A 72089-nucleotide genomic window follows, 5' to 3' on the forward strand; every position below is an offset into this window, starting at 1 on the left:
ATTTCCTTAATAATCTAAGAGTATCAGGTAGCAAGAAGCTTCTAATTAAAGGGATTCATCCAGAGATGTATAAACAGATGTTTGTTTTCAAGGCTCTTTTAGATAAACAAAAAGGATAAATTAGTTTATCCAGATTTGAGGCTTTTTTATTTAATATGATTAAGCTGCACCTGCAATATTCTGAGAGCATATTACTAATACTGATATCATAAAAATACATTAACCACTAATAATAGATCAACAGTCAAAGCTCACCTAAACACTGTCAAAAGCATTTTTGTCAAGGAATATATGTTTGTTCATTTTGTGTTACAAATATTTCAGTGTTATTCCTTCTCAGAATGTGTTGGATGTTAAGGAAGTGTAGCTTCCTGCAAAAAGCTGGTATTTCATTCATATTGTTAGTTTATATGCAAATAGATCAACAAACAGCTGATAATGTTTTTTTAGATTCATAAGATCCAGGGATGTTGGTGTTCCATTGCCTTTTATACAATGACTTAGTTAAAGCAGTTCAAGAGCAAATTATTTCTGCAGTGTGCATTCCATAATATACTATATAATTAAGAAGATAGAAATTATGGAATGAAAAATACCAGTGGCATGAAAAACTTGAATTATATACATATGCTTTAGGTATGCGGTCTCTGATTTTTAAGTGTCGCTAAGATGGGGCAAATTTAATCCTGTGTTACAGAACAAGCATACTTGTGTGCCTCATAGTTGCTAGCTCTAGTGAATCCAACAGTACACACTAAACCTGTATTCTATCTTACACACACAAACTCTCAATAACTGAATGGTTTAATCACACACACACAGACACAGCCCCCCCAACACACACATAAAAGTACACTAAATAAATTAATGGTTTAATTTAAGGGATACCTTCAAATTAGTTACTTTATAAGAATTACTTTATCAGAACGGGCTGTAAATGAACACAGAAACAGATGAGAACAAAGTAATTTAACCAGAGAACAATCAAAACAGAATTCTTAGAGAATTGGCAGAAGAGCTAATAAAAATAGTAATTATCATTTTAAAGAGTCGTGGGTAGAAGTTAAAGGAACAGAAAGCTAAGTGAGAGCAGATATGATTATCTGTCACAACAGCAAGAGACACAGTGAGACATGAAACTGTATTCTAGCCTGCACTAAATTAATTGAAATAGTGTTTTAAGGATTAATTTCTGAAGGGGAACCATATAGAATACTTTTAAACTATTGGGGCACAGGACAGAAGGCAAAATGGATGGATTTGCAATGGAAAGATCTTGAACAGCAAATTGTTTTCTTTAGCTAGACTATAGCACCAACCTGCTCACACTTTATTAATATACTTTCTTTGGAACCATAGTAAAGAGTAGTGAATAATTATGACATCATTTTTATGAATCCAGGGGGTCTGTAGTTAGTAAAACAGGGGTTATACTATACTACAGAGGATGTACTCAGGAAAGAATTACAATCCATGGACATCTGTGTTCCTTCTCTTTGCCCTTATAACAGATATCACGGAGAGGACACTAACATGGGGAGCGGAAACTAGAAACAACGTTATTGGAATGCAGCAGTATAAATAATAAAACAAAATAATCGAGGCAGTATCAATTACTAATGGTATAAACCATGAAGTTTAAAACCAGTCATATTGTAGGATGCATATTTAAATAAATATATCTATAAATTTCTCTCTCTCTCTGTCTGTATAACTACTCACACTTGCACACACACACACACACACACACACACACACACACACACACACACACACACACACACACACACACACACACACACACACACAGTTATATATACTTTTTGCTGAAAAAAGAAATAGTTGCATGTATTGTGTTCAGTGTGTGGAAGTGAGTTTAAGGATTTTACATTCAATGGAACTGTTTGCATCCACTGATTTTCTGGGCAGCATCCATCACACCACCACTAAAAAAAAAATCAACTCTTGATCATAGTGAAACTTGTTGAGCTCCATTTACCTGCAGGAAAAAAATGTCCAAAAGTCAGAATGTCAATCTCTTTTTTTTCTATTGGAAATCATTGCCAGTGTGATTTCTAGCTGTGCAATGACAATGGTTCCCTTGTTATGGGAGATTTTTCCTTTCTTCAAAGTGGCGATGCCATGGAGTTGATATAAATACGTTTGGGGAGGGGCTTGTCCTCTCTGCAGAAGTTTTCAGCCTTCTATGCTTCAGGAATTGCTTTTTGGTATTTTGGATTGTCAGCTTTGTGGAAGTTGACAATTCATAGTGTTGTGCAGATGTGACTTAAAGGGAGTAGTTGTGTTGCTTGTAAAACTAAGAATTCCATTTTCTACATTTCTGAGCAACCTTCAATTTTGTAAGTATATTATTTCAGGGAATGTGGAGACTAAACCTTGATATTGGGAAGCTGGGGTTTTGCCTTCATGTACAAAATATAAATTTTCACTACTTAAATTTATGATTTGAGGGAGACGTGGTTTTATATCAGTTTTGATTTTTGAGTAGAGTTTCCAGAACAACTTATTTTGCAAGCACTATACAAACTAACAATTTCAAAGTGCAATTTTCAAATATATTTTTTAACATAAATTACAGTATAACTCTTACACAAAAACGTTACATTGCTATAATTATTAATATAAATCTGAATCAAGAACCATAAAATCTTCCTGAGGATTCAGAATGAATATGAATGTTCATGTTAAGGGTCGATGTAAAAACTGATACTGACACATTTTTATCAATTTTTAGTTGGACGTCCAAATAGTAAATTTTAAGCCCCACTATACTCATATGTGAAAGTAAAAAACTCACTGTTTGGTTAATATATTCTAAAATTTTTTCTAGAATATTTTCATCACCTTAAATATTCTAAAAAACTTTTTGTATATGTTAACCAAACAGTGAGTTTTTTAACTTTCACATATGAGTATAGTGGGGATGAAATTTCCTATTTGGATGTCCAATGAAAAATCTGATAAAAATGTATTGGTGTTGACATCCGGTATTTATAGGAAACCAACATTTTCTAATTCCTATTTAGATTACAATAGTTGGCACCCTCACCATCAAAAGAAATCTATTGTTAAGGGATAGATGGTGAGGGCTGCTCGGATTGTTAGCAACAACCAGGATTTTATAAGGGAGTTGGAATTCATTTTGGGTATGTTTATTAAGAGAGGATATCCCCCTGATTTATGCAAGGACGTAGGAGAAGAAATCATAAGAAAGAGAAATGATGGTGTATATAAGGCCATCTTGAATGGGATTCCCTGTGAAGAAAGAGAAGATGCAAATTTTAATCATCAACAACAAGTGGAATTTCATGACAGGTTGATTTTTGTAACTACATATAACCGAGATACAGATTGGGTTACCCAAGTGGTCATTAAAAATTGGGGTTTTTACAAATTGATAAGAATGTAGAAGAAGGAATGGGGAAGAGTCCCAGATGTGTTTTTAGGAAGGAGAGGTCTTTTAAGAATATATTAGAAATGGGGAACACAAAATTTAATTTATTTAATAATAGGCCTACCGGAAATTTTAAATGTGGTAGGTGTAGTATTTGTAAGTATTTTATGACCACTGGGAACAGCATGAAATTGAATGGATGTAATATTTTGATTCGAGGGCATTACAATTGTTCATGCCATAATGTAGTGTATTTGCAAAGTGCCAACAGTGTCTGGCATTTTATATCAGGAAGACGTGTAGGCGGCTTAGAGATAAGGTACACGAACATTTGTTGGATATAAAAAATGCCAGGTAGACTAATGCATTAACTAGGCATACAGCTCAATGTCAGCGGCATGGTTTTAAATTTTGTATTATACAGCAAATTGTTAAAGATGGACAGGGTAGGGTATTGGATATCGACCTGGACATAGCTGAACTCCGGTGGCAATTGTGTCTGAATGCCACTTGTTTTCCTGGTATAAACGAAAGTATAAGCATAGCCCCAATTTTAAAATTAAAACACATTTTGGGATAAATATATAATAATGTTAACAATAAACATATATTTTACATATAGTATTTTATATTTTTATATTCACTGTGACACTTTTTGAATGTATTGATTTATTAACATATTGAATGTGTTTAATGTTAGTGTTTTTAAAATTTTGATTTGTGTGTTTAATAATTGTTTAAATTAGTTAATTGGTTAATTGGTGGGATTGTATATAAAAGGGGTTGTGTATTTTTAAAAAGGTTAGTTCTAAAGAAGTCCTACATTACAGCGGAATGAAACCTTGGCCAACTTGTCTTGTTCTCCTTTTTGGATTATTAAACCTTTGGTCTCCAGCTCTATAAAGTTTGTTTGTGGTAGCATTTCTCTCTGGAAACTCCTTTACTGTGCTTTTACATTAGGACTGGGATTATTCATCTAGTGGCAGTAGACGTTTACCTGCTCTATGTGAACTGGGAAGCACACAAAAGGGCTCTAAGTATCTTTTTTGCATTTCCCTTATATACTGTGACTGTACTTTAGAAGTTAAAAAAAACTGTATTGCCTGCTGTTGCTTTAAGTAGTTAATTGCACTGTATTACATTGTATCTGTTAGTTTTAGTGCTGTTGTAGGTATTTTATGTTGCTTTGTTACATTTGACCACCAAACCAGCTAGTGTACATTAAGAAGGTGTTTTTCTGCACCCTTATGGCCAAAGTGTGCTGATCTAATCCGTCTGACTTGCGGATTGCTGGTCGAAGGCTTATTGTGTGCTTTTCTGATTGGTAATTTGCTTAAAACATGTTTCTCTTTGCTCAGATTTAAGCTCTGGTTTGCATGGTGCTGCTGTTTGCACAGTGGCAGTCAGTAGTGTCATTATATAGATGCAAAGGCCTAGAAGCTCAGTTTTTCCCTAAATAGCTGTCCGTGAAACCGTTTCAATTTTTTTCTGCTGCTACAGGAGCAACTCTGTTGCATACTGAGCAGCATTGCCGTATTGCTCAACCTTAGCCTACACAAAGTATAGGTGCCTCTTGTAGTCTGGGTGCTACCAGCACAGTCGTATCAAATTAACCCATTCCTTTCCTAATAAAACATACAGTAAGAGCCTACTAACATGGATGAGCAGTTTCCCTTCACCTCTCTGTCTAGTGTGATTGTCATGGGCATCCTGAGAAAATGTAGCAATTGTCTCATGTATACTAAACCACTTACTCCTGAAACAAATAAATACTTTATGTAAGAGATGTAGTTACATTATGAAATTGGAGGCAAGACTCTCACAAGGACAAATTGAGTGCCAAACAGTTCGTCAGCATACACACACTTCCCATGCTAAATAAAGACATGACACATAACCCACATATGTGGAGGTACTCACTAGTAACTTAACAAAAGATCAGAGGCCTCCCAAACAGAAATGACTTACACAGATAACAATGCCAAAAACAAACACAACACATAGCAAACACATCAGTGTCTTAACAAATAAGCCCGTAAGGCATAACACCACAAAACCTAATGTATTGGTCATAGGTGACTTCATTGTGAGATACATGGAAGTTCCCCTCAACAGGCTGGATAAGGAACGGGTTATGGTTAACTGACTGTCAGGTGCCAGAATCCATCAAGTCAGTCAAGCACTCAAGTCACTCAACCACAAGAACAGGTATGACTTGGTGATAGTTCATGTGGGGGTAAATGACTTGAGACATACTTCACTAGACTGTATGAAAAGAGACATGACTTAGCTCCCATTTTATGTGTCACAGGCAGGTATAAGCCTAACCTTAAGCAGCATTCTACCTTCTCCGAGGATGATGTCACAATAAAACAAAAAAGAGATTGACTTTAGCAATTGCATTACCTTCTGGTTTCAGTCCATGAGGATCCAACATCTGTCAGCTTTGCCAGAGATGGTCTGCACCTGTCTTCTCTGGGCTATAGGGGATACTGGCAAAGGCATTAGCCACCCTTGTTGTGCCTCTTTTAGGCACTGTCAAAATAGCCGACCTCCCAACATAACAAAATCCTCTCTAGATAAGCTCTCAGTGCTGCTGCTCAATGCTAGCAGTCTAAACAAGAAACTGCACTCCTGGGAAGCACGCCTCACTTTGGAAGATACTGATCTCTGTGCCATCACAGGACATGGTTCAAAGGAGAGGAAAGCACCCCATCCATGCAGGACTACAATGCCTTCCATACGTTCAGACCACAAACTGAGCATGAAATAACCAAAGAAGGAGATATATCCATCTTCATTAAGGACAAGTTCACCTCGAGACTGGTCAAATAGTATGACTCTGATGTCCAATTTACTATAGGCAAAGTTCCGTACACACATCATAGCTAGCTATAGGTCGCCCACCATGAAACATGAAAAGCATTCTGCATACAAGGACTTACTGGAGTCACTTGCCATACATCCCAACACTTTACTCATGGGTGACTTTAATTATCCTACCACTCACTGGGAAACATACATGACCACAAACATGGTGGCTCAGAGGTTCTTGGACTTTGTCAATGCAAATGCTCTGGAAGAGCTAGTCAGCCTTACAGCCTGACTTTACAAGTCAGGTTTAGGTTGCTGCTTAAGACTGTCATTTGGTTTGGTTATTCTTAGGTTTGGGGTTACATTTCAGAATACAGTTAAGAGATAAGAGAGCAGAGGGATTCAGGATATTTATATCCTGGAAGAAAAGCCATACATAATAATGTGCATAGGTATGTTTGTTTGTTTTCAGTTATTGTATTAGCACATAAATGATTTTTTTGCAAAGTTAATCAAGTTATTTGCTTCAAAAAGTGTGTATTGGAAGACATATTGCAGCTATACATACCCTCCTTCTGTGCTGTCTTACTTTTCTTTATTTTGTTCTGCCCTTGTATCTTCCTTCTCCTTAGTTTGTGACCTCATACTTTCTTACTTGGTCACATCTGTGCCATGCACCTTCCAGTTTGCTAGTCTCCTGTCAATCTGCTTTATTCTTCCCAGGTTCTTAGGTTCATTGGTATATACTAGGCTAACGACCACTAGGGACTTTATAAGCCTAACTGCACAACCCAACCTAATTGTGTCCACATGTATCATGGGTGTTTATTTGGAGGGGCTATTTTAGTTAGGAATTTTCTAAAGGTTATGTGTGGGGGGGTTATGTGGGGGGGGGGCTATGTTAGCTTAGATGCTGCTACTTTACCCTACTTACCTATTTTGCTTGCTTACTATACTCTCCTTTTCTCACTAGTTTTTACTGTGAGACATATTTATACTTTGGCTAATCCAACTATCATGTTAGGAACATTTGAAAAGTTGCTGGGTGCTGCAACCTGGCTGCAGCCAACCATGGCTTTAGTCTTGCTTCTCCTCAGAGACATCTGATTGTATCTGCCTAGTCACCTCTTACATGTACGATCTTCTCTAACACTCTGTAATCCCTCCATTTCTGATTTAACTGTTTCTACAGATCAAATTGTTTTACATGACTTTCTTTATCTTTACTTTGATACTTAATTTCATTTGTATACACCATGATGAATCCTCTTATAATTTGGGCTCCCATTTAACTTTTTTTTTATTTCCAACTCCTTTGGCTATTATGGGCTAAAAAAAAAAATGAAAACAAAGCTGTCACCCTTTCCTGTTCTTTATTTGAATATATTCCTTTAATACCCATTGTATCGATTCTCAATAATTGTCCAATGTTTAAATATCATTTCTACCTTAAAACCATTTCATTTTCTTCCTATTCATTTCTTTACTTGTAGAAACAAAAAAAAAAATCTAACACGACTCACAGTAACTAACTCTTTTGTGTCATGTCAACTTAATTTTTTCTGTATTGTAAAGTATAAATCAACCCTGACTGTTCTATTTCCATCTTTGTCTAAGTTCTGCAAATCAGACATTAACACTGCTATCATAAATATATGCAGTGCATAGAATAAGATGCCAGTGTATGAAGCATTGTGATCCATGCACAAACCACACACTGTAGGCCATATTGATTTGTGGTCAAAGGCCTACAGTTTCAAGTACATATGGTCTTATCAAACTATGAATTTACTATAGTGTTTACACAAGCCCTATGATAATGTAGGGGCCCTCTGTTACTCATTTCCCACCACATACCTTGATGTATTATTGCTTCCTTCCTATGCTGCCATACACTGATCAAGACTGAATCATTATAAAAAAAGAGAACGTCATAAGTTTTTTTTTTTTTTTTAACTTTGCTTCTTTTTATTGCCATTCATCAGTAGCTAAGAGGCCCAGATCCACTGCCTAATACTCTGTCCTTCTTGCAGGGACATCAATTAGCATGGATGAGGACCATTTTGACCCATTACCAGCTGGGGCCTCCCTCTACAGGCAGGAAAGCCTCATGGCTACATGGCTGTACATTGCCTCCATGATGAGATGAAAGCGTTCAGCCTGGTCTAGTCATACTGTGTTTAACTGCTGTCTTTATTAATCCTTAGTTGCCCTCATATCTTTCAGGTCAAGCCTGGGTGTTACCATACAGTGAGTTCTTGCAAGGATTCCCTCTGCACTTACAGGTGACATAAGCCACAAATGCCTTGCCCCTCTTTAAAGTTTATGACTTAGCTTGTTTGTACCCTCCTTCAGGAATCACAGCTTGTGACAAATACTGCCAAAAGCTTCACCTGGTAGAGTGATGAAGTTCAGTGCTTTCATTCCCATCCCTTTCCTTGTTGTGACTGTTCATTGTACAGGCCACTCATTAATCAATCCCAAGGCATCTGGGTCATAGTCAGGTCTTTATTTCCTCACATTATTTAACTTGTAAAATATCAATACATCATTAATTTGCAACCGTTCATTACACCCCCTTTAGATTTTCATCACTGTTGCTTAAATGTTATGTAGTTATCTTTGGAAACTTCAGTTCACCTATTCCCTTTAATCTTTACTAGCAAAAGCTTTCTCCATGTTCTCCTTTACTCTGTTCATTATTAGCTTCACTTGCCCTAATTTCTTCCATTTGTAACCATATAACATGTGGTGGACTGCTCATCTGTAGACTAGCTAAACTCTCTCTCTCTCCATTGTTCTATCACTGTTCAGGCATCACTTTTTACCCATCCAAAAACACAGAGCTGTGCCTCCTTAGCAAACATCAGGTCATTCACAAAGAATGAAAATTTGTGTTCATTGATACAACAGATTTGTGAAAACAGTATATACAGCAGGAAACCTTGACTTCTTTGGAAAAAGAAGCATCTGAGGAAGTGCGAAACAACAAAACCAAGAGATATTTGAAAAGTATATAAAAGAAATATGGACATGGGAAAGAAAGAGAGCTTTGATATGGTGCAATATTTATGCAAAGGAGAAAGCCAAATTAAATAATTGTGAAGAAGGCAGCCCCAAAGATATTCAAAGAGAAATACAGGCAAAGGCATCCAGATATGGAAATTTCACAATAAAAAAATAACATCACAAAGATAGAATATAAAAAAGAAGATTAGTAAAGCAGAAGTTAAAAAAATAGAAGTTGAATTATGGAGTGCCTGCAAAGTGAAGGATTTGGTGTAGAGGGCCTAGCACAGGCTACATCACAGCAGAATGGGGTGAGTCCCCAAAGTAGGGAGAAACAGGAAGATCAGGCAACATCTGAAGAAGACATATGGACATGGGAAAGAAAGAGATTTAATATGGAGTAATATTTATGCAAAGGAGAAAGAGGAGAAAGCAAAACTAACCAATACAAAAAGAGCAACACCAAAGATATTTGAAGAGAAATAAAGGCAAAGGAATCCAGACATGGAAAACTTTATAATACAAATACAAAAAAATAAGAAGACAAAGGGAAAAAGTAGAAAAGGAGATTAATAATGGAGAAGTTAAAGAAACAGAACCTGAGGTTATGAAGCACCTGCAAAGTGAATGATTCAGGGTAGAAAATATAATTCAAACAGCACCACAACAGGGTACAGTAATGGATATACAAATTAAGAGGAAATCAGTGAAACAGGAAACAATTGGTCAGGTGCATATGAAGATAATTTGGAGCCCTCCACAGGAAGCCAGTTTAAACATTCACTTGAAGCTAAACAGCAAGGGAAGGAACAGGAAACTAGGGAAACTCTGATGCAGTCAATGTTGAGGAGTGATAGGCCAGTGAGTTCCCATATGACAGAGCAACAGATGGCACAGGATGAAGTTGAAGAGAATGTGTGACAGAAAGTTGTTATAGAATCTTCCATAGAATGCCCACAGGAATTGGAAAACAAGGGATGTGCCCTTAGTTTGGAAGAAAATGACCTAAAAGAAGAGTTGCTTGATTTAATAGACATAGACATATATATCAAGGAAACTGAAAGAAATAGATTGCAGAAGGTTGATACAACCCAAAAAGTCAGAAGTTTAATAAAACAAATGAACACAGTAATTAGGACTATTCATAGAGACCCATGTGATATAACAGAAGTAAACAGGATATATTACCTTGCAGCTAAATTAATAACTGATACAATTCTGCCACAAGAACACTGGGTAGTGAGGGAAAGGAAGAGAAGAAATCGAATACCATAATGGAACTATCGAATAGAGAAAACTATAAAGCAGTTAAGACAAGAAGTGACACTGTTAGAAGATAATATAAGAGGGAATAGATCAACAAAAATACAAGAAAAATAGATGTGATAAAAGCAATGTGTAGTATTAGAACAGACCAGGATCTATAATCTACTATTGCAAATAACAAACTAAAAGTTTCAGCACAGGAGGAAAGACTTAGAAGATGCGAAAATAAATATAAAGGAAAAGTACAAAATAAGCAATTTACTGATGATACAAAAAAAGTTTTATAGAGAATTGGGAAATAAGGTAAAAGGAATTAAAAGACCACCAAAAAAGAAGAAATAGATACATTTTGGAGAACAGTCTATGAAGATCCTGTGGAACATAAAGATGCTAAATGGATAGAAGAAGTTAAAGATAGAATAAGAGGTTCAAAGATAAAGGATATGAAATGGGATGAAGTAACAGCCAAAGAGATTGAAACAAAGTTAAGAAAAGCCTCTAATTGGAAAACCCCAGGCCCAGATGCAGTACCTAATTTTTGGCTGAAAGTATTAACATCTTTGCATGAAGATTTAGCCATGAGTAAGAACTATTTATATGCACACCCTGAACAGACACCAACCTGGTTAAAAACAGGAAAAACAATGCTCCTGCTTAAGAGTGAACCTGCAAGCTACCCTAAAAATTATAGACCAATAATATGCTTTCTGGCAATGTATAAACTATACATAGGAACTAAAGCTGAGAGAGTTTATAGTAATTTAGAAGAAAACTCAATTATGGCAGTAGAACAAAAGAGCAATAAAAGAAAGTCATATGGAACAAAGGAGCATTTGTTGTTAAATAAAGTCATAGTGGAGAACTGTAAAAAGGGGAAGAATCTAAGTATGGCATGGACTGACTACAAAAAAGCATTTGATAGTATCCCATATTCATAGATAAAATAGTACTTTTAATCTACAATGTATGTACTGTACCTGTGTACTATGTATGTATTCTACCTACATTCCAAAGTTCAGCACACACACACAAATCTATTACTTACTTTTTTTTTAAAATTAATATTTTTTTTTGATTGTTCTCTCGGTAACTGTTTGTGCCGCATGCCACTGTAAAACATGTCTCTTGTAATTTGTGTATACTGATTATGTCTAAATAAACTAATAATGTGTTCTTTTTTTTTCTTGTTTCTTTTTCCCCAGGCCTCCTCTGAAAAAAAGGGCTTTTCGGCTCAGTCAAAAATAAATAAAATACTTAAAATGTATAAGCTACACCCTACACTGATCAACTACATTACAGTGGCCATAAAACACTGACAGACCACTTTGCAATTAAGCCATGATAAAGGACAAGTTAATATCCCAGGGATACAAATTAAAAGGGGGATATTCCCGGGTGACTCTCTGTCACCGCTGTTATTCTGCCTTCCCTTACTCCATTAAGCTGTCTACTTAACAGTTTACGTCATGGCTATAATTTGGCTCCTAGAAAACAAAGTATAAAGACTTCTCATCTTCTCATTGTTGATCATTTAAAATGTATAGCTCATCAGATGAGGAACTGAAAGCACAACTGCAAGTTGTCAAAACTTTTTCAGATGATATAAGAATGTCATTTGGTCTTGATAATTGTGCAAAAACAACCTTTAAAGCAGGAAAACTGCAATGTCAGGAAAACATCAGGTCAGGACAAAAATGTGATATAAAAGAAGTTGAGCAAGAGGGAGTGTATAAATACTTGGGAATTGATGAAGGAACAACAATAATACATGAACAAATGTAAATAAAACTTAAGGAATGTTTCAGAAGATTTAAATTAATCCTGGAAACAGTACTGACATCTAAGAACAAAATCCAAGCTATGAACCAATTTGCTTTTCCTGACCTAATTTAAAGTTTTGTAGTGACTGATGTACCCCAAAATGTGTTGGATAGATTAGATAGGAAAACAAAAAGGATGCTTCATGCTCACCAAAGGATTTATAAAAATCACTCCATACCAAGATTATATATTCCCTGTTCTGAAGGAGGAATGGGCCTCTTTGAAACTGATTATATGTATAGATCTGCAATCATGGGACTCCACACATGTCTCCTGTCCTCACAAGACCCAAACGTAGTGAAGGTTTTGAAACATGTGGAGAATAAATCTAAGATGACTTCTCTGTTTAATTTAGCAGAAGCATATTGGTGTCAAACAGGAATGGAAATCAAACCAGATGAGGATAAAAATCAGGCAGCAACTGAATGTGCCAAATAACAAACGAAATAATATAAGGTGAAGGACCAGATGAGATGGCAAGAAATGTCGAAAAAGCATAAATATAGTTGCAAGTATAGAAAACTTCTGGAAGAACCTCATGTTGATCAGGAATGAACGCAGGAATGGTTAAGGAGAGTAAATTAAAACCAAGAGATGAACGGTTAATATTGGTAGCCCAAGAGAGTGGGCTATGTACAAGATGGTTTACAAAATCCATTGAACATGTGGGAAAAACAGACAAATGTAGGTTTTGTAAAACTGAACTGGAAACAGTTGCACACCTTGTTGCAGGTTGCGACATACTAATAGCAGAAGGACTGTATACTGAAAGGCATAGTAATGTGGCAAGATTGTTGCACTGGAGATTGTGCAAACATTATGGTATTGATGTGGCTGAAAAACACTGGAAACATGAGCCACAAAACATCATAGAAAATGATGAAGTTTATATTACATGGGATCACCCATTACCAACAGTTCAAAGATAGATGCTAGAAAACCAGATATAGTGGTTCAAGAAAAGAAGACAAAAGTAGCAGTGATCATTGAAATCACCACACCCAGTGACTACAGTGTCTTGCATACAGAGAGACACAAAGTCATAAAATATCAGGATCCGCAGGCAGAAATGAGAACAATGTGGAAGAAAGATACCCAGACAGTTCCAATAGTACTAGGAGCAACGGGTCTTATAAAAATAATCTACAATCGTATTTAGATATGTTACCAATCCATGTGACTCCGTACGGATTGCAGGAGTCATTACTGGGCACATTGCGGGTACTCTGAAGAGTACTTTTGGTTGACATCAAAGACTGAAGCAATACTAATTTCATTAACTCTAATCATACTTTGACTTAGGATTAGGGTCAATTCCTGTCATGGTATTAGAAACCCAAAAGACTTGGAGAAATTAAAAAACTAAGACTCACACAAGCCATATGTTGCAGACCAAAAAAAAGCTGCTACTCCTTCCATCTTCGTTTTTGCAAATGTCCACAATTAGTTAATTATCTTCTCTAGAGGAAAGCCTAAATTCTCCCACCCCATCAAGAGAAATATGCATTGTCTCCAATGATTCATAGTCTTGACAGTAAATTGTTCTCTTGAAATATACTTCACTTAATTTATTCATTCTATGGACTGTGACTGGCCAGATAAAAGGGATTTAAAAATTCTGAAAACTGGCTAGATAATTTGTCATTTGGGAGAAAATGATTAGGAACAGGTGTAGATTTCAAATTAATCAGAGTGGGATAATGTACTATGAAAAAAGGGCACTCTACATTTTGGGAGTGATAAAGCATTCTGACTAATGGGCAGTTATCTGACTGGTAATGCCAATTGGTATATGATCAGGATTCTGCAGAGATTAGTGGAGTTTATGCTCCACTCAGTATAGTAAGCCAATGTCTTTTTTAGCCTTTTAACTTTCCATCTCCCTTACATTTCCATACTGCACCTATACTCAGAGATGTCATCAGTATCAACTTCCACCGTATATATAGACTGCAGTACAGTAAGGATTACAGTTGTGTTCATTAATCTACTGCTTTGCAATCTCAGAGTTCATCCTTCAGGTTTTGGTGGGGAATGGGGCTTACCCCCTGTAAATATATATATATATATATATATATATATATATATATATATATATATATACACACACACACACACAAGTACCCCTGTAAATATATATAGCTATATATCTATCTGTACTCCCCGTTTTATATTTTATATATTTATGTATATATATATATATATATATATATATATATATATATATCTATATGGGTCTACCTGAAAACACCGAAAGTCCACAATGCCGACAACGAGAACACCAACATCAGAAGATTGACAATGGAGATGATCGAAAATTGAGAATCCCGACACTGAGAACACTGACATGTTAAGGTGTGTGATAGGGATGGACATTAGGGTCAGGGTGTGGGTAAGGTAAGTGTGTGATAGCGATGGATGGTCGGGTGCGGGTCAGGTAATTGTGCGATAGTGACGGACTTTAGGTTTAGGGGTGGGTTAAGTGAGTTAGGGTTAGGGTGCAGGTAAGGTAATTGTGCGATAGTGACGGACTTGAGGGTTAGGGGCGGATTAAGTGAGTTAGGGTTAGGGTGCGGGTAAGGTAAGTGTGTGATAGTGACAGACCTTAGGTTTAGGGTTTGGGTTAAGGTTAGTGCATAGATAGTTGTGTATGTAAGGTTTAGTGTAGGTTTGTAAGGTTTTTGGTGTGCTTGTGTTGTGTGTGTGTTTTTCGGGAAAGGTATTTGTTTAGTTGATTGTCGTGATTGTGGTTTGTCGGGCATGTGAAGTTTCGTGTTTTTGAACTTTCGGTTTCATTCGGTTTTGTCGTGTCGGTTATTTCGTTGTCAGTGTTTTGGCGTGTTGGTGTTATCAGGTAGACCCATATATATATATATATATATATATATATATATATATATATATATATATATATATATATAGATATATATATATATATATATATATATATATATATATATATATATATATATATATATATATATATATATAGATATATATATATATATATATATGTATATATGTATATATATCTATATATATATATATATATATATATATATATATATATATATATATATATATCCTTGATTCACTCCCATGCATATAGCACATTGGGCTATGAGCACCTTTCAGCACTCATTTCCATGGCAGGTCCAGGTTTTACAGGATCAAGTTGCTAGCCTGAGACCCAGCCGTCTTTAGAGGGTGCACCAGACACACACACACACACACACAAACCTAGGGCCAATTTATAGTGTCCAATCCACCTACTGCATGTCTTTGGAATGTGAGAGGAAACTGGACCACCTGGAGGAAACCCACACGAATGCAGGGAGGACATGCAGACTCCACACAGAAGGTGTCCCAGCTGAGAATCAAACCAGAGAACATATATATGTATATACATATATATCAATAGATATATAGATATATATTTTTTATTACTAGGCTGTGTACCTGCACCACTACAGACTTATACTTTTGTGTTGAGATATCATGGCATAGCAAGTAAGCTTTGTTTTGGTTTCCTCCGTTTTGTAATCTTCCATTAGTTTTTTTAAAGTCTGCATGTGCGCTGTGTGTGTGTGTGTGTGTGTGTGTGTGTGTGTGTGTGTGTGTGTGTGTGTGTGTGTGTGTGTGCATGTAGTTGAGGGGTTACATGATGTGCATGGTGTTACAGATGATATTATTGTGATTCAATGCTTCTGTTTCTAGGCATCCAGTCATGATAAAATGTGCATTGGAAGTTATACCATCCAGAAATTCATCTGAGTTTGTCACATGGTTATTTCTCCTAATTTTGTCACATTTCCATCATATCAGTTAGAAAAGTATCTTTATAGTCACTTTTACATATATCTACATATAGCCTGTTGAAGGACATGGGAGAACCAGAGCATGTACTAGCAAGAATCCGGAATCAGGTAAATCAACAGTAATTGATAGGAAGCCAGGACTGCAATATAAACACACACACCTGTGAATACTTTAGCATATAACAAATTCACAATTTGGATATGGAGAAACTGAAACCTGATTTTTTTTTTTTTTGTACTTATGTTTACTGTTATTGCTCAATAATGTTAGACTCATTTTAAAGAAAACTACAGTTTTGTGGCCTAATGATCAAAGCTCAGCTCAAATCATATTGACTGTTTTAACATCTGCCATGACATCCCTATATGCTTCTACTCCTTACCATTTTGATTTGGAAGGCCCACCTTATTAGCTTACTACTTTCTTGGTCTAATTTAACATTTTTATTTTTTTAAAGGTTTACTGGTCTTATGGTAGACATTTTCTCCAGAAATAAAACCATGTTTTGCAGATTCAGGTACAGCTGTGGGATACTTTTATACCTAGTCATGGCAATGCCAGTCTCTTTATGGGTTTCCTCAGTGTGCTAGTTATTAAAAAGGATACACCTAATTTGGAGGCGTATTACCTTGAATTGTTGGCAAAGTTATTTAATTAGCTTTTTTTTTATTTTATATGTTTATTAATAGCATAAGCTGACTAAACATAAGTGCAATTTTTCAGAAAGGACCTGACTACACAGTGTGGTTATGCGACTTGCACAGAGTGACACAGTAGGCCAAAGGAGGTGGGAGGTATCCAACCCTGTACTTTTGGCTATAAGAGGCAGCTCATTTACAACTCAGCCTTAATCCTTTGTGGTAACTACCAGGCAATTGTACATCTCAAATTTTGAGGTTATAGCATTCATGCTGTGAAAAGGATACATTTTTAAACAGGTGCAAGGAATTAGACACATGCTTTTAGGCTAGGGCCAGAGTGAAACATATGCTGAACAAGCTATTAAATTGGCATACACAAACACTAGACAGGACTTATTGATTTATTTTAATAGGAATAATCCTGTTGTACACAGCAATGGATTCAGCACACCATATGATACCAAGTGTTTCTCTGAGAAAGATACTTGTTAAACACAGCACAGATTGGGCTCACTTTGTAGACTGTGTTTTATAGGACCATTCAATTGTGTTATTATAGAAGATATTGTAATCTGAAACAGCTTTTGGAACAGTGCCCTCAGGTTACTTCTGAGCCATCATTGTGACCCAAACCCGACTGCGATGTTCTTTGTATACATTTTTGTTTAAAAAATTAAGGATTTTTTTACGTCTAATATATATTTATCAGTGAGACAGTCAATTTTTTATATGATTTTTTCCCCACCGACAGCCAGCAAACCACCACCTATGATCTGTTGGCAAATTCATTCCCCATGAGTCAAGAGATGATTATCATTGGGTATCATGCAGTCATACATCTTCTTCCAGCTTTTCCTGGTTAGGGGTTGGGATCACCTGTCTGCTCATGACTGGCAGTGGAGTATTTATCATGTTGAGTTGCCAGCCTGGCACCCAACCTTCCACAGAAGCAAAACACATGCACGCACTCATGCCTATGGCCAATTTAGAGTGTCCAATTCACCTATAGCATGTCTTTGGGATGTGGAAGAAAACTGGAGCACCCAGAGGAAACCCACGCAACCACAGGGAGGACATGCAGGCTCCACACAGAAGGCACCCCAGCTGAGGATCAAACCGGAAAACCTCTTGCTGTGAGGTGGCAATGCTGACCACTGCACCACTGTGGCTTCCCGCACATCATCCACTCATACATCAAGATTTTTAATTCTATGACCCCCAACCCCTCCACAAAAGCAGGCACGCTCATAGATGCACAAGAGTTTTCTATGCCTTTCTCTTTGGATACACACATTCTGCACATGGCCCATGTAGGCTACACCATAAAGATGCCTTAGCAGAGTTAAGGAGTTCTCTCCAGCCCATATCCAGCATGCTGTTCACCTCTTCTCAAGTAAATGCCAATACTGTAGAAGATTAGATTATCTCATTCTCCAAAAATGGACAAACTAAAATTGGCTACTAAATCTCATTCTCTCCCACCTGGTTTCTCTGCACTTGAACCACTAACTTATACTGTTATCATCTTAATCATAGTCAGAGCCTTATCTCTATGTGACAGATGCAAACAATCAGGCAATTTATTTCATTTGTTTGTATGTCGGATATATGTTTAGCTAGTTCCACATGCAGTGCCTTCTACACAGGCAGGACTCCAAGGTTGTTCAGGGTATGTATCAGGAACACAAGTATGCTGTTAGATTGCCTTTGGATAAATGCCCTGGATAACCCATTTTCATTACATTCATAAGATGATTTCATTTTTACTTGTATTGTTTACTTGGTCCAAAAAATATCCCCTTCTTATTCTGAATAAACTTATATACTGCCGAGTAAAATGTGAATGAACAAACAGGAAAATAGGGTTTAACATTTTGACTTGCTGAATATTCATATTTATTTGTTATGTAAAAGTATTCATGTATTAGAATTTGTTGTTCTGGTTAGGCAGGCTTATTACTTGAAACTATGTATTGTCATTAACTAAAAAAAGTAAAAATGTAATTGCGCTATTGTACTTATGACATAAATTTTTTCATGAGTCTGATATTTTTTTACATTCACAAATATTCTTTAATCATAAATTAGACATGGGTCCAGATTCAATAAACTCCATGTAGATTCCTTGCAGAGCCTACACTGAGTGTATTCATGTATGAGATATTATTCATTGCGCAGCATCGCACAGCCTCACACTATTAATGTTAATCATGTGCGTCACGCACAAGTAAGGTTTCACGGCTTGCCCCAGTGCTACTGGCTGTGAATCCTGTATACTGAATGTAGATCATTCCACACAACCTTTTAGTGCAAATAATGTGGTCAAACAGTTCTGAAGGATATGAAGTACAAAACAGAAATGTATGTCATTATATACTGACTGCAATCTTCAGTGATTTCACAATAAACCACTCATGCTACAAGAAACAGGCCAAAAATATGACATGAATATCTGAACATTCTGCAAAACTGTGGCCAGTCTGCCTTGTGTTTTTATTTCTTTTTGTTTTCTTTTATTTTCTTGCCTGTGTTTGCACGATGTGCCGCTTGGCATAAACATGTTTAAATGTACTCACCTATTCTGCATGAAGTGCAGCAGCACACAAACTGGAGACTGGACCACCCAGGTTATAGACAACACCAAGCAACCACACATATGGACAGGATGCATTCAATTAATAATACAGTGTGGTGCATAAACACAGTAAGCAGTGTTGCCCTACATTTCATAGTAAAAACCTTACAATACCTCTACAAACCACACCCCTACACATTTCATACCAATCAGACACACTAACTACAACATCCCTCCCCCCTCTATCTCACTACACCCACTAATTACACATCTCTCCTCCACCTTTAACTGATTCTAAACATACTATTACTTTGTAGTTAATCTCTCACCCCCTCTTCCTAACTATGCACATAACACTAAACCCTTCTCAACTACAAATACTAGTCCTACTATCACTTTTAACTCCACTCACAACTACCTATATCTTAACCTCCTACGAACAACCCATACACTCTACCTCTACATTCTCCTCCTCTCAAACCTCTTCACCAACAACATCGTTTGCTGTGACCTTCCAAAATCCCACTTATAAATCTAACTACTTTCTAGCTAAATTTCACAGACTAGCTCATATTAAATTCTATAACCAGAAATCTAGAAAGTTCACCAACTACTTTTGTACAAATCATCAACCCAAACAACATCCACTCCCACACTCACTTTTAGACAGAGACATTCATCCCAACCCTGGCCCTCAGCACACCCAGACCATAGAAACCAACATCAATAACAAAACTAGGCCTATATCTCCAACAAAATTTACCAACTCACTCACCTTAACTCATCTGAATATACGTAGTATTTGTAACAAAATTGCTCAACTCCATGCTCTCCTTGATGTCAAGCAATTTGATATCCTTTGCCTATCAGAAACATGGCTAAAACCTTCTATTAAAGATAATGAAATCACCCCACTTGGATATAAAATCATAAGACTCGACCGCCCCAAAAAAAAGGGAGGAGGTGTTGCAATTCTTTATAAATCACAGCTACAAATCACCACTACAAACCTGAACCTCCCCTTAGTCAATAACGCCGAACTATTATGTTCTAAACTCCAACTAAACTACAGCAAAGCTATTTACATAATTTGTATATATCTCCCACCAGGAAATAACATTAACGCTCTTAAGTCCATCCTTAGTTGGCTCTCTTCTAATGTTCCACAAGAAACATTAATCCTAGGTGACCTAAACATTGATTGGAATTCTTGCAACAACTCAAACCCTACCTTCCACATTAACCTACATGGCTTCTCTCAACTTATATCAGGCCCTACCAGAACTAATAAAATCAATAACAATGAAACCACATTAGACTGGATACTTACAAACACTCCCCAACAAACGTATAACTCTGGCACCCTACCAGATGACCTAAGTGATCACTCATTAACTTATATTATTAGAAAAAAAAGCGACATAACTTTTCCAACCACTTTCCGAACACTACGTTCAAAAAAGCTATTTAACTCAGAACTTTTTCTAACAGAACTAAAGCTATGTAACTGGACCCCTCTAAAGATACTCCCTCTTAATGATGCAGTACAATACTTCAACTCCACATTCTTAGCTATTCTAGATCAGCATGCACCAACTCGTACTATTAGAACCAAAACCAAACCAGCCCCCTGGCTTAGCAAGGATACTAGACACAAAATCATTACCAGAAACAAAGCCTGGACTAAATGGCATACTACCAAGTTCCAAGCTGACCATCAAACCTTCAGAGAATGTAGAAACAACACAAAAAAAAGCCATACTGTTAGACAAAAAGAACTACTACCCTCATTTACAACAAACATCCAATAAGGAACCAAAAAAATTCTGGTCCACCATCAATTATCTTCTATCCCCAGGCCAAACTATTACACCCAACCCACAACACTCTAACCCTGACAACCCTATACAAACAGCAAATGCCTTCAACTCCTTCTTCACTAATACTATACAAAATCTTGCAAATCACCTATCTCCCGATACCTCACAGATACTTCCTTCTTCTGTAAATATACCCTGCTCATTTCACTTTCTTCCCATTTCTACATCATATATTTCTTCCTTGCTACAAAAACTTAAACCTACCACCCCCTCCGCGGTCAAACTCCTTGCCGAGTTCCTACAAATAGGAGCTAAAGCCATTGTGTATCCCATTTCTATATTAATAAACAGATCCATCAATGAAAAAACTGTCCCTGAAATCTGGAAAATATCTCACATTATCCCACTACATAAAGGAGGAAACTCCAATGATTTCTCTAACTATCGTCCCATAGCTTTACTATCCCCTATTGCCAAAATCATGGAAAAATGTATCCATAAACAACTCCTTAACCATCTCCTCCAACACAACCTACTTGCCAACTGTCAGCATGGTTTCAGACCTTCACACAGTACTACCACTGCACTGCTCTCTTTCACCAATACCATAAATTCTAACCGCAACAAAAACAGTCTCTCTTCAGCACTATTCATAGACTTATCCAAAGCCTTTGACATGGTGAATCACCAACTACTCTTGCAGATTCTCTTCTTTCTCTCACTTGATCCCCACAGCATAACTTGGTTTAAATCTTACGTTGAAAACCGCCAACAAGCAGTACTCTGGAAAAATTCACTATCTGACCACCTTCCTATCTCTCTAGGTGTGCTACAAGGCTCCATCTTAGGTCCACTTCTATTTTCCATCTTTATTAACGACCTCCAAACAGCTATCCCTCATACTACCTGTATTCAATATGCAGATGACTTCACTATAATCTGCACAGCTACCTCTCAAACTGAACTTCAGACTCTTACCCAAAAAGCCTTTAACACAGTAGAGCAATGGTTATCACAATGCTGCCTCCTACTCAACCCCAAGAAAACTAAGCTACTACTCTTTTCACCAACACGAAATCACATCCCCCTAAATTTCACTATTACTTCCAATAACAGTACTAGTATTTCTCCAGACACCACCACAAAATTATTAGGAATTACTATAGACAATAATCTTAATTTTGAAAATCACATTAACTCTACCATAAAATCTGTGAACAAAAAAATAGGTAGCTTATACAGAATCAAACCCTTTCTTACTCCTGCCACTAGAATTACCCTAGCCAGAACTCATCTGATCTCTACTCTACTTTATGCTTGCCCTATTTATACCAATCTCTCAAAAAAATCTCAATAAACTAGTTATATGCTACAATAACATTGCTAGATTTGCTACTGCATCCCCATTCAGGACACATCATTGCCTTAATCTTAGACAACTAGGTTGGCTTGAACTTCCCAATCAGATTCAACTACAACAACTTATAATAGCTCACAAATCCCTGTACCAACCCACAAAACCCCCAATACTCAATAACCTTATTACCCCTTATTATAACCTTAAACATCTACGGTCTTCTAAAAAACTTTTGATCAGCACCACTAGACCCAATAACTCTGCAGGAGACTGCTTGTTCTCCAACTCAGTAGGAAAAGTATGGAATAAATTACCCTCAGACATCTCATCTCTGACTTCTCTCCCTCTGTTCAAAAAAAATCTCAAAAAGTATCTCAATAAAATATGGCTATGCCCCTGCACTAACCCAGACTAACCCTGTTTTTTCCTTCCCTGTCATCCTTCCTTCCCCCTCAACCCAATTACATCCAATAACTTAGTAGGGGACTCTCAGCTGCTCAACTTTCCAATATGATTTGGAATAAAAGACCCACTGCCTACTTACCCTTATGTCTCTCCCTTTCCTTCATAAGAGTATCCCTGCCTCTCTTTCATAACAGTAACTATTCTACTTCCTCTATGAAAATAATCTAATCCTTAAACTCTACCTATACTATCCCTGATATCTTTCCTATCTTTCCTTCATCTCTGTTCACATTTATTATCATTTCATTTGATATGTTTTTATAATGATGCTAAGCACATCACACAGTAACTGACTTTCTATATATCACATGTGTGTAAAGCGTACTCTGTTATGAACATCACATAGCCTGTTACTTTTACTCACTTAAAAAGTAATCAAAAAAAAAAAAAAATGTTTTTTCCTGTTTCCATTAAATCTGCATTTATTTTTATTGTTACACTTTATTAATTGATGTACTAATAATTTGGAGCTTTTCTCCCCGGGCCTCTACTGAAAATGGACATATATCCATCTAGACTAGCCCGGTCAACAAATGTAAAATAAATAAATAAATAAATAAACGTCTAAGATAGCAGATATCATCCAACTAATCATGTGGCAGCAGCTAAGTATATATTTGGTGTGCAGATGGTCCAGGGTTGTAATACAGAGTATGCAAATTTTGTTTTACTCTTGTGAGATTGCAGATCAGAGCAATTAAGTGCAACATACACAACTGTTTTCTCAACCTTCTTATGGCAATAGCTGTAAGTGCAGAAGAACCGTAGACATGGTCCATTTGAGTAGCACAAGTGCCTGTATACCAGCTAACATTAAAATTGCAGTGCTTGCTACTGTTGCACATTGTTTAACATCACAGAAAGATGATGTCCAGCATTGCACAGCCGCACCTACCATGTTTGCTTGATAGTAAGTTCTGTGCAATGTCTTCAAATGTTGCAAAACCACAATGTGCACACCCTCAGTAAGCGCGAGACATACAATAGATGGGAAACAGCATCATATAAAATGCAGTTGTTGGGAAATGCTCATTAGACATTGAGTTTCATGGCAGGCATGTCTGGAGTTGCAGGAGAGGGTGTGTGTTTTCAGGCACAGCACTGGGGTGTCCAAGAGTCCATGATTTTTGTAGGACTCCTAGTTAAAGAGCAAGGGTCCAGGTTGCTGCAGCAGGACTATTCAGGTCCAGAATATAAATTTGAAGACTGGAATAGTGTTGGCAGAGGCTTAACCAGTAAGACAGGTATCTGCCACACAGGTGAGCAGTGCAGACATAATTTTGATGACCTCTGGAGGAAGAAGTGGGATGCCCTCGACATTTGGATTGGGAAACGCCAGCCAGGAGACTCCCCACAGATGTGTAAGTATCAATTTCAGTGAGTAATTGTAAGAGGTAAAAGTTGAACATAGTTAAGACTGTTATTCATAATGGTGTTCTGTTCTATTTTTTCCACAGCTGCTAAAGAGAGGGACTCAAATGTTCAGTCTTATGCTGCACATCTAGTAAGGATGCAAGCAGCATATAGTATGTATGCATCAGAACAGTACTGTCTAAATAGTACTTTAATAATAATAATAATAATAATAATATTAATAATAATAATAATAATAATTTGTATAGCAATTTTGTAGCATTGAAAGTTAAGGACCACTTAGCTGATATTTAATAGAGTTGTATCAAATTGAGCATACATATCCCAACTGAAAAAGAAAATATGCATGCCTTTGTCTGTAGCAAAAAGCAATGGTGTCAAACTCTCAAATAACAGTGAGCAGGCATCTTTAAACTGTAAAAGGAAAGTATGCATGCAGTAGTCTACAGGACAAAAGAACAGTAATGTATTTTAGTCTATTCATCGGTTGTGGGTTCAAAAACCACACTTCCCAAATATATACATGTTATATAAATATGTAATATAAATATGTAAATACAGTACTGTTAGCTATTCATCATTATTGGAAAGTAACTTCATACCTTTATAAAAGTGGCACAAATGACCTTCCATACTCTGTAATCAGTATAATTGGAACATGCATATGTGCAATATATGCACACATCAAGGATTTGTGGCTACAATCTGTACTAATATAAACTGGGTAGTCTTAAAAGTAAGGAAGAAACTTGTTAGGAGTTTGAAGTGCTAAAATGGAAGGTAACATAATAGAGTCAAATAATTGTATCAATGCTTTGTATGTCACATATAAAGTTACTGATGTTCTTTTTTCTCTCAACCCAACCCTTTTCTCTCTTTCTTGTGTTTATTATTTTCTTCCTGTGTTTATTTATTTATTTTCCCCCACAGCATAGCAGAGTAGGACTATTCCACAGGATCCAGCTGCCTCCACTCCACTGGCTACAACACCACTGCCCAGCATATTTGCTGCAGTACCTGGTAGAACCCCCTCTGCTGCCCCTACACTACCCAGCTCCTCAGGTAGTTCTGCCCCAGAGGACCTGTGACACCCTCTGGGAGTAGTGGTGGAGGGGTAAGTTTATCAACCATGATGAACTGCCAGGGATGGTGCGTTGGATTGTGCACCACACTGCTGGCACACGCCTGCACCAGATGGAGCACATGCTCTCCATTCTCATGCAAAGTACCCATAGGAGGCATAGACTTGAGCACTGCAGCCAGTGGTGCAATGAGATGACAGTGATGAATCCACTAGATTCTCATTGCCAACTGCCTCGAAGTGCATGGGACTGAGATTTCCCACCCTTTCCCACCCTCTCCCCATCCATGATGTTCACCCACTTCATGTGTCCTTCATTATCCCTGTCTCTTGTCTTGTTTGTCTTGTCTTGTCTGTTTGCAATTAATTCCTCACCTGCCCAACTTACCTCACCCAGACATTCCTACAGCCCTTCCCCAACATTCTACTCTCTCAAAAAAAGGCACCTGTCCCACAAAAAAATAAAAAAAATTAAAAATTGCACATCTCTCCATTTCACACACATGGCTTAATGAAACACAAGATTCTGTTCAGTTCTGTATACAGAAGATTGTGTTGTGGTCAACACTCTCTCTGGAGGTGACAGTTCAAATCCAGCAACATTTGTGCATTTATGTTCATGTTTTATTTTGAAAGAAATATATATCTATGGTTCTTTCCTACACCCTTCATGCACATTCCTGCCTTACTTTCACTTTGTCCATTTCCCTGCTTTTTTTTGAGAGAGAGGAATGTTGGGGAAGGGCTGTAGGAATGTCTGGGTATGGTAAATTGGGCAGGTGAGGAAGCATTGCAGACAGACAAGACAAACAAGACAAGAGACAGGGATGGTGAAGGACACATGAGGTGGGTAAACGCCACAGTTGGGGTGAGGATGGGGACATTGCAAACCAATGGACATCAAGTTGGTTGACAGTGAGAATCGAGTCCTTACCCAGTGGACTGTCATCACTGTCACCTCACTGTACCAATGCCTGCAGTGTCTGAAGTCCTTGTGTTATTTAATACAATGATTGAGAGCAGTGTCTTCAGCTGGCATAGATGTGCACCAACAGTATGGCGCACAATCCTATGCACCATCCTTGGCAGTTTGTCAGAAGTGATAAACTTACTGCCTCTGCCACTGCTCCCGGAGGGAGCCAGAGGCCTATCCTCTGGAGTAGAGCTACCTGAGGGGCCAGGTAGTACAAAGGCATCAGAGGGGGTGCTAACAGGTTCTACATCAGGCATGCTGGGCAGCAGTGCTGTAGCTGGTGGACTGGATGGAGGTCAATCCTGTAGGACAGATCTATTCTACTGTGTTGTGGGAAAAACAAAAAATAAAACAAACACATATACACACACGCACACACACACACACACACACACACACACACACACACACACACACACACACACACACACACACACACACACAAACACAAAGTAAATAATAAACACACAAAAAAGAAACAAAAGGGTTGGAGTGAGAGAAAAAGGGAGGTCATTATTAATGTCATATGTGATATACAAAGTATTGCTACAATTATTTTATTCTATTCTATTATCTTTACTTTTAAGACTACAAACTCCTAACAAATACCTTTTTTTACTGTTAGAACTAGACAGCTCCTAACAGATGCACAATATACTACAGATTGCCATAAGCAATCTTTGGTGTGTGCATGCATTGCACATATGTGTTGTCCAAATATACTGATTACAGTTTACAGCAAGCCAATGGTGACACTGCTTTACAACTCTGACATTACATTCAATATTGATAAAATCTTAACAGTATTGTACATTTGGGAAGTGTGGATTTTGAAGGCACAACTTTTGACTACTTTGTAATAATGGACTGTTGTTTTGCCCTCCAGAGTAATGCATGCATACTTCCTTTTTACAGTTAAGAAATGAATAGTCAAGTTGATACAGCTGTATAAGTAGCAAATACATATGCTGTAACTTTTAATGCCAAAATAACCCCACTGTTGGGATGCATACATACCACATGCATCTTGCATCCATGTCAATCTAATGGCATGGGTTTGTACATTCAGTTCCTGGTCAGTGACAGCTGTGGAAAAAACAAAATACAACATTAACCATATACATTCTGACTATATCCAGCTTTTAACTCTGACAAGTAGTCTCGGTAAATGATACTTACACATCTAATGGGTGCCCCCAGTCCTAGATTCCTCAAGCCAATGGTTGAGGGTATCCCTCTTACTCTTCCTGAGGTCTCTGTAGTGGTTCTTACATTGTTCAACAGTACAGGGGACACTGGAAGCACTGGTTAGAGCCTGATCCAGACTATTCCATACCTCTGCCTTATAATCTGAGTCATGATAGTACCTCTGCAACAGCATGGGCCTATGTTCATTTACTAGGAGTCCAACAAACACTTTGGACTCCTGAACACCCCATCTTTGAGTATGGAATCTCAAACAATCTCTAGGAATGCCAGCCATACCTATCACAGATCAAGACCAATGTAGAATGATGTTTTCCCACCAAGTGCAGGTATCTCGCTTACTGGAAGTCTGCACTTTCTGGATTTTCAACATTTGAGAGTATTGCGCATTGCTTACCATTGCACAAATGCATTGCATGAGAGAGTGGGATGCCAGGAAATGTGTTTGTGTGATGGCCAATAGTATTACTTTTATGTACTTTGTGTATATTTCTGGCTGTCTGGTTCCTGTCTGCTACCTGAGTAGCCCATTTGGGCAGTGCCGCTCTACATGCAAACAAAATGCACATAGCCAAAGCTGTTTGTGCTAAGTGGCACATTGCACAAACCAAAAAGGGAAAAAAAGTATAAAATGTGGAGAATTAAATAAAATGCAGAAACTTAGTCTATGATATACAGAGTGGAAACTGTTAGTACACATGAGATATCACTACACAGGTCTGGATCCCAACTTTCATTGCAATGCACTGTCCCAAAACAGGAGCGGGGGACATATCCATCTTTGCCCCACAAACACCTTTGCATCAAATACATAAAGTAATTCCTCACACAACCAAATGCAACTGAATGCACACTGATATCAAGGCATGACCTGTTATTTGTAAATGTATTCTCTGCCCTATATTTAGATGTAGTGCATTTACTGATCACACAATCTGCTATGATTATTCCTTGCAAATATTTAGCTGTGTCCTACCTTTCTGTGTTTCTTGGTCATTCATTAGTTATCTGACCAGTACTCAGAGACATGCAGTGTGTAAGCCAGTCTATATCATTTACCTTAACATGTGTGAGGATAGTCACTGGGGACAACATGATATGCAGTTCCCATCAAATTAGTGAAAGGTTAGATGCCACAAACAAGCATAGACTGCTGATTTTGGGGTGGAAAGCAAAGGTGGGATCCTGTCATAGAACATGCAAGGGTATAATGTTCTATCAAGTGGAATAGAGCCAGGCTGAGCTATTTTTTATGGCACAAACAAGGCTATGTTACTCTTGTTACTCTCCTTGTTTTGCATCCTGTTGGGTTCATCTTGTGAGAGTGGTGAAGCCGGAAACTGTTGTGTCTCTCATTACTTTCAAACTTCTTTGTTATAATTTCTCATTTCAAATGCACAGTGCAAAACTGAGGGCATGCAGTGATGATCATTACTTTGGGGAGGTATCAATGTGTGAATCTTTGAGGCATGAGGCCTACTACTTGCTAATGGACACATACAAGTTAAATAACTCTTTGCTGACACATGTCACATTCATTTCTGTACAAATCTCCCACACTATAGTTGCTTACTGTACCAAGTGATGAAATACAAGGACATGCCATAATATTATTGTACAATACAGTACAAGTTCAGGATTTACCTTGTAAATGCAGCAGTTGACACAGTATTAGTTTGGGGCTGCCTGTGATGCAAGCAGTACACACCTAGTACATGGTTAGGTAAAGGCTGTTGCACTGAGTTGAGGCTGGCAGAGGTCACAAGGCTCCTGTATTCTGTCCCTGTCTGCCCTGCAGCAATCTGCAATGCCCATATCATACATGTTATTATAAGCTAAATGTGGCCTGAAAACTCTTCTCTGTCTTAGCCTAGGCCTGTTGGCAGCATCAGCATTGCCTGCTGCCAATAGCACATACCATTGGAGTTAAGCAGTAGCAGCTCCTAACATTCTGTTTGTGTAGACTTTGTGACTGTACTCCACTTCTTTTGAAATCCACAGGATAAACCAGCATGGAGTCTAAATGGTTGCTTAGCATGCAATTCAGCTGCTTATGCTGTAATGGTTGCTTAGCATGCAATTCATCTGCTTATGCTATAATTAGCATTTCTAATGCAAAGCCTAGACAAATGCAGTCCATTAATAATCTACTCCATTATAAAAAGGCAAATGTCTATCTAGCTAAACTGATGGTGGGGATAGTTGCTAAATGTTCAGTAAAGCAAAATATTTCCCAAGCTATCTTTACAGAAGAGTATTGAACTCCAGCAGGTATGCTTTCATTTCTGTTACCTACATAATGAACATGCTGGAATATATTAATGAATAATGTGAAGCAAAGCCTTTTATACTATCTGTATGTATTGGTTAAAAGTGCACTGATGGCATGGCCATGTTTGTCAAGCCATTTTAGAGATGCAAATCATTGACAATACATGAAAATAGTAAGCTATGCGATGCATATGTAATAATGTTTTGGGGACAGGTCCTTTGAATGCATGTTAAGCATTTTGGATGTGTTTTATTAGCAAAATGGGTCATGTGCCTGTTCTTCAGTGGATGAGGAAAGCAAAGAAAAGTTATTGTTATGTCACAAACAAGAATGGACTGTTCTTTTGGGTGGTGGCACAGCTGAGTTACTGCTATGGCACATACACGGATATGTTGCCCTTGCTGCTCTCATTTTGCATCCTGCCTGTTGTTAGTATTTCACTTATGTTATACATGTTATGTTTTTTCCAGGGGGTACTACCGACTGCCTACCTTAACTGTTTTATCTGGTAACAGTTACTTTGTAGTTATGTCATAGTTATCTCTATTATCATTCTGTGGTGTTTTAGGACCAAAAATGTCATTGAGGCACAGACCCCCGCCCCTTCAGTGAGGCAGTAAACACAATAGTGAATGTTTTACATCAACATGGCCCTTTTCTTCTTGGAAGGGGTCATCCCAATATGCCAGAGAGGCTGAGGACATGGCAGCAAAATGTTGAATGCCGTGGGCAGCCATTGCCATAACTATGAGCAGGTGTGCCACAGGGATGTTGACTGCTCGTATCTCCATGGAGGTATGCAACTGCTGTTGCCCAAGACCAGACAGTAACCCAGGGGGTGGGCCTGCTGCAGAACTACCTTTCACCACCAATGAGTAATTCCTGGTGAATCTTCTGACATAGGACAACTAACAGCAGAGTTGTCCACAATGTCTTTGATGTGAGTGCACTTCTTTATCAGTCCCAGGAAGAGCTTCCAGATAGGCTTTGTTATATGGCCAGTTCAATACTGCTGTATAGTAAAACAATTGAAACGAAAGTTACTTCTGTGTCACATGAGGTTTTTTTTTGGTCAGCTTGGAGTTGTCAGACACGATCTTGTTAAATTAACACAACATGCTGATTGAGAGAAGTACATAGCTTGCCTCCTTTCTTAATGTTAAATGTGATAATGTTGGCCTTACCTCTTGCTTAATTTATTTCAGGACCATTGGAAATCCAGCAACATAGGCATCCTGCAAGTGGTAAGCCAAATCAAGTTATTTCATTACTGCAGATCAATTTCTAGAAATCTAATGTGTCATTTTAGATCTGTTGTGTGCATTGATGTACTGTCTATAATAGTGGCAGAACTATTAGTTCTTTAGCATATATTGCACCATAGAAGTACAGGTATTAATGTATGCCTGCATTTCTCCCTTTTTATCACAGGTGATCATGACAGTGGGAGTGTGGGCCCTCTGCCATGTGATGTCATTGTCTAATCAGACACTGATGATGATGGTGGCAAAACTGAGGCAGAGTTAGGGGGTGCAGAAGTTGATATCCAGCCACCCCCTCCTTTTTCCCCCCAGACACAGCCAGTAAGCCTATGCCTACCCAGTCCACTTAACCCACAGATATAGGACAGGTGGAGGGTGATGACACTGAGCAGGGAAGTGTGGCTACTGTGCCTTCAGTGCCTGAGTCTGCCCATAGTCAAAGTGTTGGCGGGGAGCCATGCAGGAGGGTTGATAGTGGTGTTCAGAGGAAGCCTGCTGTCCCTCTTCCACCTGCTGCAGGTGTCTCTTCCCATGTCACTCAACATATGTTTAGAGCTGTCTTGGAGGCACAGACTCATTCAGAAAGGTGACAAATGCTGTGGGTTGTGAATGTGGCACACTCTGACATGTGACTGCCTCCACAGTGTCATCGATTCCCTAGATCAGATGAATAACACATTGGAATGAGGGGTGTCTGTGATGGACCCAGGGGTGTCTGTCATGGAGCAAGCAGCAACTGTGCTGGAACATCTTCTGGGAGGGGAATGGCATCCTTTTGAGCACAGGTCAGCCAGAACATCTGCTGAGAGCCAATGCGGCTGTCCCTGATCATGCTCCCATAGTGGCAGTACCTCCACTGTTCCATCAGGGAGTGTGCGGTCCACATCCATATGTGGCAGGCCATGGATCATTGTCCTGGGAATTCCCATGAAAGAAGCATGTCCAGCAGACATCGGTCATGCTCAGGTATCAGAGCTCCATCTGACCTTGGGCATGGAGGTGCCAGTGCAACTCCTAGCAGAGCAAGTTCCCATGGTTGGGGTGACAACCATGACCTGCTGCTTCTATTATGCATGGCTCACACATGTTCGACATACCAAGATGTAGAGCTTGCACTGAGCTTGGCTGGGTTCATGCAGACTCTCACACATCACATTCACATGGAGGACCCCTACAGACAGACAGACAGACAGACACACACACACACACACACACACACACAGCCTGTCTGCTTCCCTTTCTCTTTCAAACACACTCACCAACATTTTGTGTCAGCTTAGGCCTCCTGCCTTCCACCAACCTGTGAAAGTTACAACTGTGCCATATCCCTGTTTTCTTTCTTTTTGATTCAAGGATATAAAAGCTTTGTGTCTGATGCACAGGGTGGATAGCTACATTAGTGCCTAGTATATTTGTATTTGTGTTGTTGAACTGAGAATTGTACCTGTCAGTTATATCTGCCTTGCCAAATGATACAGTGGATAACACCATCATGACAGTACTTTCTAGTGTATTCTCTTGTAAGGGTTGTGAAGTCAGAAACTGCAATGTGTGTCATTACTTTATAACCTTTCTCTTTATTGTTTTCCAGTACATACGTATGGTGCACATAAGACATGCCATCACATTCAGATCTCAGGCTTGTATGACAGCACTGTAGTCAAACATCAGAACAGTAATACAGTATAATGATCTGTTTTGCAGGGATCTCACCAGACACATGCAACAGCTGGACAGACCACAGGGCTTTTTCATCAAGATAACATAGGGCATACCAACCATTACATGATGTATGTGGGTAGGTTAAAAGACATGTCACTGTCATCTGTCTTGTATTGCATTACATTGCAACTGTTATTCTTTGTCTATTACTTTTGGTTTAAGCACTTGAGCTTCAGGCCAGTTGTCTTACATTAAGAAGGTTTGTAGTGTACACTCTGATAAGAGAAGAGGGTAGCCTCTGCCCTTATGAGCTGAGAACTGCTGGTTGAATGTTTATTGTGGCTGTTGCTGTAAGTCTCTTTATTATGGTTTAAGCACTTTATTTTATATTAGGAAGGTTTGTGATGTAGACTCTTGTGGCAGGGGAGGATAGCCTACACCCTTATAAGCTGGGAATTGCTGGTTGAAGGCTTATTGTGTCTGTTATTCTGAAAGTGTCTTAGTTCTGGTTTAAGCACTTATATTCCAGACTACTTATTTCACACTAGGAAGGTTTGTTGTCTACACTCTTGTTGGAGTATTCTACTGAATTGCACTTTGTTTCAACTGTTTGTTCTTTTGTTGTATTTGCAAATTTCTACACTTTGGATTTCTAGTAATTCTGCATTTTATAGCATAGGCTTGATTTAGGTTTGCTGAATCTAGAGTGTTTGGTATCATTGGAAGACTAAAATCAGTCTGCTTACATTAAGAAGCCAACCCCCACCCGCACCCTTTTGGCAAAACTTTGCAGCCAAGAGCCCATCTGATTTTGGGACTGCTGAAATAAGGTTCACTGCTGGCCTTTCCCTTTCTTCACTTGTTTAAAAAAGTTTAACAGCGCTTGTATTCCAGCATTGTGTTTTGGAGTGTTTGCACTCACTTTACAGTAGCTGCTCAGAATTTGTACTGCTACCCTGCAAGCACCTCAGTTGTGCATTGTGAAACATTGACACATTTTTGAAACTCTAGCCCTCCATAGAACAGACACATTTTGTTAGTCGTATACTAAAATCTAGTCCATCTACCCACTAGCTACTACAGTATATATCTTCCATAATGGACACACAGTTTTCCTCCATTTCTCCAGGCAGTCTGATTTACATGGACATCCTGAGGCAACACAGCACTTGGCTCTTGTATACTGACAACCATTTACTGCTAAAACAAACTAATACAACATGTGAGAGCTGTATCTATACTATGAATTTGGAATCAATTCTGTCACATAACAACAAACCAGATATCAAACATGTTGCCAGCCCACACAGTTCAGTTCTTGCACATAAGCTCACAACACATAATCTCACATGCATGGAGGTACTTGCTAGAAACCTAGCTAAAGATCAGAGACCTCCCAAGCACAAACCTACTGCACACAGCAGTGCAGACCCAACAGAATCCACTACACATAACAACACACACACATCAGTGTCTTAGCAAATAAGCCCCTCAGGCAAAACACCTCAAAGCCAAATGCCTTGCTCAAAAGTGACTCTGTAGTGAGACAAACAGGTGTCCCCCTCACTAGGCTGGACAAGGAGGTCACAGTCAGCTGCCTGTCAGGTGCCAGGATTCATCAGATCACACATGCACTCAAGCTTCTCAACAACAAGTACACTTATGACTCTGTAATAGTCCATATTGCAGTGAATGACTGGAGATGTAACTCAGTGTATTATATGAAGGTGTCTGCCTCCCCCATAGTGACCTTTTTAGGCAATGTCAGAACTAGAGTCCCAATGTAAAAGAATCCACCACAGACAAACTGAAGGTTATGCTGCTAAATGCAAGGAGTGTAAATTAGAAACTACACTCACTCCTTACATTGGAAGATGCTCATGCCTGTGCAGTCACAGACATAGATCAGGCCACAAAGAGCTCCCTGGCCATGTAGGGGTACAATTCCTTCCACATGTTCAAACATCAAAACGAGTGTGAAGGAACTAAAGGTGGCGGTATATACATCTTCATTAAAGACAAATCCACTGCAGACTGGTCAAAGAATATGACTCTGTAGCACTACTCCAAGTCAACTAACTATGTGTAAAAGCACTGTGCATATCATTGTTAGCTACAGGTCCCCCACCATGAAACACAAGGACCACTCTGCCTACTTGAACCTAATTAATTCACTCACTAGACAGCAAAACACCTTGGTCATGTGTGATTTAAGCACCAAAAGACAGAAAGAAACTACTGACCAAACTGCAGAAGTGTGCGAACCAAATACTCCACAATAAAACCACTGGTATATTGATGCTGTAGAAAAAGCTGGTAGTCCACAAAGTAAGCCAAAAATGTTTAGTGTAAGACAATAGAAAGCTGGTAAGCGCTTTCATCCTCAACAAAAGAACTTCATCAGACAAGTTAGAATCAAACACAGAATACATTTTAAAGACTCCCTTTGTGCATCACATGATAATAGCCACTCCCCCTAAGCAACAAAAATTTAAAAGGGCAATACAAACTGTAGTGTCAATGACAAAATGTTAAATAAATACATCTTAATAAATATAAAAAAAGATCATCCACTTCACAATTTTTTAAAAAGAGCAACGAATAAATATATAAATAAATAATCATCTGTTTAAAGCTCTCAATTTTAAAAGGGAATTAATGGAGAGGGATTCATTTAAACCTGGCCAGTTGTTCACATTTAATAACAACTGCCAGTATAATTCTCTCTTTTCTAGTAAGGCAGACCATACACCTCCCCTGATATCCATCATAACACCATCCATGGCAAAAAAATTTAAAGTGTGGTCACTGTTCTCTGAGGTATGTTTATACAAAGTATTTGTCTCTTTGCCTGTCTTATTTCATACAAATGTTCATATATTCTATTTTTAAGTTTTCTGTCAGTTTTTCTAATGTAAAAACCATCACATAGGTTACAGAGGGCACAATAAATAATACGTTCAGAGTTACAGTTATACTTATTTTTGATATGAATCTTAGTGTTGTTGATCATAAATACTGTTCCTTCCTTCCTTTATAAAGGGACAGTATCGACACATACCACACTTCAACATACGTCCATTCGAAAAATGATTCACAGCATGTCCTTTCTCGAAAACAGTTTTTAAATTTCTACCTTTTCTAAAAATAACAGTAGGTTGTTCATCAATATGTGTTATGATACTTCAGTCATGTGTTAGAATTTACCAATTTTTACTCAAAATATGTTTAATATCAGAACTGTCAATCACGTATGTAGAAATGAATGAAGTATTATAATCTTTTCCTGTAAAAACAGAGTTTAAGGGCTCAACATTCACCGTGTGTGTTACATCCAATGAAACTTCAGATAAAAGAGGTGTATAAACATTTCTTTCTCTCTTATTTACTATCTCTAAAAGAACATCATTAACAAGTCTCAACAGGTAGCCCCTCTTTAAAAACATATCTTTTAAGGTATCACATTCATCTAAAACATCTTCTGAAAGTGATACCATATGGGCAGCCCATACAAACTGTCCCTTAATAATAGCTTTTTTCTGTTTCTGAGGGGGATGCTACTATAATGAAGTAATGAATTTGAATATGTGTCCTTTAGATATATTTTAGATATAAACCTGCTATTCTGGTAATCCTAAATTAATTTAATATCAAGGAAGTCTATCTCGTGTAAGTTAAATGAATATGTAAATCTTAAAAATGAAGTGGTAGAATCTAAATATCTAATAAAATCGCTAATAAGGGCATAGGGACCATCACATATAATAAAAAGGTTGTCCAGGAATTGTGTATTATATTTAAAATGCTTGTAAAAGTCAGCAGGAAACAAATGTTTCTTCTCCTACTGTAAATCCACTATGTTGGCATAAAGACCACCACACGCAGAACCCATAGCTACCCCTTCCTGTTGTAAAAAAATCTTGCTATTAAATAAAATAAAATTATTCTTAAGGACCATCTCCATCAACTGGGTATACATTATTACATCAAAATGGTTTATTTTCTTTTCATATAAAAATTCATTAAACCATTCTAACCTTTCCTGGTGGGGAATTACTGAATACAGAATATATCAACCGTTACTAACATATAGGAGCTTTCAAAGGGTATGTGATTAATATCCTTTAAGAAGCTCCATGAGTCTTTACATATATGTGTCTCCTGCTGCACAAATTTCTTTAACTTAAAATCTAAGAATTTTGCCAGGAGTTGCATAATTGACCCCTTAGAGTCAACTATGGGTCGCATGGGTGGTTGTGATAAGTCCTTATGTAGTTTCGGGAGACCAAATATAACTGCTAGTTTAGGATACATAGTCAAATAATTCAAAACGTCCATATCGATAAAACCATCAATAAATAGGTCCTGTAATTCATTTTTAATTTTTGAATAGGCACCATTAACCTCACTGATGGATGATCTTCTGTATGCTTTTCCTTCCAATATGAACAACATTTTTCTATTATAGTCATCCAGTTTCTTAATAGCAACCCCCTCACCATTATCAGGTTTCATAATTCCGATTGTTAAGCAATCCATTAATTTCTTTTATAAGAATACCTTCTTGGATACTGTAACTCTCCCCATTACGATAGGTGGAAAGTGCGCTCCTAATATCTAATTCGTAGGGTGACCGTAGGGTGCAAGGGGGGGTTATATGTGCTAGATATAGATAATCAGCTAGTGGGTTGAATAGGGAAGGAATTCTGAAATAAAAGCTTAAAATTTATTTTACGGGTGTACGATTTCAGGTCCATCAAGGTTTGTGATATGTTACTATGCTGCCATGGGACATAAGTAAACCCTTTAGAAAAAAACATCAGATTGTTCTTTTTTAAATTCAAGGTTTGAAAAATTATAAACCTTAAAATCACCCAAGCTGTTAGTTAAAATACAGCAAGTGGGTAAAACATGGTCTCCACTATCAACTACTTGTACATCATCAGTGACTGTATTGTTCAGCATAAAGCTTATTTTCTGTTCGACCATTTCCTGTTGCGGAAGTTCCCTCCACCCTTGTGATTGTTCAAACCCCCCCCTTCCTCTGTACCATTGATTGTTGTTGTAGGGATGGGCTACATAATTCTCCCCCCTCAAGTTGTTCACTGGGGGGGGGGTCTTGTTTTTCAGACGATCCAAATATCTTAAAAGGAGGTATTCTTCCTCATCTAAAAAACATTCATCATCAACTTGGTCATGTGAAAAATGGGTTTGGGGAACATCCTTAGTATTTACCATCCCATTTTCAGATGCATTATATTTGTTACCCCATTTCTGGTATGGTGGGGGTTTAGGGTATGCAATGCCCTTACTATACTCCATTTTGTCCCTGCTTAACTTTTTCATCTTACGGTATTTTATATTGTTATTCAAATCATCTATTCTTTTAAAAATTCGAAAATGTTCACATTTAAAATCTTCATACTGTCTGTGTGTAGAAATTGCTGCATCCAATTCAGTAGCTCTGTCCATTAATTCATTAATAATTTTTTTCATTGTTAGATACAATCAATTTCATATAGTCAAAGCCATGTTTCTCAAATAAAGCAGTTAATTCAAGAAAAAAATAAAAATCAGATTTTAAGCCACTAGGATACCTCCACATTCGTAACCCTTTAGGTACAATTTTTTCTTTGAGGCATTCTATAAAATAAGCATTGTCCATTTGTAAACGTTTTATCTTAGATAAATAATATTCAAACTTTTCTGAAAGTAAATGTAAACTTTTATTACCAGTCTCATTTTGGTTTACTTGTCCATTTTGTAGGGACATAGTGGCAGAAATCTAGTCTTTTAACTGTGGTACTGTATTCAAGCCTTGTGTACCAGAAAAAATGTCAGCAGTTCATTGCCCACAAGGAATAGAGCTTATGGGACTCGTAGCTAAATTAGCCATAAAAGTAGAAGACAAAATAATGTTGCTAGGACCAGATGCTCCAGCAGTACAAGTTTTTAAACTAGAAAGATGTTTTGAGGAGCTCTGTGAGTTGGAAGACGACATTTCTCCTCCTTCCAACATAATTGCAGAGCAATTTACCTCATTTGGGGGCTTGGCAGTCAGGGAATCCACTTTGTGAGAAAGAGACAAAACAATGTTAGTTAAGTCCACTACAACACATTGTAAAGTACTGAAATCAGTACTTTTAACAGGAGGTTCGTTGGAGTTAATGGTATCTTCCACATCTGCCATAACAAACAGTAAGCACCAAAAGACAAAAAGAAACAACTGCCCAAACTGCAGAAGTGTGCGATCCAAATACTCCACAATAAGAACACAGGTATATTGATGCTGTAGAAAAAGCTGGTAGTCCACAAAGTAAAGCAACAAAGTTTATTGTAAGACAATAGAAAGCTGGTAAGTGCTTTCGTCCTCAACAAAAGGTCATCAGACAAATTAAGTCAAACACAGAACACATTTTAAAGACTCCCTTTGTGCATCACATGATAATAGCCACTCCCTCTAAGCAACAACAATTTAAAAGGGCAATACAAACTGTAGTGTCAATGACAAAATGTTAAATAAATACGTTAATAAATATAAAAAAAGATCATCTACTTCACAATTTTTTTAAAGAGCAATGAATAAATATATAAATAAATATATAAATAATCATCTGTTTAAAGCTCTGAATTTTAAAAGGGAATTAATGGAGAGGGATTCATTCTTTATGCCAACATAGTGGTTTTACAGTGGGAGAAGAAACATTTGTTTCTTTCTGACTTTTACAAGCATGTTAAATATTATACATGATTCCTGCATGACCTTTTTATTTTATGGGATGGTCCCTATGCCCTTATTAGCGATTTTATTAGATATTTAGATTCTACCACTTCATTTTTAAGACTTACATATTCATTTAACTTACACGAGATAGCCTTCCTTGATATTAAATTAATTAAGGATTACCAGAATAGTAGGTTTATATCTAAATTATATCGAAAGGACACATATTCAAATTCACTACTTCATTATAGTAGCATCCACCCTCAGAAACAGAAAAAAGCTATTATTAAGGGACAGTTTGTATGGGCTGCCCATATGGTATCACTTTCAGAAGATTATTTAGATGAATGTGATACCTTACAAGATATGTTTTTAAAGAGGGGGTACCCATTGAGACTTGTTAATGATGTCCTTTAGAGGTAGTAAATAAGAGAGAAAGAAATTTTTATATACCTCTTTTATCTGAGGTTGGATGTAACACACACAGTGAATGTTGAGCCCTTAAACTCTGTTTTTACAGGAAAAAGATTATAATACTTCATTCATTTCCAAATACACGATTGACAGTTCTGATATTAAACATATTTTGAGTAAAAATTGGTCAATTCTAACACATGACCGAAGTATCAGAACACATATTGATGAACAACCTACTGTTATTTTTAGAAAAGGTAGAAATTTTAAAAAAATGTTCGAGAAAGGACATGCTGTGAATCATTTTTCAAATGGACGTATGTTTAAGTGTGGTATGTGTCGATACTGTCCCTTTATAAAGGAAGGAACAGTATTTATGATCAACAACACTAAGATTCATATCAAAAATAAGTATAACTGTAACTCTGAACGTATTATTTATTGTGCCCTCTGTAACCTATGTGATTGTTTTTACATTAGAAAAACTGACAGAAAACTTAAAAACAGAATATATGAACATTTGTATGAAATAAGAACAGGCAAAGAGATAAATGCTTTGTATAAACATACCTCAGAGAACAGTGACCACACTTTTAATTTTTTATCATGGATGGTGTTACAGTGGATACCAGGGGAGGTGCATGGTCTGCCTTACTAGAAAAGAGAGAATTATACTGGCAGTTGTTATTAAATGCAAACAACTGGCCAGGTTTAAATTAATCCTTCTCCATTAATTCCCTTTTAAAATTGAGAGCTTTAAACAGATGATTTATTTATATGTTTATTAATTGCTCTTTTCAAAAAATTGTGAAGTGGATGATCTCTATTTATATTTATTAACATGTATTTATTTAACATTTTGTCATTGACACTACAGTTTGTATTGCCCTTTTAAATTTTTGTTGCTTAAGGTGAGTGGCTATTATCATGTGATGCACACAGGGAATCTTTAAAATGTGTTCTGTGTTTGATTTTAATTTGTCTGATGAAGTTCTTTTGTCGAGGATGAAAGCACTTACCAGCTTTCTATTGTCTTACAATATTTTTTTTTGCTTTACTTTGTGGACTACCAGCTTTTTCTACAGCATCAATATATCAGTGGTTTTATTGTGGAGTATTTGGTTTGCACACTTCTGCAGTTTGGTCATGTGTAATTTAAATTATCCTTCCATTGATTTGAAGTCATATATGTGCGCAAACACACTCACCCTAAGGTTCCTGGGCTTTGTTAATGCACATGCTATATAATAGATAGTCTGCACCCCCACAGAGGGCTTGAATGTCCTAGACTTAGTACTGACCAACATAGTGGTTCTCTGCACTAACCCCTGTCTGTTGGCCCCCCTGGTCAGGTCAGATCACAATTCAGTCTTGTTGACATTCACAAACGCACTCCTCAAGAGCAGACAGGAGGAAACATTTATCCAAAGCAAACTAAAGGCTCCTAACTGATGCCTTAAACAGTTGCAAACCCCCTGCTACCACTGTCAACAATGACTGCTATACACAGGTGTACAAAAATGGACTTTATAAACAGCTATACAAAATGTATAGAGTCGGCTGAACGTGAACGTATCAAAACAAGTTCCTCACAGAAAACTAGACACCCATGTAGTCATCAAGCATGCATAGGTTATACAACAAATGAAAGAAAGTAATGTCTAAGAACAAGAGGGAACTGACTCAGCAGAGGAAGGACACCCTCCATAGCTTGAACAAGGAAACTATCTATCTTGGAAAGCCCTCTAAATCCACATACAAGTCTAAAGTAGCATCTCTAGCTAAAGATAATCAAGCAGCATTCTTTAGCTACATCAGAAATGTAAAAGGTTAAGCCCATATTTGTACCGAACTAATAGTGGATGGTATTACTCATACTGACCTGGAGAACATCACCGACCTGCTACCAGACAGTTTGGGGCAAACTTCAGTCCCTATCTCTGCCAAACACACCCCAATACATACATGTCACCAGTCCTCTAACTAGTAACCTTTTATGAACCAAAGATGACATCTGCCTAGGCTCTAGGCCAGCGTCTGATCCTGGCCTGGTGGGATGGTTGTACTAGGTTATACACATTAGTACATATTGCACTGCCTTTTTAAGCCATTTTAAGCCTAGCCAATTATCTCTTGTGAGACAAACCCTCACCTTGTTGTTGTAAAAAACACCTTAACCATTAGGCCACCTCGGTTGTATATGCAATAATCTGATATGGCGGATTACATCAGCATTGCCTTTTGAACATATGGTGATAACAGTGCCTCTCATGCTGTTGTAAAAGGATCTTTGTAATGTCAAGTAATATCTATCACACACACACGCACACACACACACACACACACACACACACACACACACACACACACACACACACACACACTTGACTGCAGTGAAAACAGAACCCTTAACCATCTACATACACACACTATATAACACAATACTATACACAAGTGCCACAGCACATGTCAGACTTTTATATGTCTGCAGGTTAACTTATAGTGCATGACATCAGAAGGCCATGTGGAAGACAAGAGGTTGGGAGGGTTGCATGAAACTGATGTGGAGGCTTCTGAAAGTATGAAAATATTAGCAAGCCATGCCACTGGAAAAGGAATTGTAGGATAGCACATTTACTCTGCTGAGTAGAGACACACCCAGTTTACTACAGTGAGAACAGAAACCCTATCTAAGTATACAGACTATAGCACTATCATGGCACTAGTCTGACTTTTACATGGCTGCAAATAAACTTATGGTAGATGACATCAGCAGACCATGTGGGTGACAAAATGTTGTGAGGCCTGCATAGGCACATACATTCATAGCTTCATATGGGGCCAGTAGCCTAACTGTAGAGTGTGTCCTAGGTGTGCAGAAGTCTAGCTGTGTAAAAACACAGATACCCTTAATGAGCATAGCTGGATGTTTTAGTTTAGCAAAGTCAGGTTGTCAGCACCACTGACTGGCCCTGTCCATGTGGGAGCACACAACATTATATATTACACTTTTTAGTGTGATTGATATAAAGTATGTGTGAAAAAATACTGCCCCCCCAGGCCGTATTGCTTGGAGGGGGGTGGACAACACATGCATGTATTGTGAATATATGACATATACTGAGAATGTGCCCTGAAAAACTGATCATATGTACAGAAGATTAGCTGAATTTGAACTGTAATCTCCAGAGAGAGAGGTGACAACAACATAAACATGTTGCATAGCAAGTTGAACCATATCAAGTGTATCAAGTACACATTTGTGATATGGAGAGCTATGTAGGGGGCAATTTTTTTTGGGGGGGCATAGGTATGTCTGAGTTAGTTAAGTTGTCAAGGTGAGGAAGCAATTGCTGACAGACAGGACATGCAAGACGAGACACAGGGTCGGTGAAGAACACAAGAGGTTGGTGAACACCATAGCTGGGCTAAGGGTTTGGACCTTACAAGCCCATGAATGTCAAGCTGGGTGACAGTGAAAATCAAGTCCTTACCCACTAGACTGTCATCACTGTGACTTCACTGTGCTGCAGTGTCTGATGTCTGCAGCTCCTTGTATTATTCAATATAATGATGAAGAGCAGTGTCTGCATCCCACATAGGCTTGTGCCCAATGTGCAGTGCATGATCCTACACACCATCCCTGGAAGTTCTTCTCAGGTAATAAAATCAACACCTCTGCCACTGCTTCCAGAGGGAGTCACAGGCCTGTCATCCAGAGCAGAAGTAGTGCAGTGGCAGCACATGGGGTGCTACCAGGTTGTGGTTCAGATGTGCTGGGCCTAAGTGCCATAGTCAGGAAAGTGGGGGCAGGTGGATGCCATAGACCAGGCCTACCCTGCTGTGCTGTGGGGGAAAAATAAGAACAAAAGAGAAAGTAAGGGTTAGGGTGAGAGACTGCACAAGTTGTCTATTTGCTTGTTTAGGCTGAGGAGGGTGGTCTTCCAGTTCTGGGTTCTCACTTTTGTATTTGTAGAAAACAGCTTCTTTTGTTACTGCATAACCTAGGAATGACAGATGTGTGTCTGTCCAGGACAAGATAACAGTGTGCCACAGACTGGTGTAAAAGACTCACTGTAAAGTCCAGCAACAGCTCACACACAAGCGCAAACACACACATGCGTGCGCGCACACACACATGCAAACACACCAACCCCCCCATTTGACTGCAGTGAGAGTAAACCCCTACCTGTCTAAGTGCACACAGTCAAGTCCGACTTGAAGTGTGTCAGACAACACTTTATAGATGACATCAGCAGTGTCTGTTGAGGACAAGATAACAGTGCCCCATAGGCTGCTGTAAAAGGCTCACTATAAAGTCCAGCAACAGCTCACACACACATCAACCCCCCCATTTGAATGCAGTGAGAGTAGAACTCCTACCTAAGCACACAAACTACAGAACACAGAACGTAATGCATGCACCATGCCACAAGTCTGATTTTGTCAGGACTGCAGGTGAACTTATAGTACATTATATTGGCAGGCCACATGGGAGATGCGATTGGGAGGCCTGCATGAAATGGATGGGTAGACTTGTGCAAGTCTCAAAAAACTGTCAAGCCCTGCCATTAAAGAAGTAACTGTGGGATACACATCTGCTCTTCTGTATTGACACACCCACCCACCCAGCTGACTGCAGTGAGAATAGAGCCCCTACTTATCTAAGTACACAGACTACAGAACACTGTACTTAATGCACGTGTCACAGCACAAGTCTGATTTTGTTAGGACTGCAGGTGAACTTATAGTAGATGACAGTGGCAGGCCATGTGGGAGACAAGAGGTTCAGAGGCCTGCATAGGTACATTGCTTCATAGTGTCATCTGAAGCTAGTAGCCAAATAGCAGTAGGTTGTTTGGAAGCCTCACTGTGTAATAACACAAGTGCACTTATTAAGCATACTTAGCTGTTTGTGTTTTTCAAAGCAAGGCTGTGAGCAACACAAGTGGCTCTGTCCATGAGTGAGCACACAATATTATGTACAACACTTTGTACTGTGGTTGATATATGTGTGGAAAAAGTAATGAGACCCCAGGGTTGTAGTGCTTGTTTGGGATGGTGTGGGGGGAGAGACAAATGAATGTATTGTAAACATATGTCATATAGTTATATTGTGCCCTTAGTATGTAGTGTAATCACATGTAGTTTTATGTCATACAAAGGAAATGGACAATAAACACCAATAATAAAGTATCATATATACAATTCCATAGTGCAATGAGCATTGGATTTGTGGGATGGTTAACAAAGTATACACACATGTGACATAGGCCTGTTACCGCACAGAAAAGCAATGCGCAAATGTGAGCCACATTGCTAATGTTTGTTACTATACCCCGGTTCCACCTTTTCAGGATGGCTAAGAGCATTAATTGAATATATCTATTTTGTATTTTTGGGTGTCTGCTTTTTAGTTGATCTGTTTTTCCCTATTTCCACAATGTTGCACATCTCACAAATAAGATAAGCTTAGCTAAATCAGTTTTTGGGATGTGGCACATTGTGAAAAGTGGAACTAAAGAAAAACAAAGAGGAAGAGATACTAAAACTAAAGAACATGTATGCAAAATCTGTAAAAGCACAGTAAACATTGATATATATGCTAGGATCTGAATCCTCACACCAGTATAACTTCAGAAAACAGGATGAATGCCTCAGTCCTCTTTGCCACACAAACAGCATTGCATCAAACAAATTAAGTCATTCTTCACACACCAACTGCATCAGAATGTACACGGCTATCAAACTATCAGTTGTTATTTGTACATTTAATTCTCTTAACTATATTTGGACCTAGAGCAGCTATTGATCACACAACCTGTTATAATTATGCTTACAAATATACAGCTATGTGTTACCTTTCTGTGTTTCATGATCATTTATCTAACACATGATGTGTAAGCCATTCTTTATCATTGGCCTTAACACGTGAGATGATATTAACTGGGAATAATCTGATATGCAGTCAAGGTTGGATAGTACAAACATGCATATACTGTTCTTTTGGGGGTAGCATAGCTAGGTTACTCTTATAGTAGGAAAATGGCACACTCCTCTTTTTTTTGGGAAGGGCAAAGCTCAGTTGCTGTTAAGACAAAAGCAAGTCTGAAGTCTGAAACTGTAGTGCATATCATCACTTTCTAACTTATGTCTTCAATGCTTTACAAGTACAGTATGTTGTTAAACTGAGGCCATGCACAGAACATCAGAATTCTTCAGAGGTATGTGTGAGTCTTTCATGCCTGAGGCCTATGAATCACTAATGGACAAATATAAGTAAAATAAGTGTCTGGTGTCACATGTTAAGGTATTTTCTGTACAAATCCACTACTGTTTACTTGCTTACTGTAACAAGTAAGGAAATACAAGGACATGCCATGATATTATTAAAGAATACACTCTAGGTTCAGGAGTTACCTTGGAAATGCAGCAGTTGACATACCTTTAGTTCAGGGCTGACTCAGTCTGATGCAAGCAGTACAGAGCCAATAAACAGGGAGGTAAAGATTGTGTGAGTTGGCTGGCATCAATTTTACTATATGTATGTGAGTAGGAGAAAGGTATTAGGTCCCTAGGTGGTCAGTGAATGTGCTATGCATTGCTACTTAGCCAAAGAAAGGGCAGACTGAACACACCTATGTCTTGCCTCCAGGAACAGCAGTTGGAGGTTCCTACTCTGAGTCCTCCTCTGACTGTGGCTGTGATGACCTAGGCACTGGTGGAGGGATGTGTGTCCCTTTCCCTTGCTGATCCTGCTGCAGCTGATTTCACAGGATCAGATTGTGGAGCATAGCACATGTGAATATGTATGTAGATGTGCATGGATTACACTGCAGGGCTCCACTGGATATAAGTAAGCACCAGAACCATGACTTCAGTAGCCCAAACACATGCTCTATGATGTTTCTAGTGTGAGTGCCTGCCTCATTATGGCATTCTTCTGTGGGTGTGTGTGTACTTCTGATGAGTGTCATCAGCCATGGTTCCAGGGCATAGCCAGCATCCACCAGTAAATAGCCCTGTGGTATGCCCCCCCCAGCAAACATTTGTGATGTGTGCCAGATTGTGGAAGTCATGATAACTGCCAGGGTTGCCAGCACTCACATTCAAGATAATTCCCTGGGCATTACACATGACTTGGGAGTTGATGGAGTGGTATCCCTTGCTGTTACTGTACATTCTACTCAACTAACCAGGTGGTGCCTTAATATGTACACGAGTGCAGTCTATGGCACCCACTACTTCAGGGTATTGTGCTACACAGTACAACAGTTCCATATTGCTGGCCCTCTCTTCAGAAGAATGAGGGAAAATATGTGCTCACTGGCATGTTTGAGCATAGCATCCAGAAACTGGCGGAGGATCCTGGAGGCTGATGCCAGTGACACACCCATCTTGTCCACAGTTGGTCTTTGAGAAGTACTAGTAACTAATATTCTGAGGCTACGCATACTTTAGTTTCCACTGGGATGGGTTCCCTTCATCTGGCTCTGTCTCTGAGTTGAGGGTGACAGAGCACACACAGTTCTTGTAATGTGTCCCTCTCCACACTGTAGGGCTCAACAATCTCCTGTTCATGTAGCACCTGGAATTTTACCCTGGGGCTGGACGCTCTTCTCCTTCTCAGCCTAGGCCTATTGCCAGCAGCACCAACAGCATTGGCTTCAGTCTCTAGCACATACAGATATAGAATACCTGCAGCACCCCCTAGCATTATGTCGGTTAAATTTTCATTGTCTCTAATCCTATGGTATTGAATGGTAAAGAAAAAAAAAAACAGAATGGAGGCTAATTGGATACCTTATACATTATTGAATAGCTCCACTATGTCAGGTTGGTTGATTAACATGCAATTCACCTGCTTATGCTATAACTAGCATCTGTTAAACACACTTGGTGCTTGTTCATTAGTGCACTATACGCACCTCCATGCTCATCCATGCACCTCTGTGCACCTTCGCATAAATAATGTAAGCATAGGCAAAACACATATTTCCTCCATTCTCATGATATCGCACAAACATGGACCATAAAAAGTGAAGGAAAGGATCATAGGAAAATAGGATCATAGAAAAATACTAGACTATCAACCCAGAGGTCATTTTAAGTCTAGCCACTTCAACCCAATGTAATACCATAGAGGTAACTAATCAATACCCAAGATTGCATTTAATGATGACTGCCCATGTCCAGGAGGGTTGTGGGTGCTATCCCTGGTAAGTATGATGCCTCATCCATCCTCGCATCCAGGATCCTCTTGAACAGTGTCATAGAGGTGCTCTGTTTCACATGAATTGGTAGCCTGTTCCAAAGAAGTTAGTCACAGGGAGATAAATCTGTCCCTCCAGCATGTTCTATTTAAGCCACAACCCATATTTAAGTCCCTGGAATGGGTAGTCCTAGACCCATTTGATTTATGGATATGCAGTTTGGGTCTTGGTTTAATCTGTAGGCCAGGCATAAGTCTCCCTAAGAAGTCTATACGATAAGGAGTATAATGACAGGGACTTTAGTCTGTCCGTGTAAGGCACATGCTGGAGGCTCTTGATCTTCTTTGTTAGAAACCTCTGAGGTCTCTCTAATTGCTGCAGGTATTTTGTATGGTACATACTGAATGGGACATTATACTCGATTATGGGCTGGATAAGTGCAGAGTATATGGGGTTATAACTTCTTTTGGTCTCAAGGTGATGCCTTTACTAATTAAGTGAGCCACATGGAAAAGTTTCTTTACAATGGTAGACAAGTGGTGGTCAAAGTTAAGGTTGCTGTCAACCTGTGATCCCAGCTCCCTTACAACTTCATGGGTACATAGGGTACTGTTATTGATTTCATAGTGGGAAGGGACACTGTGCAGAAGGGAATGATGATGTATTTCTTTGCATTCAGTTTGAGACTGTGTCTACTACACCAGTCGTTGGTCTGTGTGACACCATCCTGGAGTATACTGACATCTTTTGGGGATACAATGATTCCACCTAGTTTGCAATTATCTGCAAACTTTGTCAGCCATACCTTTAGTCATCAGCAATGCCTGAATGTGGGATTGTGTTGAAAGCCTTTGTCAAGTCGAGGTATGCTGTGTGCACAGATTTACCCTCATCAATGGCCTTTGCCACACTTTCAAAGGTTCCCCACCCTGCAGTCAAACCCAGGACCATCTATATTCCAACCCTAACAAATACATGTGCTGCCACAGGAATAGTTACATAATGACACAGAGAAACCTGCCATTCTTTCCTATGTTTCTCATGGTTGCACTAAGTGCTGTATTCAACATACAGTGGCAAACTAAAAAAAATAAAAAAATAAAGGGACAGAGACCACACATGTTAACAACAAAATAATGAGGATAACACAGAACTTGGGAATTGTACACTACTTATATGCACTTTCACCCTTCACAGTCCTACATGTTCATCTTTGCAAGTGTAAAGTACAGTTGTGTACACTTATCATAAATGTAGATGTTCGAGTGTATTCACTGTTGCAGTCATTACATTTGGGTAATCCTGCTGGCAGGTTGCCCTCAGCCAGCCTGAATTCCAAAGTCTTGGGTCCTGCATTGGCTGCTGTCGTCTCTTCCCTGATGGCAGGTTGTCAGGGGTATAAAAGAAGCAGCCAACGCCATTTTCTTCAGTTTTTCTTGCCCCAGATGTCAGATGCTCCCAAAAAGGGTAGCCAAACTTTATATATATATTCAGAAATACATCAATATAAATTTTACCTTAATCTATAAGCAAATACACCACATAGGTAGTATAGATCAGAGAAGGAAGGATAAGATCCAAAAGAAAAAAGGGGGAAGGCGGGTGGGTAACCTGGACTGCAACAGTGAATACACTCGAACATCTACATTTATGGTAAGTGTACACAACTGTACTATGTTCTTCGTGTTTCACTGTTGCAGTCATTACATTTGGTTAGAGTCCCAAAGCTATGGTTGGGAGGCTGAAACTAGACAGCAGTAAGAATGGTTATGAGGCCCTGCAGAACTGCAGTGGCAAAGCCTGCCCTGGATTTAGAGTAGAGTGGCAGATGATACTGCTTTTTAAAGGTGTGCACTGAACTCCAAGTAGCCGCCTCTAAAATGTCTCTGGTTGGTACTCCCCTGAGAAAGGCTGCTGTTGTGGCTGCAGCTCTGGTGGAATGAGGCCTAATGCCCTTACCATGGTGTAAGTAGCAGAAATGAATGCAGTGGCCTAACCACTTAGAAATAGTCTGCTTTGAGATAGGCTTTCCTTGTGATCCTGCAGCATATGCCACTAGTAATTGCTCTGTCTTCCTGAAAGCTTTGGTTCTGTCCAAGTAGAATCTAAGCTGTCTGTGTACGTCCAAAGAATGTAGAATTCTCTCCCCCTTGTTCTGTGGATTTGGGTAAAAGGTTGGCAGATGGATGGCTTGCTTAAGAGCCACACTGGACACTACTTTAGGCATAAATGTTGGGTTTGTCCTCAGGGAGACCTGTCTGGATGAAAAATGATGAAAGGTTCCACAGCCATAAGCACCTGTAGCTCTGAAACTCATCTTGCAGAAGTAATTGCTAAGAGCAGAGCTGTTTTCCAAGATAAAAACTTCATATCAGCTGTAGCAGCTGGCTCAAAAGGAGGCAGGGTGAGTTTTTCCAAGACAAAGGTGAGTCCCATGCAGGTATTGGTAGTCTTCTTGGGGGCCTTAAATTTTTGGCTCCTCTGAGGTACTGCCTTAATAAAGGGTGAGAAAAAAACTGGTGGATCTGTATGTAATGAGCCGAAATGTCAGAGGCATGAATTTTAATTGATGAAAAAGATAGGCCTTTGTCCAGCATCTCAGTTAAGTATTGCAAAATCTGAGGAATATTTGGTACCACTGTATCAGTTCCTTGTGCCTGGTTCCAGGTACAGAATCTCTTCCATTTTCCAGCATAAGACTTTCTGGTACTAGGCCTTCTGGCTTCCAGAATGACATCCATTACAGCTTTACTGAGTGGTGTTTTTTGTATGACTACATTATCTGCCATGCTTCAAGTTTAAGGTTCTGAGTTGACTGTGCATTATCTGATTGTTTTTCTGGGACATTAGTCGTGGTATTTGAGGTAAGGTCCAAGCCGGGTATAGAGATAAGTTCCTTAGTATTGGATACCAGTACTGGCGTGGCCAGTCTGGGGCAATCAGTATCATCTTTGGCTTCTCCTATCTGACCTTTAGGAGCACCTTGGGGAGGAGAGGCAATGGAGGAAAGGCATATACTGATAGGTTTTTTCAGTTGAAAGATAGGGCGTCCACTTTCCATGCTTGTCTGTGATAAGTCCTTGTGCAGAATCTTTTTAGTCGGTAATTGAGAGGGGAAGCAAATAGATCTATGTCCGGGCATCCCCATTTCCTTGTTATCATGCTGAAGACTTGTGGATCCAGCTTCCATTCGTGGGGATCCATGAGGTTTCTGCTTAGTTCATCTGCCAGAGTATTTTCCTTTCCTGGCAGGAATTGTGCCTGCAGATGTACTTGGTAAGTCAAAGCTGTATCCCACAAGGTCATGGCTAGTCTGCAAAGGGGGTATGAATGTGTGCCCCGCTGCTTGTTTATATACCCCATGACCATGGTGTTGTCTGTCTTTATCAGTAGTTGTCCCAGATGAAGTAGGTCCTTGAAGGCTGTCAGGGCATTTTGAACAGCTAACATCTCTTTTTGATTGATATGATAATGCATTTGGTTTGAGGACCATGTGCCCTGAATGCATTTTCATGCCATGTGGGCTCCCCAGGCATAATATTTTGCATCCATTGTTAGTGTCTGCCTGGCTGGAGGTAATGTGAATGGCTGTCCCTTGTTCTGGTGACAAGCCTTTGCCCACCATAGAAACTCCTGTTGCAGGCAGGGAATGACAGTAATGACTGTTTCCAGGCTGTGGCAATGTTGAGTCCAAATACGTTTTAGGTATCATTGAAGTTTCCTCATATGCAGTCTTGCATATGGAATTAGTAGGATGCAGGATGCCATGAAGCCCAAAGCCTGCAGAATTGTTCTTGCAGATAACTGGACCTTTGTTGCCAACATTTTGAAATAAGTAGTCAGTTGCCTTTGTTTGACTGGCATGAGATAAGCTATCTGGGCAGTTGTATTCAAGCTTGCACCCAGGAATGTTATCTGTTGTGAGGGTACTAGTTTTGATTTCTTTTTGTTGACTGTGTACACTAGGTATGTTAGAAGTCTTTTCTCAAACGCCAGATGTTGAAGAAGAATGTCCTTGTTCTCTGCTTGAATGAGACAGTCATCCAAGTAAGGATATATTTGTATTCCTCTTTGCCTGCAAAATGCAATTACTGGTGTCAGGCACTTTGTAAAGACCCTGGGCACAGTAGATAAGCCAAAGGGCAGTGCAGAGAATTAATAATGCAATGAGCCAGCCTTGAATCTTAGGTATCGTCTGCATGATTGTCTGATTGGAACATGCAGGTATGCCTCTTTTAGGTCTAAATTCACAAGCCAAGCATTCTTGCCCAACATAGGCAGAAGCTGCTGCAAAGTCAACATTTTGAATTTTGGAATATTCAGGAAAGTGTTCAGACTAGATAAGTCCAATATATGCCTCCAGGCCTTGTCCTTTCTGTGCACCAAGAACAGTCTTGAGTAAAATCCTTGTCCCTGCTCTTGGTCTGGTACTTGTTGAATGGCCCCCATGTCCATGAGGGATGAGACTTGTTTTTGTGCCTCTGCCCATTGATTTTTTGGCAGATCTGGCCAGCCGTTTGCCTTTGGCATAGTATGGAAATGGAACTTGTATCCTTGTGACACTATGTTTAGAACCCACTTTTCCTGGGTTATGATGTACCAATTTTGTGCAAAAAGTGCTAATTTTCCCCCTAAGGGTGCTGCCAGAAGATAAGTGGTTGGTACAGGCAGGGGGAAGTCATTGGGACTGTTTTCTGTATGTTTGTGATCTATCTTCTCCAGCTTTGGAGGTAGAAGCACCCCATTGCTTGGGCCTATAAGAACCTTGCGTCTGGGATCTGCCCCTAGGGCATCTGGATCTGCCCCTTTGAGGTCTGTCTGACACAGGAAAGGACCAATTTTTTGTAGGCCAGTGTCTACTAAACCTAGGTGGCTGTACTTGTAAAAAATATTTGACAGTTTGCATAGATTTAGCTTTGTTCTCCATTTTCTTTAACACCTCTTCTGCCTTAACACCAAACAAAGTATCGTGCTGTAAAGGAGCATCTAGTAATTTAACTTTAACATGATCAGGCAGATTTTGTTCCTTTAACCAAGCATGCCTCCTAATTACAGAACCCATAACTGCGGCCCTGCAGGAGGCCTCCAAAGAATCAAAACCACATTGCAAAGTATGTTTTCCAACTTGTTCTGCTGCATACAATAAATCCTGCATTTCCTTGTTTTCTGCACATTCAGAATTTAACATTTTCTGTTTAAGCAATCCCATGACATGTTGCTGATACTTAAGCATATGAAATTGACAGTTTAAGGCCCTTATAGCCAAAGTTGCAGATGTGTAAACCTTTTTTCCCCATCTATCCAGTGCCCTTCAATCTCTGTCAGAGGGGGTTGTTTTTTTTGCAGTGGAAGCCTTAACTCCTCTGGACCCTGCAAAATGGTTTCTGGGTCAGCAGCAGGGTTTTTAGAAAGAAATTTGTGAGAGTCAGGAACCCTGTAATATCTGTCAGGCTTAACAGGAGCTTGGGGTAAGGAGTCAGGGGTCAGACTAGACTCTGAAAGCACATCATCTACAATGTCTAACACAGGTGGAATAGCTAGAGGCCTGTGCTGAGGTAGTAAAAGAAAATCCCTGAGCCTCTTTTTAGACTCTGAAAAATCTTGGCTGTCCTAGTGGAAATGTTCCCTCATGGTATGCAAGGTTTCCCCAAAGGAATAGTCCTCAGGAGGAGATGCTGAAGGAATAGATTTTTCAGTATCAGAATCCTCATGGGGGAGAATATTCCTATCAGAAGAGGAATCAGAAAATATGGTTGGGAGGCTGGAACTAGACAGCAGTAAGAATGGTTATGAGGCCCTGCAGAACTGCAGTGGCAAAGCCTGCCCTGGATTTAGAGTAGAGTGGCAGATGATACTGCTTTTTAAAGGTGTGCACTGAACTCCAAGTAGCCGCTAAAATGTCTCTGGTTGGTACTAAGGCTGCTGTTGTGGCTGCAGCTCTGGTGGAATGAGAATGCCCTTACCATGGTGTAAGTAGCAGAAATGAATGCAGTGGCCTAACCACTTAGAAATAGTCTGCTTTGGAGATAGGCTTTTGATCCTGCAGCATATGCCACTAGTAATTGTTCTGTCTTCCTGAAAGCTTTGGTTCTGTCCAAGTAGAATCTAAGCTGTCTGTGCACGCCCAAAGAATGTAGAATCTCTCCCTTGTTCTGTGGATTTGGGTAAAAAGATGGATGGCTTGGTTAAGAGCCACACTGGACACTACTTTAGCCATAAATGTTGGGTTTGTCCTCAGGGAGACCCTGTCTGGATGAAAAATGATGAAAGGTTCCACAGCCATAAGCACCTGTATGAACTCATCTTGCAGAAGTAATTGCTAAGAGCAGAGCTGTTTTCCAAGATAAAAACTTCATATCAGCTGTAGCAGCTGGCTCAAAAGGAGGCAGGGTGAGTTTTTCCAAGACAAAGTTGAGTCCCATGCAGGTATTGGTAGTCTTCTTGGGGGCCTTAAATTTTTGGCTCCTCTGAGGTACTGCCTTAATAAAGGGTGAGAAAAAAAGTGGTGGCTCTGTATGTAATGAGCTGAAATGGCAGAGGCATGAATTGTAATTGATGAAAAAGATAGGCCTTTGTCCAGCATCTCAGTTAAGTATTGCAAAATCTGAGGAATATTTGGCACCGCTGTATCAGTTCCTTGTGCCTGGTTCCAGGCACAAAATCTCTTCCATTTTCCAGCATAAGACTTTCTGGTACTAGCCCTTCTGGCTTCCAGAATGACATCCATCACAGCTTTACTGAGAGGTGCTTTTTGTATAACTACATTATGTGCCATCCACCAAGTTTAAGGTGCTGGGTTGACTGTGCATTATCTGATTGTTTTTCTGGGACATTAGTCGTGGTATTTGAGGTAAGGTCCAAGCCGGTATAGAGATAAGTTCCTTAGTATTGATACCAGTACTGGCGCCAGTCTGGGGCAATCAGTATCATCTTTGGCTTCTCCTATCTGACATTTTAGGAGCACCTTTGGGAGGAGAGGCAATGGAGGAACCACTTTCCATGCTTGTTCGTGATAAGTCCTTGTGCAAAGCAAATAGATCTATGTCCAGGCATCCCCATTTCCTTGTTATCATGCTGAAGACTTGTGGATCCAGCTTCAATTCATGGGGATCCATGAGGTTTCTGCTTAGCTCGTCTGCCAGAGTATTTTCCTTTCCTGACAGGAATTGTGCCTGCAGATGTACTTGGTAAGTCAAAGCTGTGTCCCACAAGGTCATGGCTAGTCTGCAAAGGGGGTATGAATGTGTGCCCTGCTGCTTGTTTATATACGCCATGACCATGGTGTTGTCTGTCTTTATCAGTAGTTGTCCTGGATGAAGTAGGTCCTTGAAGGCTGTCAGGGCATTTTGAACAGCTAACATCTCTTTTTGATTGATATGATAATGCATTTGGTTTGAGGACCATGTGCCCTGAATGCATTTTCATGCCATGTGGGCTCCCCAGGCATAATATTTTGCATCCATTGTTAGTGTCTGCCTGGCTGGAGGTAATGTGAATGGCTGTCCCTTGTTCTGGTGACAAGCCTTTGCCCACCATAGAAACTCCTGTTGCAGGCAGGGAATGACAGTAATGACTGTTTCCAGGCTGTGGCAATGTTGAGTCCAAATACGTTTTAGGTATCATTGAAGTTTCCTCATATGCAGTCTTGCATATGGAATTAGTAGGATGCAGGATGCCATGAAGCCCAAAGCCTGCAGAATTGTTCTTGCAGATAACTGGACCTTTGTTGCCAACATTTTGAAATAAGTAGTCCGTTGCCTTTGTTTGTCTGGCGTGAGATAAGCCATCTGGGCAGTTGTATTCAAGCTTGCACCCAGGAATGTTATCTGTTGTGAGGGTACTAGTTTTGATTTCTTTTTGTTGACTGTGTACACTAGGTATGTTAGAAGTCTTTTCTCAAACGCCAGATGTTGAAGAAGAATGTCCTTGTTCTCTGCTTGAATGAGACAGTCATCCAAGTAAGGATATATTTGTATTCCTCTTTGTCTGCAAAATGCAATTACTGGTGTCAGGCACTTTGTAAAGACCCTGGGCACAGTAGATAAGCCAAAGGGCAGTGCAGAGAATTAATAATGCAATGAGCCAGCCTTGAATCTGGGGTATCGTCTGCATGATTGTCTGATTGGAACATGCAGGTATGCCTCTTTTAGGTCTAAAGTCACAAGCCAAGCATTCTTGCCCAACATAGGCAGAAGCTGCTGCAAAGTCAACATTTTGAATTTTGGAATATTCAGGAAAGTGTTCAGACTAGATAAGTCCAATATATGCCTCCAGGCCTTGTCCTTCTGTGCACCAAGAACAGTCTTGAGTAAAATCCTTGTCCCTGCTCTTGGTCTGGTACTTGTTGAATGGCCCCCATGTCCATGAGGGATGAGACTTGTTTTTGTGCCTCTGCCCATTGATTTTTTGGCAGATCTGGCCAGCCGCTTGCCTTTGGCATAGTATGGAAATGGAACTTGTATCCTTGTGACACTATGTTTAGAACCCACTTTTCCTGGGTTATGATGTACCAATTTTGTGCAAAAAGTGCTAATTTTCCCCTAAGGGTGCTGCCAGAAGATAAGTGGTTGGTACAGGCAGGAAGTCATTGGGACTGTTTTCTGTATGTTTGTGATCTATCTTCTCCAGCTTTGGAGGTAGAAGCACCCCATTGCTTGGGCCTATAAGAACCTTAAGGCCCTAGGGCATCTGGATCTGCCTTGAGGTCTGTCTGGCACAGTAAAGGACCAATTTTTTGTAGGCCAGTGTCTACTAAACCTAGGTGGCTGTACTTGTAAAAAATATTTGACAGTTTGCATAGATTTAGCTTTGTTCTCCATTTTCTTTAACACCTCTTCTGCCTTAACACCAAACAAAGTATCGTGCTGTAAAGGAGCATCTAGTAATTTAACTTTAACACGATCAGGCAGATTTTGTTCCTTTAACCAAGCATGCCTCCTAATTACAGAACCCGTAACTGCGGCCCTGCAGGAGGCCTCCAAAGAATCAAAACCACATTGCAAAGTATGTTTTCCAACTTGTTCTGCTGCATACAATAAATCCTGCATTTCCTTGTTTTCTGCACATTCAGAATTTAACATTTTCTGTTTAAGCAATCCCATGACATGTTGCTGATACTTAAGCATATGAAATTGACAGTTTAAGGCCCTTATAGCCAAAGTTGCAGATGTGTAAACCTTTTTTCCCCATCTATCCAGTGCCCTTCAATCTCTGTCAGAGGGGGTTGTTTTTTTTGCAGTGGAAGCCTTAACTCCCTCTGGACCCTGCAAAATGGTTTCTGGGTCAGCAGCAGGGTTTTTAAAAAGAAATTTGTGTGAGTCAGGAACCCTGTAATATCTGTCAGGCTTAACAGGAGCTGAGGGTAAGGAGTCAGGGGTCAGACTAGACTCTGAAAGCACATCATCTACAATGTCTAACACAGGTGGAATAGCTAGAGGCCTGTGCTGAGGTAGTAAAAGAAAATCCCTGAGCATCTTTTTAGATTCTGAAAAATCTTGGCTGTCCCAGTGGAAATGCTCCCTCATGGTATGCAAGGTTTCCCCAAAGGAATAGTCCTCAGGATGAGATGCTGAAGGAATAGATTCTTCAGTATCAGAATCCTCATGGGGGGGGGGGGGAGAATATTCCTATCAGAAGAGGAATCAGAAGAAATAACCGGCATATGGCTTAGGAGGAGCTTTGTCGTCGGTTTTGGGCCTCGGTTGTTTTTCTTTTTCTTTGAGTTTTTTGTAAACTCCGGTAGCCAGATGGCTATCCAATGACATTTCAGAATAATTAAACCAGCGTCCAAAAAAGTTTAAAGTAAAATCATACAGACGCTTAATAGTGCATTGGTTAAATCTAGCACAAAACTGACAACCAGTAATGTTGTGATCAGGGCCTAGGCAAGGAATACAGTAAGAATGAAAATCCTTATGAGGTATTTGCTTTCCACAAGAAATACAATCATTAACTTTTTCTGACATCGGTCTGGAGCAAGAAAAAAGTTTCCCTAACGGGGTACTTAGCTTTAGTGAAGACTTCGGATCTGAAACTCAAACACGAAAATCTCAGGAGTCGACTGACCGGCACTTGCGAACTGCTTCTGCTTTGGGCACCGCACGGCAAGAAAGACTGAAGAAAATGGCGTCGGCTGCTTCTTTTATACCCCTGACGACCTGACGTCAGAGAAGGGGCAACAGTAGCCGAAGCAGGACCCAAGAGTTTGGAATTCAGGCCAGCTGAGGGCAACCTGCCAGCAGGATTACCCAAATGTAATGACTGCAACAGTGAAACACGAAGAACAGCGTGACACCACCCTGATATCTACATTCACTGCTGCCATGCATTCAACACAAATACAGTGAAAGTGTCTACATGAAGTGACCATCCCTACACTTAATCTTTTTTGTGATTCAGCAATTTTAATGAGTTTTGACCTCATTTGCATCTTTACCATACTGACAGCCCAGAATCTACATGGTTAGTAACTGTGTAGGCAGAGAAACTGCATGGCAGCCCAGTGTTGTAACAGAGAAAAAAACTGTAATCCATCAGCTACATTCTACATATGTTTACATTACAGTATAATACTCTGTTTTATGGAGATGTACACATTTCAGCAGTCTGCATTATTTACAAGTATATTCTTCTTTTGGGGTGGGTGAGTGAAGATGCATTTATTCTTCTTTTGGGGTGGGAGAGTGAAGCTGCATTTATGTCATGGCAGTTAAAAAGAAAATATTATAGATGTTAGACTGATTTTCTAGTATCCACCCTGTGTAATTAGGTCAGAATATGCATGATGTTGCATGTTAAGGGAAGTACTGTACAAATGAAAGAGCTTTTAATTGCTCTTATTTCCATGTAGACTCATTTCAAAGGAGGGGGAGTATCAATATTCGTCAAAGATAGCCACACCTCCAGGTTGGTGGCACAGCACGAAGCATCAGAGACTATCCATGTGCAACTAACAGTGGGTAAAACTGCCTTCCAGTTTATAGCCTGCTACAGACCACCCTCTCAAACCCAGGGACTCCACTCGGCCTTCCTGAGAACACTGGAAAATATGAAGGTCTCTCCAAACACCATTATATTGGGCGACTTCAACTACCCAAACATAGACTGGGAGCATTACACTAGCTCCAACACCCTAGCACAAAGGTTCCTAGAATTTATAAACTCAAATGCTATGGAACAACTTGTTACCACTCCCACAAGAGGAGAAAACATACTGGACCTGATCATCACCAACATGGGGACTCTATGCTCCATACCAGAAGTGTATCCCTCACTGGTAAGATCAGACCATAAACTAATCTCACTGGATATTCACATCCCGACCCCACCCCTTGCCCAGAAAACCACAGTGAAAAACTTCTCTAAAGCAAATTTCACACTCCTCAAAACCGAGGTGGAATCCTTCAAAGCCCCTGAGCCTGTGGAAAATACTGCCCAGACTGCAGAATCCTTTATAAAAGCATTCTATGAACACCTTCAGGAATGCATGTATCATGCAATCCCAAATAAAACCAAGACCCAATCCTCCAAAGGCAGACGTCTTGTCTGGTGGACCCCAGCCATAAACAAACTATACAATAGAAGGAGGAAGCTACTACATGATAGAGCAAAATCCCAAAAAGGGAAGGCATCTCTGATCAGTATTAGCAAAAAACTACGGGCACTCATAAAATCGTCTAAGGCCAGCTTGAGAGAAAATTGCACAGGACACTAAGGATAATCACAAGGCTTTCTTTAGTTATGTTAGGAACCTGGGTGGGAATTCCCAGATATGCTCAGAATTAGTCCAAAATGACAAAAAAATACACTGAACCCACAGACATTGCCAACATCCTAGCTGACAGGTTCAGCGCAAACTCCCCACCAAAAGGGCAAATATCTATCCCAGCAGAGTGCTGCCCCTGACATCTCAGATGCTCAGGTAAGAGCCTCTCCAAAGCAAAAAACACAGCATCAATGGGACCAGATGGTGTCCCGGCTCCTACATGAACTCCAGGAAGAGCTATACCCAAACATAAAACTACTGTTCAATCTCAGCCTTACTACAGGATATGTACCCAAAGAGTGGCGTACAGCAACAGTGGTCCCTCTCCACAAAGGTGGTGCCTCAATGGATCCTGAAACTATCGCCCATAAGCCTGACTAGCTTGGTATGCAAAGCTATGGAAAGGATCATCATGGACCTCATAAATAAAGATATTGGGGACCCACAGACACTGGATCCTACCCAGTTCAGCTTTGTTAAGGGCAGATCCTGCCTCTTAAACCTGGTCGATTTCTTTGAAATAGTCACTAAGGCCATTGACGAGGGGAGGGTGGTCCACACAGCCTACCTGGACCTCGCAAAAGCCTTCGATACAATACCCCACTCGGGCATTATAGATAAGCTCACCAGCTTAAATATAAACCCCTATATCACTAGATGGGTTGCAAACTGGCTCAAGGACAGAACCCACATGGTTAGAATTGCTGGAGCCATGTCAGACTCCAAACCAGTTACAAGTGGCATCCCACAAGGCTCAGTCCTGGGACCTCCCTTGTTCGGTATATATTTCTCGGAGGTACAGGCCAACACGGAAGGACTGTGGCTGACCAAGTTTGCAGATGACTGCAAACTGGGCGCCATAATCAACTCTCCAGCTGACACAATCATCCTCCAAAAGGGCCTCATAGAAACAGACAACTGGTGCCAGAGCCATGGCCTCAAGCTAAATGCCAAAAAGTTTATTGTCATCCCTTTGGCAAAAACAGTGCCCACAAATTACCACATAGGTGGTAATCCATTAAGTACAGAAGAAGTAATTAGGGACCTGGGGACCCAAGTTGATAGCAATCTCTCATTTGACAACCACGTGGCCAAAGTGGTTAGAAAACATTTTATATAGCCCACCTAATCATGAAGGGATTCACATCTAGATCAGGGAGGTCATCGCCTCTTTACTCATCCCTCATCAGGCCCATAATTGAGTACAATGCCCCTTTGGGATGTACCTACCAGACACCTGCAGCAACTGGAAAGACCCCAAAAGTACCTCACCAAGAGGATCAAAGGGCTCAAACAGATGCCATATGCTGCCCGGTTAAAGAAACTCCAGCTCTACTCAGTGGCATACCGCCTGCTCAGAGGTGACCTGTGCCTGATGTATAAGGCCATGTCCAACCCGGAATTAAGGGACATGCTGCACCTCAAAAAATCCAAATCCCATCGAGCTACACGCTTGAGAGACTTGAACCTCAGCACTGAAATAAATAGGACATGCTGGAGGGACAGATTCATAACCCAGAGACTCCCTTCACTCTGGAATAAAATCCCAGTCCAGGTTAGGCAGAGTCCCTCATTGACTCTCTTCAAGAGGAGTCTTGATGAGTGGATGGGAGATCGTAGGTTTAACCCGGGTATGACTTCTGTGTCACTGTTAGACAGAGGCACAGTATACTAACCTCGAAAAAGGGCATAGCAAAATTAATTTAAAATGGGTGGCGAAAGCCAAACACACTCTGGCTAGGCTTATAAATGCCCTAGGGCAGATAGCCTAGTATGAACCTATGTATTTGGAAAGTTTTAGAATACACAGCCAACACGAACATAGAGTCTACACAGTTGCTTCAGAGGTTGTTGAATTGCTCCACCATGTTGATTTGCTTCATTAGCATAAAATTCAGCTACTTATGCCATAATTTGCATGCTATTAAAGTTTATGTGTTTGTGCGTGAGTGCTCACCACTGTGTACCACTAAGTAGAGTTAAGTGGAGTTTATTGAATCTAAAACTTTTCATGGCCATATGTGCATCATGCAGTGACATGCACACGGTCAAAATTATTGTGTAAGCTTTATTCAGGCCCCCTGATGATTTATCATTATTAGTTGATGCAGATTATCTAATAGTCTGCATTGCTCTTCATGACTTGGGACATTCATCCCTTAGTGTTTTCAGTCAAATATTTACTCAGCTTGTGGCATTTCATCTGTCCCGGTTTGGTTACTTTTGGTTCTAGTGATATACAGCTTGAATTCTTTGAGATTCGGGGTGGTATTCATAGTAATACATGAAAATATTAAGGCTATCCACACTGAACACGAATGAGTGCAGGTAAGTCACTATTCATATAGGCCACAAACTAATGAGTGATGGCTGTAAATAAACAGAACTAAATGCAGTCATAATGACTTGTAAATGAGAAATTGTGAAAAAATGGCATATGCTAATGAAACATTTTCTTACTTATTTGAGATTTAGAGAGAACTTTTCTGTGTTGTCTGCAGATATATCATATAAAGAGGAGTCTAGTCTTTGCTATCTACTTTGCAATCCATGAAGATGCTGTCACTTGCTGTTAGCTTTGCAATTTTGGATTGTAATCTACTTGCTTTGGCTCAGCTAAAATTGCTTGTTCTCACTGGTACTCACCAGTAAATAAGGTGCAGATATTAACAGAGAATAAACCACTAAAAGTTTGATAATGAGATATTTGATAGGTATAGAGTGGACAGGGATATCATAAGGGTCTTAATGGGCATGTATGACCCAGATAGGTGTACTGGAGGAATGTGTGGACTTCCTATCCTTGTGGATACTAAGGGATGTATAGTCCTCACTATATTTGTCACTGGGACCTTTCAGTGACAGACTGGGGACATGTTGGGTATCTCTCAAGCTTCTGCTTTAGTATACTGCAGCAGTTTTGGGATGTACTTTTGGAATATGTGGATCAGTACATCTATTTCCTGGTATTACTTCAGGACTGAGCTAAGATTATGTGTACCTTTTATGGGGTGGCCCATTTCCCTGAGGTACTTGGTGCAATACATTGCATCCACATTGCAATTAAGATGTGTGATGCATGGGGTGCATCATTAATATCTCTGCTCATTATCCTGGCAGTGTACATGATTCCTATATCTGGAACACTGTTTCACTGTACTGCCTGCTCCTGCTTATTAGGTTGCCTAGCGATCAGCTGTGTAAATGGAAAAATATTTGTTTCACTATTTTCTACCATTATGACTCTGTCATAGTCCATGTTGAGGTGAATGACTTGAGACATACCTCTCTGGACTATATGAAAAAAGACATGACTGAACTCTCAGATTATTTGTCCAAGGCAAGTATGAATCTAGCCTTAAGCAGCATTCTTCCTTCACCCAGGATGATGCCACAATATAAACAATAAATGATTGACTTCAACAAGTGGCTTAGCTTGTGGTGTCAGTTCAGAAGGATCCAGTATCTACCAGCTTAGGAAGACATGGTCAACAGGCCACACTGCTTTGCCAGAGATTGTCTGCACTTGTCTTTTCTAGGTTTTCGGACACTGGAAAAGGTGCTTGCTTCCCCCATAGTGCTTTGTTTTACGCAATGTTAAAACACCAACATTTCTTATGTAACAAAATCCACTTGAGACAATCTCAAGATTCTGCTGCTTAATGCTAGGAGTCTAAACTGAAACTGCACTGCCTGGAAGCAATCCTCACCTTGGAAGACACTGACATCTTTGGAGTCACTGAGACATGGTTCAAGGTTGCAGAGAGCACCCTGCCATGCAAGGCAACAATGCCTTTCACATGTTCAGACCTCAAAATGAGCATGACAGAATGAAAGGTGGAGGCAAGTGTGTCTCCATTAAAGCCAAGTACACATCGAGACCAGTCAAACAGTACGACCCTCAAACTACTCCATCTCTAATTGACTATAGGCTAAATACCTTACCGCACAATTGCTAGCTATAGGCCCCTACCAAGAACCAAGAAAGGCACACCACCTACCTGGACTTAATGGAGTCACTCACCATACAGCCCAACACCTTAGTCATGGGAGATTTCAACTATCCTTCCATTGACTGGGTGACATACATGAGCACAAACATGTTCACTCAGAGGTTCCTGGACCTTGTCAATACAAATGCTCTGGAACAGACAGTCTGCACCCCCACAAGGTGCTCAAATGTCCTAGACATAGTACTCACCAGCATGGGGGGGGGGGGGGGTCACTGCATTCTCCCCTGCATGATGCCTTTCCCGGTAAGGCCGTTTCATAAATCAGTCTCATTCGAAGTAACTATTGAACCTATCACCAGTACAGGAGCAAAAAATCTAAAAACATTTTCCAAAGCAAATGACAGTCTACTAAGCAATGGTATAAAACATTGTTATACCCCCACAGTCACAGACAATGACTCCTATGCAGAGGTGTACACAAATGCATTGTATAAACACTTAAGTAACTGTATAAACTCGGCTGTGCCTCACCAGATTAAAACCAGGACCTCCCAAAAAGCAAGCCACCCTGGTGGACCTCAAGTATAAATAGATTATATAGCAAAAGGAAAAAAACTGATGGCTAAGAACAAGAGGGAACTGACTCAAGAGAAGAAGAATTCCCTTCACAGCTTGAACAAGCAAATCAGAAATCTTGTAAAGTCTTCTAAAGCTAATTACAAAGGTGAAATAGCATCCCTAGCTAAAGATAATCATAAGGCATTCTTCAACTATAACCAAACTCTAAAAGGGAATGCCCAGCTATGCACCAAACTGATAGTAGACAGTACCACTCATACTATACTGGAGGAAATTGCAAATCTGCTAGCTTACATATTTGATACAAACTTCACCCCCCTGTCCCCACCAGCCACACCTCAAAGCATACCTGACACCTGTCCTCTGCCTAGTATCTCTAAAGATCAGGTCATATCTGCACTCTCCAAGGCCATAATAACAGCCTCAATGGGACCAGATAACATCCTAGGTTACTTATTAAGCAATATAAAACAGGACCTAGCTGGCCAACTTGCTGTTGTCTTTAACCATAGCATGAGAACTGGCTTTGTTCCAGCAGAGTGGAGAATAGCAACAGCAATCTATTTGCACAAAGGGAGGCCATCAGAAAACCCTGGGAATTCTAGACCCATAAGTCTAACCAGCTTTATCTGCAAGGCTATGGAAAGAATCACGATGGACCTTATCAACAAGGGCATAGGTGACCTTCAACTCTAGACCAACCCAGTATGACTTCATTAACAGTAGATCATGCTTATTAAACCTATTAGACTTCTTCAAGAAAGTCACCAAAGCCCTGGATGAAGGTAAGACAGTGCATACTACTTATCTTGACTTAGCCAAGGCTTTTGGCGCAATTCTCCACTCAGGTATCATTGAGAATTCTCCCAGCTGGAGAATAACCGTTACATCACTAGAAAGATAACAAATTGGCTTACCGCCAGAACATATGCTTTCAAAGTTGGTGACTCTACTTCTACTAGCAGACCAGTCACAAGTAGTGTACCACAAGGATCTGTGCTAGGCATTTTACTGATTGGAATCTATTTCTCAGAAATCCAGGCTAAAGTAGACAGCCTTTGGCTTGCCAAGTTTGCTCATGATTGCAAACTGGATGCAATCATTGAGTTCCCCAGTGATGTTAACATATTACAGGAGAGGCTAACGAGGACAAATGACTGGTGCCAAAGCCACATTCTAAAGCTAAATGCAAAAAAGTGCATTATTATCCTCTTTGTCAAAGCAGAATTCCCTGCTAATTACAATATTGATGGCACACCCTTCAGTTCAAACCCAGTGGTGCGAGATCTGGTAACACAGGTAGATGGCAATCTGAACTTTGACCACTAAGTTTCCACAGTGGTAAGGAACATCTTCTTTGCTGTGCATCTCATAAGTAAGGGCATCGCATCCAGGTTTAAGGATGTTATAACTCCACTGTACTCTACCATCATCGGACCGTTAATAGAGTACAATGTTCCCTTCTTCATGTAATTCACAAGACACCTGCAGCAGCTGGAGAGACCATAGAGGTTTCCCACCAAAAAAATACAGAGCCTCCAAACCATAATGTATGTGGATAGACTGAAAGCCCTGTCACTTTACTCTGTATTGTATAGACTACTGAGAGGTGACTTGTGCCTGGTCTACAGAGCATTCTCTGACCCTGGCCTCATGGATAGGCTGCACATCTGCAACTCAAATGGCACAAGAGTCACTCACTCTAGGGATCTTAACCTAGCCTGTGACATTACCTGAACATACTGGAGACACAGATATACCTCCCAGAGACTGCTGCTGCTCTGGAATAAACTTCCAATTCACATGAAGCAGAGCTCCTCACTGACCTTTTTCAAGGTCAGCCTGGACAAATGGATGGGAGACCACAAATTCACCCTGGGGGTGGGACCCATGTCCCTCATGGACAGGGATAGTTGGTGTTATCATAGATGCAGTCTGTGAATTACATCCATCTAATCAAAGACAATTGAGGCAACTCAGGATTAACATGGCTAAGCTTGTAAGGTGTCTAGGGCTGCTAGGCTAGTAACCTCCTATGAACCTATCAACTTATGATATAAGCAGTTATTCATGGTGAAATATATTCTGTAATTCTAAACCACTTTTTCTTTGTTTTGTCTTCCTTGCTTCCTTCCATGTCTCTTTTTTTCAGGTGATGTTGGATATCCACTGGAGCCATGACTCTTGACATTTGTGAGAAATCCAAGTGGAGCTGTAGAAGAGAACTACACCACTGCCCTGTTCCAGAACCATGTTGTCTTCAGGAGTGTCTTTGGCCTCAGGAAGACTTATTTTAGGTGACTGGATGAGTCTGGGTGGTTCCCTTCAATATGACCCAGGTACCGCGTACAAGTTGTTTACTGCATGTTGCATTCTGCACAACAGGATTATGCAGCAGTCTGTTGAAGTGAAGCTTGCTGTTGCTGCAGCTCCCAATTCCAGTCCTGTTATAACTAATGATGACCATTTGGCAGTAGTAATGAAGGACCCTATGTGGTAGGCTTGTGCATAGCATACAGCAGTGTATGTAAAGCGGCACCATCTAGTCCATAACTATGGACCATGACACTCAAGTTAGTGTTTCTTTTCTAGTAAAAACACAGTACAATTGATGCATGCAGTCAAAGGTATAGCTGACTCAACTAGCACATTTTGATGGTCCCAAAACTTGTGACTCACTCCTTCCTTCTACTGGTATACTGGCATCAGGTAGCTAGATACTCAGATAGACACCCCCTCCCTCCTATCCAGCTCTATAGTGGAAGAGAAAAAAATGATCCAGGATCTGGTGGCTGGCATTCATGAATTGAAGAAGTCAACTAGTTAACCAGGTCCTCTTTCTGTTTCCCACTCCCGGCCCTCTTCAGAGGGACAATTAAAAAAAAGTCCACATTCAGGTACTGAGGGCTCCTGAAATGTCAGAACCAATCAGGTCCCATTTTGTGCCTTTCCCCCAACTCACATTTCTCACATTTCATTGTTTTTTTAATGTAGAAAGCAGCTGCTACGGTTTATACCTGCAAGGAGCACTACAGTGCTCAGGTTTTAATAAAAAAGTATTTATTTTATTTTTAAATGATCAAATTATGTGGGGCATGGTCTAATGTCACTGTTCACCTGACATTCCTTCTTCATCATCATCATCATCACCACCAGCCCCCTTTTTCTCATTTTCTACATGGAAATGGGGCATTGTGTGAACTGTTGCCATTTCTCTCCATTCAGTACCACTCTACTATCTTCTTCGATACTCATGCCCGACTGCTGCAGGTGTTCCCTAACACTATCCATCCACCTCTTTGCTTGGTGCCCTTGTTTCTTCTTGCCTTCTTCCTGTCTATCCCAAATCATATTTGCTAGATTGTCTTCTGCGTTTCTCACATGACCTTTTCTACAACTGGAGCTAGTTTGGCTTCTGCTCTTATGTCCTCATTTCTTTGTCTTTCCCAAAGTGTGTTTCCCACAGTGTGCATCCTGCCACCCATCTCAGGCACTCCCTCTCCATCACTTCTAGCTTCATCAACTGCTCTACCTTCACTGCTCTGGTTTCTGTGTCATGCAGTAGTACTGGTCACAGCACTGTTTTATACACCTTACTTTTCAGGTTCATTGGCATTCTTTTGCAGATCCTTCACCTGACACTCTGTGCCAGTTGGCTGCAATCCCTCTGATTCTAGCTTTAACTTCCTCATTCAGAATTCCCTTCTCATCAACCACCCCTCCTATATACTTGAAGCGGTTAACCTGTTCCACTATTTCTCATCTATCTCAATTCTCTGCTTCCTCTGAACTTTACCATTTGCTGCCATTAAAACTGTCTTATCTGTACTCGGTTTCATCCCATGTACCTTAAGTTTTGCATTTCATTCCCATATCTTTTGTTGAAGTTCTTTCTTAGAGTCTGCCTATAATACAGCATTGTTTGCATACAGCAACTTTGTTGATCTGTTCCCTCTGACCTGTTTGTAGTCCATCACCAGTATGAACAGCAGTGGGCTCAGAGCTGAACCCTGGTGTACACCCACTCCCACTGGAACCCCTCTGTAAGACCGAATACTGTTTGTACTTGAGTTATTGGGTCCTTGTACATAGCTTGCACTAATTCTACCAATGTTTCTGGGACTTTGAACTACCACAGGGCTGCTCAAATCAGCTTTCTTGGGACCTTGTCATATGCTTTCTCCATGTCTAGTAATGTCCACTTGGACTCTTTCATCATCTCTGGCTTCTTCTCTACTATCTGTCTCACTGCAAACATCAGGTCAGTTGTGCTGCATCCTGATCTGTATCTGAACTTCTCATCTCCCATCTTACTTTCTACTACTCTGCATATCTGTTTATCAATCACCCGATTACCCAGAACTTTCATACAATGTAACAGGAGTCTGATATCTCTGCACTGCCCACAGTTGTGGATGTCCCCTTTGTTCTTAACGCTGGCACTAGTATGCATATTCTCCAGTCATCTGAGTTATGTCTTTCTCTCCACACTGCTATAAGTACCCTCAGAAGACATTTCTAACCTATCTCATCCAGCATCTTTATCATGTCTGCTGTGATCACATCTGAGCCTGCTGCTATCACTGACTTTATTTTTCTTGGTGAAGTTCTTACTTTTTCTATAATGGACTTCTCTTCTTCTCTCATCATAAGCTGTGTCCCGGGTAGAACAACTTCTGTGGGGTTTTCGGCATTCAGAGCTGCTGGAAGTACTCTTTCTATCTGCCTTTGATGTCCTGTTGACTGGTAAGCAGGTTGTTGCTGGCATCCCTTATGAAGGGTGTCTGACATTCCTTCTCCTCTTTAATAATTATTATTTTTTTTTAATTTAAGAACAGTTACTCATACTATAGTTTGGAAACTTAATGCTTGGTGCTTGCTGACTCCTTTTTAGTGATGGTGTAAGATATCACATAAGTAGTCATCACATTTTTAACTGTTTAACACAAACATTCTAGTGAAGTTGTTAACCTAAGTAAGCATGCACTGAAAGTCCTCACATATTTCAATTGGTAGAAGGTTATATTTCAGTATTTAACATGCGCTCATACCTTGGGTGGGAGGTTGGCATAATGGTTAATGTGTTTACCATATAAACCGTAGGTGCAGGGTTTGAGTCTCACATGGGATAATTGGCTAGGCTTAAAATGGTCCATAAGGGCAATTAGCCTAGTACTAATCTATGAACCTATTGTATTTGAATGAAAATGCACCATATTGTTATTTTATATTATGTAATGTTTTTTTCAGTTTGATGTATGCTGTCTGTTGAGGTACAGCATGTCGCTCTTCTTATGTGCATTATGAGGTCATTGAGGCTTGGGTGTTCATTTAAGTAGTTTATCATATGCAAATACATCAGGATGGATGGCAGAAATATTAAACTTAAACGTACTATCTACCTAACTAACTAACTACATACTTGCATGCTCACACTCTGGCTGCTCTCTCAAAATGGCACTCTTACTTGCACGTGCTCAGTACTTATATGCATCCTATCCTCTTCAATACTCATGCCTGACTGCTGCAGGTGTTCTCTAATGCTATTCATCCACCTCTCTGCTTGGTGCCCTTATTTCCTCTGGCCTTCTTTCTGTCTATCCCAAATCATCTTCACTAGATTGTCTTTTGAGTGCTGACTCACTGGAAGGATTCTTAAAGGTATATCACACACTCTGATCTATATCCTCCCTCTTTATGAGCTGTCTCAAAAAACAATGACATTTGAATAGACATGCAATTATACAGACACTAATAAAGAAAAACAACGTTCATGTTCAGTTTGCTGTGTATCTCGAAGTAGGTTTTGAGATACGGCCTGATCTTATGACATAATACTCAGGACTGGGTTTAGCAACAGGGCCAGTCACTGGAGAATGTTCTGCTTAAGGTGTTTCAAGGATTTTCTCAGGAACTGGGATTGCTGATGAAATGTCCTCTGGAACAGCAAAATTGGGCAAGTCCTCTGAGAACTAGAGCCTTTGTCACAGGCAAAATGCTGTTAACACTGGTTCAGACACTGGTAACAAATGCTTCCAATTTTATATGAATTCCACTCCTTGTGATTCCACAGTGTACGATATCAGCTCTTGACACAAACTTTTCACAAATCCATTGCGATCAAAACCTTTTGATGTCTGCATCCTCACTATCTCCCCTTTTTGTAAAGAACAGAGCAGTTTGCTGGGTTTATCATAGTAACACTTCTGGGACAAACACTTTTTCAACAGTTGGGCTTTCACTGCTTTGTTGTTTTTAACACACTGAACCAATAAATTACTGCTAATTGATAGTGTGTTTCTGGTTTGTCTCGACATAAGTCTTTGGGCAGGTGAACCAAGATGTTTATCATGAAGAATGTTTCTGAGATTTAACAAGTTGAGAAAAACATCAGTATTGTCACGTCTGGATTTCTCAAACAGCCGTTTTGCACTTTGAACTGCATGTTCAGCCAAGCCATTTGACTGAGGGTATTCAGGACTACTCGTAATATGAACAAGTCCCACTTTTCTGCAAATCTCTTGAACTGCTGACTTGTAAACTGTGCACCATTGTCAGAAATAACTCTGTGTGGAGTACCATTGACAGAAAAATGTTGCTTCAACTTAGTAATGACAGTACTGGAAGTTATATTGGGAAGTAGGTTAATATCAAACCAATTTGAATAAGAGTCTAGTAACACCAAGTAATGTTGACCATTCCACTCAAAGATATCTGTGACTACTGTCCACCAAGGTAGTTCAGGAATCTGGATTAACTGAAGTGGTTCTTTCTGATGATGTGGCTTTATACTAAACATACTGAACAAGATGAAAGTACTTTCTCAATATCTCATGACATAGAAGGCCAAAATACTGGACCTCTCACCTTTCTTTTGGTAGAATCAGTTCCTGGGTGGCCATGATGCAAAATCTTAATATACTGTGGTTGCAAGGACTTTGGAATAATCACCTTAGGATCTTTCATGATGATACCATTGTTTGACAAAATCTCATCTCTGTGTGGAAAATACTGCTGCACTTCTACTGGTAAACAAGATTGCTTTGAAGGGCATCCCTGACTAATAAAGAAGTTTGGCTTCTGGAGAAATGGATCTGAAGCTGTGTGAGTTCTGAGCTCATCAAGATGTGTGGAATTCAATATCGTTTCAAACATTTTTATAATTATTTCAAATATTTGTATCACTATGTTACAGTTTTGGACATTTCTTTTAATAAGAAATTCATTTTGAGTGTTCTGAGTGCTTTATTTTATATGTATAGGAAAATAAATAATTTAAGCAAGTTTTAGTACCTGGAATTTGTTTCTGACTTGCTTTGTGAGTCATTTGAGCAGTAGGGATGATCCGCTCCTGTATATTCCTCCAACTTTAACCGGTTGCCTCATGGCTGTAACTCTGGACCCCAGTTCTGACACCATGTCACTTTTCATATCTGCATTAAGATATTAAGGCTTGTGTGTTCATTTAAGTAGTTTATTGCATACAAATACATCAGGATGGATGGCAGGAACATTAAACTTAAATGAACTATCTAACTAACTGACTGACTACATACTTGCCTGCTCACAGTCTGGCTGCTCACTCAAAATGGCAGTATTGCTTACATTTG

This window comes from Protopterus annectens, chromosome 4.part0, assembly GCF_019279795.1.
Source record: "Protopterus annectens isolate FY-2018-M chromosome 4.part0, PAN1.0, whole genome shotgun sequence".
Taxonomy (NCBI): Eukaryota; Metazoa; Chordata; order Ceratodontiformes; family Protopteridae; genus Protopterus; species Protopterus annectens.